This window comes from Triticum aestivum, chromosome 5D (genome assembly GCF_018294505.1).
Source record: "Triticum aestivum cultivar Chinese Spring chromosome 5D, IWGSC CS RefSeq v2.1, whole genome shotgun sequence".
NCBI lineage: Eukaryota > Viridiplantae > Streptophyta > Magnoliopsida > Poales > Poaceae > Triticum > Triticum aestivum.
In genome coordinates, this window is record NC_057808.1 from 327,147,452 (window position 1) to 327,219,540 (window position 72,089).

Genomic DNA, 72,089 nt, shown 5'->3' on the forward strand with positions numbered 1-72,089 from the left:
CTGAATATTCCTTTGAAATGATTTAAATTCATGAGCTATTGAGATATTAAGTTATGAAATATAAGCCCTTTATGTGATGTCGCTCAGACGTCTGACTGTGGCACTCTTGTCATTTACTTTCGATATAAGCCCTTTATGTGATGTCGCTCAGACGTCCGACTGTGGCACTCTTGTCATTTACTTTCGATATAAGCCCTTTATGTGATGTCGCTCAGACGTCCGACTGTGGCACGCACTATCATTTATTTTCCATTATAAGCCCTTTATGTGGTGTCGCCTTGACGCCCGACTGCGGCATTGTTATTTCACTTGTATCCTTTCGAGGAGTCATTCAGACACTCGATTGGCCTTCAGTACTGCATTGGGATTTCGGGAGGACTACCGCCCGACTTCCCTTTTATTTCCCATGCATTGCCATCTCGTTGTTTGAGTGCGTTCTATTAATCTGTTCATATGCATCATGTTTACATTTGTTATATCTTATGTCTGAACTGTCTTGCGAGTACTTTCATAGTACTCACCTGGCTTGTTGATTTGGCCAGATGTTGACGAAGGCGATCTCATGGATGAAGAGTTTGATAGTGAGTCCGACGCCTAGAGGAATCCCAGTCAGCCCCGTGCGATCCTGGATATTGGTCACTTGTATTATATACGCTTCCGCCACCCACAATAAGTATCCTCGAGCCTCACTCCGACGCTCGAAGAGCTGTTAGATTCAGGAGTCATGTCACCCATTTCACTGTGACATATCCACCACCGCTTTTATTGTGAGTCAGTAGTTATGCCACCCTATCCGCCTTTATGTATTATTGGCGTGCTTGTAATAAATTATTGAGCAGTCTCCGCTCAACCTTGTATTATATTTAGTACTCCTGGTTTTTCTTCTGTGATCAAGAAATTGTCTACCCGTGAGAAAGAATTCTTCTCTACGGGTCCGTAAAAGGGATCGGTTTCTCAATAAATATTTTTATTGGAAAACCGGTCGTGACAAGCTTGGTATCAGAGCCAGGCTGACTGTAGGAAGCCACTAGGTGCGATCACTAATCGGTTATTAGCGTCTTTAGTGCTTTTTCAGCATTTTGCAAATGTAGCTATTTTCTGTTGGTCATCATAAATTTATGACATGACTACTCAGAATTTTTGCCTACTTTTGTAGATGGCTGGCAGCAACTGCGAGACTCGGGTGTTCACTAATGTGTCTGAGGGGTTTGTCAAACTCCTCGTCTCCATCACCAAGCTCGCGATCGGGCCAGCGACTCGTCTGGAGTTCACGCTTTACCAGCACAAGCTCAGCGATGACGTGTCTATGCACCAGGCCGTGGTGCAATTCAAGGGAGGACGTTCTGCGTCTCGCCACTTCCGTTTTGTGGGAAGGGCCATGCCTACGGAGAGGCATGCCATGCAGATGGCTGCCCGTGAGGCGATAGCTCGCCTTCAGGACATTCTTCCTTCGATGAAGACTCGTCGCTACCGCTACCTCCCATGCCATGTGCCATATACTTGTCACTATGCATTCGCCTGCCATAGGGGAGAGCGGGATGAAGCTATCGAGATGCTTGTTGAGTATCTCAAAGCTCTGGAGGAAGATTTCGACAACCTCGTGGACGATCTTGTGGCTGCCCGCATGGACTTAGTTCGGGGCGGTTCTGCCAGCAGGAAGGAGCTTCTCCACATGGCACCGCCACTGACGTTCGTCTCGTCCTCAGCGTCCTATTCACCGGCCATTTTGGCCACAGCTCGCCGTCTGCCTACCACTGAGGAGTTCGACCGGGTCATTGCTCCTACTCCAGTCAGAGCTGCACCGCCTGCCGCACCCGCACTACCGCCTGTCGCACCCGCGCCATCACCTCAGCGCAGTGCTACACGCCTGGAGCATATTAGGGAGGAGGTGGAGGTTGAGTCTCCTGCACCGCTGGGTCTTACCCTCGGCAAGGGGAAGGACATCTTCACCATCTCCGACTGAGTGCGCCTAGTCGCCGCGCGTTGTGCCTGCATGTATGATATGTTTTATATGTACGTTAGTTTGTAGTATTTGTGTGCGCGCCATGTAGGGTCCCGGAGGAGTATGCTAGCCTAAATAACATGTCAGGAGTGTGTACGCACATCCTGAGTGATGTATCGTATGTTTGCGTACCGCGTGTAAGATATGTGCTAAGTGGTCCTTCTCCGTGCGAAATCGTTTATGTTCCTGAAAAATCTTGAGGTCTTTTAAATTTTTGGTCTTGCAAGATTTTCCTTGTGCCACACAGTTTTTCTCATAAATTTTGGCAAAATAATACCCCAGAGTGGAAAATGTCTCGTCCGTGGACTCGTTCCATGCCAAATCCCCTAGAAGAAGTTTATGGAACACAGACAAGCAACAACTTCACTCAGGGACAGTCTAGTCAACAGGACAGCGAGGCAGCCTTATCTCAAGTATGCCGCCTTTTCGAACAAAGCCAACAGCAACACCAAGAAATGATGAATCACGTCATCAATATGGGGAATCACCGTGAGCCATACCAACCACACTCCAAGTTGTCTGAACTGTAGAAGACACGCCCTCCAACGTTTGCTCACACTGATAGGCCGCTTGAAACTGATGATTGGCTTCGTGACATCGAAAGAAAGTTGATTATTGCTCAATGTTCTGACCATGAGAAGGTGCTTTATGCACCTCACTACCTCACTGGAGCAGCTGCAGCATGGTGGGAGAACTTCCTACACATGCATCCCAGCGAACATAACATCACCTAGGAGGAGTTTAAGGAAGGTTTTCGTGGGGCACACATCCCCAGGAGCATCATAAAAATCAAGAAAAGAGAATTTGATGACCTCAAGCAGAGAGGCATGACAGTGACGGAATACAACAGTCAGTTTACCCAGCTATCTCGTTATGCCTACGACGAACTTATGACTGAGAACAAGAGGATGGAAAATTCTTGGACGGCCTGGCACCGGCACTAAGATGCCAACTGGTTGTACACACTTTCCCAGATTTCAAAACTCTGGTTGACAAGGCCATTACTTTGGAGAATGAGCGCCGCAGTCTGGAAGATATTCGTAAGCGAAAGAGGGACAAGACGACTCTTGCTCGCAACAACCGAAGCAAGACTGATGTTCAGAGGAATGAAGCGGGAAAATCCACGACTACTGCTCTAAGGCCAACCAGACAGTTTCATTCAAGGGAGAAGGACTTTACATACCGTCCAGGGGTCACTTGCTATGCTTGTGGTGAAGAAGGGCACTATGCCAAACAGTGCCCAAAGCCAAGGAACTCGGCCCCCAAGCCGAACAATGGTGGGAATAATCCAGCCCCCAAGCGCAACAATTTCAATCCCAACAACAATCACAGGAAGGGTCACCTGAACCATGTGACCAGGGAGAAGCGCAGAATGCCCCAGACATCGTGCTCGGTACGTTCCCTGTCAACACAGTACCTGCCACGGTTTTGTTTGATTCTGGAGCTTCTCACTCGTTCATTTCGAAGAGTTTTGTTTTGCAACATGGTTTTCCGATACTTCCTTTGGAAAAATCTATGATCATCAAGTCCCCCGGAAATAAGCAGATCACTCAGAGTTACTGCCAAGGAGTGATTATTGAATTCGAAGGACTAAAGTTTCAGGCTAATCTCATCGTGTTGGAAAATAAAGGACTGGATGTCATCCTAGGGATGGACTGGTTGACCACCAACAAGGGATTTATTGACTGTTTCAATCGGACCGTGATTCTCACTCACCATCACGGCAAGACAATAAAAGTTACCGCTCAAGAGAGACCACGGTCACGGCAACCAAAATTGAACAAAGTGGACATTTCAGAACTGAGAAAAGTTCCAGTGGTGTGCGAGTTTCCTGACGTATTTCCTGAAGAACTACCAGGCATGCCACCAGACCGAGAGATAGAGTTCAGCATTGAACTAGCACCTGGCACCACTCCCATCTATAAGAAACCTTATAGAATGGCACCCTCAGAATTGGTAGAATTGAAGAAGCAGATAAAGGAATTACTGGACAAAGGATTTATTCGAGCCAGCTCCTCACCTTGGGGTTCGCCAGTATTATTCGCCAAGAAAAAGGATGGGACACTGAGATTGTGTATAGACTATCGAGCTCTCAATATGGTCACCATCAAAAACAAATATCCGATGCCACGGATAAATGATTTGTTTGACCAGCTCGCACAAGCCAAGGTGTTCTCAAAAATTTATTTAAGATCGGGATATCATCAATTAAAAGTACGGACAGAAGATATCCCTAAGACAGCATTCACCTCCAGATACGGATTATATGAGTTCACAGTAATGCCGTTTGGACTGACGAACGCCCCCGCATATTTCGTCCACCTCATGAACAAAGTGTTTATGAAATTTATGGACAAATTTGTTGTGGTGTTCATTGAAGATATTCTGGTATACTCAAGGACACCAGAAGAACATGCTGAACATCTCAGAATTGTATTGGGAGAATTAAGGAAACATCATCTGTACGCCAAATTTAGCAAGTGTGAATTTTGGCTAAGACAAGTTGGTTTTCTAGGCCATATATTGACCCAAGAAGGCGTAGCCGTAGACCCAGAAAAAGTCAAAGCCATACTTGACTGGAAACCACCAGCCAACGTGACAGATGTGCGGAGTTTCCTGGGAATGGCCGGATATTACAGAAGATTTATTGAAGGATTCTCCACTGTGGCAAAACCAATGACACAGTTGCTCAAGAAAGACAAGAAGTTTGTATGGACGGAAGCGTGCGAGAAAAGCTTCCAAGAACTCAAGAAGAAACTAACAATAGCACTAGTTTTGATCGTGCCAGACATACACAAGTGTTTTGAAGTGTATTGTGACACATCCCGGAAGGGCCTCGGGTGTGTGCTGATGCAGGATGGCAAAGTTGTCGCGTATGCTTCCAGGCAACTACGGAAGCATGAGGAAAATTATCCAACTCATGACTTGGAGCTAGCAGCGGTCATCCATGCACTCAAGGAGTGGAGGCACTTTCTGTTGGGAAATCGTTGTGAAATATATACGGACCATAAGAGTCTTAAATATATTTTCACACAACCAGAGCTAAATTTACGCCAACGACGCTGGTTGGAATTGGTCAAGGACTATGATGCCGGCATTCACTACCATCCAGGGAAGCAAATGTAGTGGCAGATGCTCTTAGTCGGAACCCCAGCCCGGGCAACGACGGTCCACAAAACTTGAGGCCTGAGTTTCAGCAGGAGTTCGCTAGACTCAACATGGTGTTAGTCTCTGAGGGCAACGTATCAAATCTGGAGATACATCCCACCCTAATGGAACAAATTAAGAAGGCTCAGCATGGACACCCCAGCATCGGAGGTATAAAGAGGAAGATGAGCCTTGGCAAGGCTTCAGAGTTCGTCACAGACAATGAAGGAATATTATGGTACGGGGACAGACTTTGCGTACCTAACATTGAGGAACTCAAGCAACAAATCCTAACCGAAAGCCACACCGCTCCATACTCGATCCACCCTGGAGGAACCAAAATGTACAAAGACATTCAGGAAAGATTTTGGTGGCACGGTATGAAAAGGGATATAGCCGCATTTATTGCTTGTTGCGATTCATGTCAGCGCATTTAAGCCGAGCATCAAAAGCCAGCAGGGCTACTCCAGCCAAACAGGATACCTGAGTGGAAATGGGATGAAATTGGAATGGACTTCATCGTCGGACTACCTCGATCGCAACGCGGAAATGATGCCATATGGGTCATCACAGATAGGCTAACCAAGGTAGCACATTTCATTCCCGTGAAGACGACCTACTCCACCCAAAGGCTAGCCAAGCTTTATCTCTCCCGTATAGTTTGTCTGCATGGAGTCCCAAAGACTATAATATCCGACCGAGGCACTCAATTTGTCTCTAAATTTTGGGATCACCTGCAACAAGCTCTGCGCACACAACTAGCTTTCAGTACAGCGTACCACCCTCAGACTGATGGACAGACGGAACGCGTGAACAAAATTCTAGAGGACATGCTGAGAGCCTGTGTGCTCACCTATGGATCCAGTTGGGAAGAAAGTTTGCCGTATGCCGAGTTTTCTTACAACAACAGTTACCAAGCCAGCCTGCAAATGGCACCTTTTGAAGCACTGTACGGACGAAGGTGTTGTACCCCACTAAATTGGTCAGAAATAGGTGACAGTCGTATCTTCGGTCCAGACATGCTCAAGGAAGCCGAGGAGAAGGTTAAACAGATCAGGGACAGACTCAAGACAGCTCAAAGCCGACAAAAGAGCTATTACGATCGAAAACATCGTGAAGTCAGCTTTGAACCCGGTGATTACGTATACCTCCGAGTGTCTCCTATGAGGGGCCTGCAACGGTTCAAAATTAAGGGGAAGCTAGCCCCGAGATTTATTGGACCCTTCTGTATAGTTGCACGAAGAGTCACAGTAGCCTACCAGCTAGACCTACCCAAGGGACTGTCAGACATCCACAACGTGTTCCACCTCTCACATTTGAGGAAATGTGTGAACAGCCCAGAGAAGCAGGTATCTCATGAAAGCATTGATGTGCAACCAGACCTCACCTACAGAGAGCGACTAGTAAAGATATTGGAAGAGTCTGAAAGGAGGACCCGTCAGAAAACGATAAAAAATTTCAAGGTTCAGTGGAGCAATCACACCGAGGATGAAGCTACATGGGAAAGAGAAGATTTCCTTCAGGCAGAGTACCCACATCTATTTGAGGATCAGCTGAAATCTCGGGGACGAGATTTTTCCTAAGGGGGTAGGTGTTGTGACACCCAAAATTTTATTTTTGGTTTTATCAAAATCTTTTATTGGATTTGAGGAGGGTATTTAAATTTTCTTCTAAAGAACTCTCCCTCTCAAAAATTTCCTTTTTATGACAAGTGTTTTGTTTGGTTTCACCCTAGACTTGATTATTGATCTTGGAGGTTTTTCATCTCATGTTGGCTCAAGGGTTTTTCATTTGGAGAAATATATTTGAAAATCTTTTAAATAGCCCTATGGCATTTGGCATGATCCTTTCCCCTCTCAAAAACCCCTCTTGCCATGACCTAAGTGGAAATCCCCTCCCATAAGCCTTTCCCCATCGTTGGATCATGATATACTTCAAATCCAGCAGTTTGAACCTCCCCATAAATTTCTCTTCCATTTATTTCTTATCAAAAATAATTTCTGCCCTCTACTCTAGCTCTTGGAGTTTTACAAAGGAGCTACCCTTTCTACTTTGAGTTTTGCCTCCAAACCAATTTCCCTAGCTAGTCCTTAGAGCCCTCAACCAAGATCCATGAAGATCCAATGATCTCCAGTTCAAATATTTCAAATTGCGCTTGCTGCAAGTTTGGACCATATTTGCCAAATTTGATGAAATTCAATTGTTTTCTCCTCCTAAAAATCTGAGAAAATTCAGGCAGCCTCTGGATGCATTGAGAGGTCACCTCACCAAGTCCCAGCTCCAGAATTTTTTTCTTCATGCCAAGTCATTTCGTCGAACACCTGCAGAGCATTGTCACTGTCATGTTCAGAGTTCAGATAAACAGTTTCAGTAAACTCCTGTCGTTTTCTTCAGAGCCCGATGTCGATCTCGCCAGTACCGCGGTGGCGCCTTGCTCCCTGTCCCCTCCTTCTTATCCCTGCGCCGCACGATCGCCTGGAGGTTTGTGGGTGTCGGCGACGAGCAGGAGGAGGTGCGCCACCCCGTGAACGACGGCAGCAGCGGCTTTGCGGCTGCCAGAGAGAGGCACAGTGTGGACGGCGCCGTCCAGCGCCGCCCAAGCCACCGGAGGCCGCCGCGTGGCCATCCACTCACCCGTGCGCGCTGCCATCCTTCGTCGTGAACTGCTAGGCGCGGAGCACGCTCTCTGCCGCCGTCGTGCCCGTACGGCCGCCCCGTCAAGGATCGGCGCATTACGCCAAGCCCGACCAAGGTTTAGCAGGGGAACGGCACCAGTGATCCTCCCTGATGGTGCCTAGCCGCCTAAACCCCCTGCCCAACCTCTGCCTCGCCGTAATCGCTCGCCGGAGCTATCCCATTCACGGCCACCCCCTCGGATCGCCTATAAATAGAGGCCCCGAGCTCGAACTCGAACCCACACCACCTCTGCACTCCACCAATACCACGCCAAGCCACTGGAAGAGCCCCGAGGGAGCCTTCTTCCCCAACTCCGGCCGCCTCGACCCGCCACGGGGTCCAGCTCGATTCACCCCCGTGCGTGCACCTCTACCTCTCAGCTCTTGCCAGTAGCTTCCTAATGCATCCACTCTCCTGACCCGCGCTTCAATTTGGAGTTTGCAGCGCCCACCGGAGTACTCCACCATCGCCCGAACCACCGTCCGCCGGAGAAAGTGTCGCCGTCGATGTGGTGCTCTCCGACGACCAAGTCCACCACCCACCGACGCGGAAGAACACCCTGAAACTCTTGGTACCCTCCGATCTCTCTGCCTCGCCGTGGTTCGACGCCGGCGACCACCGCAGCCTTCGGGCGCCGGCGAGCTCCATTGGAGTTTTAAACCTGACGGGTGGACCCCCCGTCAGCCTCTCTTCTTTCCCCCCCTCAAACCGTTTTCTGTTGGCGCCTTCGGGCAAATACGTTTTCTCTTTGGGCTGGCGCCTTTTACTCCGAACCGTTTTCTGTTTTCTCAAACAAGTCCCTGGTTCTTTTCTGTTTCATCACAGATCAGTCCCTGGACTAAAACCCTTATAAATTTTTAATAAAAGATGATTTTTGATTGATTCTTTTTCTGTCAGTCTTGTATTTTTGTCTAGTTTTTTATAGTATTTATTTGGAAAAAATTTGGAACAATTTTTATGCACGCGTCGATGTTCACGTTAGTATACGGTTTCGTTATATCGTAGGTTCCGGAAGAGGTGACGGAGCCGCGAACTTCGCCGAGCTAGACTCCGACTTCTCCGAACCAGGCAAGCATGTTTGAACCTTTGATATGACGGGTGTTTTGCATGTTTGCTTGAATGGTTTGTGCATGGCATAGGAGCATCGGTGAGTATTTCGTTGCATGTAAGGCAACTGACCGTGAGTTTCAAAGTTATCATGATCTTTGTTGAGAGATGACCTGATGATGTGGTGACATGAAAGGTAGAAAGATGGTATTGTTGTAGCATGCCAGTCTTACATTATCTGATAAACTCCGACGTTAACGTGGACTGAGCCACGTTATCGTCCTTCCCCTTTCGTGCTACCACATGTTTTCTGCAAAGGATACAGTTTAGTAAGCTGTTAACCTCTTTCCGTGTACACACCAAATAGAGGGGCCGGGATGAGGGTTCCATGGCCCTGGATTAAAGCCAGTCATCCGGTCAGGGGGCATGGGTGTTTCCGGTTTGGACCGAGAGGGGGGCACCCCTTAGAGCGCGCGTATATAAATTTGATCCCATGCTACGCGAGGTTGTAGCCTCCCCGTCTCAAAGTTTTTCTTGAATGTTGCCGAGGGTTATTCCTGGCATCGGAATGTTAAATGGGTGTGTACTGGTTAGATGTGTTTCTCCTAAAACACCGTAAACGGAACTAGTCCCTTGTGACTACTGAAATCTGTTGGCTGTGGTTAAAGTACAAACCCTGCAGAGTCAACTCCTTCCGAGTCATCATGACCATGGTCAAGGACCATGGCCAGCATATCCATATCTATGTCAGTCCTCGTGGTAAAATCCCCGGTGATCAAGCTTGAGTGATATACTCGTTTGAATTGTTGTTCCTGTGGATGGACTAACCTCTAATTTATCTCGTACCTGAATATTCCTTTGAAATGATTTAAATTCATGAGCTATTGAGATATTAAGTTATGAAATATAAGCCCTTTATGTGATGTCGCTCAGACGTCTGACTGTGGCACTCTTGTCATTTACTTTCGATATAAGCCCTTTATGTGATGTCGCTCAGACGTCCGACTGTGGCACTCTTGTCATTTACGTTCGATATAAGCCCTTTATGTGATGTCGCTCAGACGTCCGACTATGGCACGCACTATCATTTATTTTCCATTATAAGCCCTTTATGTGGTGTCGCCTTGACGCCCGACTGCGGCATTGTTATTTCACTTGTATCCTTTCGAGGAGTCATTCAGACACTCGATTGGCCTTCAGTACTGCATTGGGATTTCGGGAGGACTACCGCCCGACTTCCCTTTTATTTCCCATGCATTGCCATCTCGTTGTTTGAGTGCGTTCTATTAATCTGTTCATATGCATCATGTTTACATTTGTTATATCTTATGTCCGAACTGTCTTGCGAGTACTTTCATAGTACTCACCTGGCTTGTTGATTTGGCCAGATCTTGACGAAGGCAATCTCATGGATGAAGAGTTTGATAGTGAGTCCGACGCCTAGAGGAATCCCAGTCAGCCCCGTGCGATCCTGGATATTGGTCACTTGTATTATATACGCTTCCGCCACCCACAATAAGTATCCTCGAGCCTCACTCCGATGCTCGAAGAGCTGTTAGATTCAGGAGTCATGTCACCCATTTCACTGTGACATATCCACCACCGCTTTTATTGTGAGTCAGTAGTTATGCCACCCTATCCGCCTTTATGTATTATTGGCGTGCTTGTAATAAATTGTTGAGCAGTCTCCGCTCAACCTTGTATTATATTTAGTACTCCTGGTTTTTCTTCTGTGATCAAGAAATTGTCTACCCGTGAGAAGGAATTCTTCTCTACGGGTCCGTAAAAGGGATCGGTTTCTCAATAAATATTTTTATTGGAAAACCGGCCGTGACAGTAATTTTACGGTTTGGCCGGTTTACTGCGAAGACAGGATATATATACAGTAAAATAATTGCAACATCGTGAATAAGAAAAAACCTAGACTATACAATAAAGAAATTACGGCACATTACATCCACTGGGCATCGAAGTTCGCCACTATGATAATAAAGCACAAGCAGACAGCAGATTACATACACTGGGCATCAAAGATCGCCACCAGTGCAAATAAACACGCCGACAAAATAATAGACAAAACCATCAGCACTTCAATAGAGTTCAAAGAAGGTTATCCCTGCTTGGGAGCTGCAGCGCAAGCAGCTGAGCAAGCTGATGAGACTGCGCTTGTTTGACACTTATATCCTCCTCACTCTGAAAGATAAACAAGCAGACAGATGACATGTTTTGCACATATAAGTTTGAGTGATGACAATTCATCACATTTCTTACTGACGAATAAAGTGACATAGTTTAAAATAGCATTAACACAATATGGTACTGTTCAGGTCAAGACATGGCAGGAAATGACATTGTGAAGGAGTTGCCAGCTTCACGACACCACTGGATTACAGATCAAGAACTCATAAGTATCAATGGTTAGTGTGTTGTCAATTTATCCCATTTCAGATTGGCAAATAAAGAGACGGTTTAAATAATAGTAGAATGATATGACATTGTTCATAGTTAAGACATTGCAGAATATGACATTGTGTTGTAGTGTGTAGGTTCACGACCCCACTGGATTACGGATCAAGAACAGAAGCATACATGCAGCGCAAAAGAAGATCACTTGGTCTGTATAGTTTAATTTACATGGTATTAAGAAGGAACTTAGTTGTACAACTGAAAACTTAAATTGAGAAGGACAAACTTTTGTTTATGAACTACATAATAAACTTTAAACATGCAATTGATGCAAACACCAAAAATAAACAGCTGTTGCAGTCATGCCTAACCAAATATACACAACAAAGTTTGAAGGCTTGAGAAGGGCAAACTTACATTATTGGTGAAGACAGGCTCTATAATGCCCTTGTCCATGCTGATGGGGGGGGGGGCAATTCAAGAAGTTTACCACAGAATCTTCTTCATAAGCATTGCCTTTATTCTACATTTTGTTAAGAGTAAATATAGACGTGATAATTTAAGAAAAAATGGAGCATATTTAAGATAAGATGAAGAGTGATGCTACATAACCAAGTAGCTATAAATGTAAATACAGCGATACAGGCAAAAGGTACAGCCAAGAGCAATGCAGAGCTAAACTTCTTCAGTGCCATCAGTGTTATCCAACCTTATGGTAAGAGTAAATATAGATTTGATGTGTAGAAAATGGAGGGCAAAGGAAAATAAGCTGCAGAGTGATGGTACATGTACAACGAGCTGTCAATATAAGTACACTGATAAAGGACAGCAGGTACTTACAAGAACAATGCAGAGCTAATAAAATTCATTGGCATTGGATATATTCTACACTAATGTAACCACTCATACAGATCAGATAATTTGGAGTGAACAATTGATAAGCAAACTGTCACATAATGAACCAGGTATGTATGCAAGTACAGTGATACAGGACAACAGGTACTAACAAGAGCAAAGCAACGGGCAGCATATTTGCGATATCCTGTCGTCCTTTTCAAACCGGAATTCTTCTTCGAGCAGATTTCCTGCAAAAAAGATCCGTAAGGCACATGCGGAAAAGTAGAAGTTCAAATTGTCATGTGATATCATAGACAGTACCTCATCCTGGGAACGAGACCAGTGCATAACAAGGTTTTTCCATTCAATGTCTTCTAAATTTAGCACATGAGACTTCATCGGAAATTCGTTTATAGACTTGCCATCAAAGTTTGATTTCCTCAAGTAACATCGATACTGCTGCAATGCTTCCTTGAAAAGAGCAAGCAAGCTTTGCTCGTCATGACTATCCAGATTGACCCTCACCTACTTACAACAATGTAATGTAAATCATTGATGTGTTCAATCAGCAGAAAACAGGAAAATAATCACCATGAATAATAGCACTTACACGTAAGTGGGACAGGAAGATGTGAAAATGGTGTTTGTCTTCACTATAATCTTCCCGTGATGGGAATATATGCACGTAGTCCCTAACAACATTGAAAGCATTGTCTTTTAAACTGGGAATAACTGGAATGGGGTTCCAATCTGCAGGAATTGGCCGTCTCTGCAGTTGGGATAGGTCTTCGGCCGGTGGACTTGCTGTACTTTTTGCTGGAGTGGGATTTTTCTGTGGTACGGCTGGTGCTATGGCAACTGAAATCGGCATACCTTTTGCTGGAGTGCAGGTCCTGTGTGGTGGGGCTAGTGGTGTGGCCAGTGAAGTATGGGTACAGTCTGCTGGAGTCGGTCCTACGTTTTGTGTCACTGGTTGTAGAGCCAATATAAGTGGGGTGCTGTCTGATTTCTCCGGCACCACCACGTTTTTCAAGGACTTTGCTGGTGCTCCTTCAGGTTCGGCAATCACCCTCTTCCTTTCTGATGTCTGATGCACAAGAACAACATTTGAGTGGAAAAACATGGTATGATGACAGATGGAATATGTATTGATAATGGATGGGCATGGCATCTTGACATATATGATGAGTAAACTAAGCAAATGGCGGTGCTACAAAGTAGAAGAAATGCAAGACAACTTATGCAAGATACGCGCAATCAATAAAACCTTGCCAAATTAGAACAGGCACCTTGATGGGTGAACAGGACAGGCCATCTACCTTTGACTCCTCGAGGTCAGAATAGTCATTAGGATCATATTCTGAACAAAAATCTATAGGTGGGGAGCGTATGAGTTTCATTGCATCCAGAATGGCACTCAATGCCTTGGTGCCAATTTTGTAAGTCGTTGCAGTGTTCCACAATATTCTTCTGATGCGCGGATTCTGATATTCACTGTGATTACGTATAATATCTGAGAAGCATGAAAACATAAATAGTAGTGAGATTATCTTTGTAATGCAGATGATATTCTAATATAGGGGCGCCCTGTAAACCCTTGTGTGCTATCACTGGATTCTGAAGAGAGAGCCCATGTGTGCTGTAATATGGTGCGTGCATTAATATAATCTGGCACAAGTACACAAAAAATAGGCTCCAGAAGTAAGGATAGTTGGCAGATGATAGGTTCATAATATACTGTATAGAGAGTTTATTGCCAAACCATGATAACAAGAGCACACAACAACTAGGCAGATCGTAGTTTACATAAAAGGGGTACACCATAACCAGGATATATAAATCGGGAAAGTGGAACTGGCTGGAAATTACGGTGTTGTATTGCTGCTACTAATTGAAAGCCTATCGATCATGTACAGGCCAACTCTATCAGTTGTTGACTGCAGATGTCCCTGCTCCCCTTCCTGACAAGGAACATACCGTACGTACTAAATATAGAATAACAAAAGAGTAACATGTTAAAGAACAGAATAGGAAGCATATTCTTGAGGTTCCGCTTCATTACATACAGTGTTGGTTGCCCACTCATGATGAATCACAGCGCCCAAAGAAATGCAATTCCATGCTGTCTCTCTATATGTGGCCACATGCATTTGGAAAATCAAGTGGGAGCATTACCTGACCAATTAAATGTGTGTCTGTTAACTAATATCAATATCATATCACAATTCATATTTGAAGAAGTAAGCTTTGGACTTATGATTGGTGTGTTGTTTAGCTTCAAGAGTGGACTGCTGCTAGTGTGACACAAAGCAGCTATGCAGATCGTAGTGTAGATATAACGGGAAAACCATAAGCATCAGAAGTAAAATCAGCAAAGTGGGACTTTCTGGAATATATGTGCTAGTATTGCCGGTACGGCTAGAAAGTCTTTGGATACCAGCTCTCTTCAACTGAAGTTGCGGTACTGTTAATATCCGTGTAACTCTCAAAGGCGACACAGCTCCCCGCATTTCCTTGCTAATCTTATAGGATTCAAGTGGGCAGGCCACTACAATTCCTATTCCTATGTTTACAAAATCCTACGAATCAAAGAGGCCCGAAGAGTTCAAAGTGTCCATCACAACCGACTGTATAGACCTCTACACTGCAAATGTCCCTGCTCATCTTCACTACATGGAACATACTGTACTACTATCATACTCCCTCTGTTCCAAAATATAAATCTTTGTAGAGATTTCCACTATGGATCACATACAGATGTATACAGATACATTTTAGAGTGTAGATTCACTCATTTTGCTCCATATGTAGTCCATGGTGGAATCTATACAAAGAATTGTATTTAGGAACAGAGAGAGTACTTATTAAAGAAGAACGAAAGAGGAACATGCTAAAGAAGAGCAAGCAGATTTTGGATAATAAAATGTTCGTTGCACAGTGCCCACACATGATGAACCAGAGCGCATTAAGAATGCAACTCCCTGCTGTCTCTCTATATGTGGTGCACGTGCTTTTCGAAAGTAAAGTAGGACCATTAGTTGACCAATTAAACGTTATCTGTTTTAGTAATATGAGCATCATATCAGATTCGTATTTGAGCAACAAGTTTGGAATTATGAGTGGCACGTTGTTTAGCTTGATGGATTCAGGAGCAGTGCTAAGCAGGTACGATGATGGTACTGAATATAAAGGCATGTCTGCATGCAAGTCGCGTGACTTGTCATTTGGGTCAGTCGACCATTTCAGGCGGTTGGATGAAGATCCTACGTCTCCTAACCCTTCTTCTTCCTTGTCTCTGATTCTTCCCATACAGAACACCGCACGGGCCGCCGGCCAAACCACCGGCCCCCATCGCCTATGTTCCTCTGCCACCACCACCCCCAGCCCCGCCCCCACCCGCGTCGAGTTTTCTTCGTTCGGTGAGGCCCCACCACCGCCCCCCACAACCACCGTCCCCATCGAGCCCCTTCACATCGGCAAACTCCGGCGAGCTCTCAAAAATCGACTGACTCAATTTTGAAATTTAGTCTACTGTCATTTGACTAATGTGGAATATAAAAGGGGAAAACCATAAGCATTGCGAGTATAGTGTTAAGCATGCCATGGCGGATCTGAAGGTGAAAACCGGACAAAGGAAACTTCGCAACCAATGTTTGCTTTCAACTAACAAGTAAGTGATGGACAAGAAATCAGAGTAAAGAAGTGGCAATCTATTTTCTTGCTGTGATAAATAAGTTGAGCAGATACGAAAGAGTACCGCCTCTGGTGCGGCGCCGTGTATGCATCTGCTGAGAATTTGATGGTGTTGCGGTAGCGATGGTTGTCAGCGGCATGGAAACAGATCTAGGAGGGTAGACGGTGGCGGCAGGGCGCGGTGGACGAGGCGGTCGTGGGAGTGGCGCCGGCAAGGTGGATGACGACGGGGATGAGTGAGAGGACGGGATGCAAGGATCCCGGTCCGAAGCCCTGGATGAGAGAGGTCGATCTCTTATAATGGCCGACGGCGTCGGGGTATCAGCTCCGGCATGGTGGAGGAGGACGGCGGTGGATGGGGTGGCGGACGGAGGAGGCTGGGGTGGAGAGGGTGTTTTGGCGCCCACGGAGTACGAATGGGGAAATGGAGGGAGAGAGGAAGGGGGGAACCATGTCTTCAGGGCGCGCTTGTCTCAAATGCGAGGAAATTGACAAACTTAGCCCCCGTTTAAAATTTCCTAGATCACAGCAATATTAGTCGGTTGGGGATAGGACGGTAATCTCGCATACACTGAATATTTGCCGACGAGAGTTTGTTTTTGGCGCCCACCGTGTATGAATCAGGGAGGGAGTCGATTTCGGCCGAGGAGACACTGTGTTTTGGCGCCCACCGTGTATGAATCCGGGTGAGAGGCGGTTATGTCACGTTTGAGTGAAATTACAAACCTACCCCTATCGAAACCTATAGAAATCGAGCCGATAGGCTTTGCGTGGCAGGGATAGGCAGTAATTTCCATCTCGCAGATTTTGGTTTCGGGCGGTTACTGCGACTTTCCCCGCTTCGTTCAAATTTTTGCAGAGCAAGAGTGCACGTTTACCGTGCCAACTCAATTCGAATCCAGTTTGTATTCTATTTTTGTTCGGGCAGGATCCATTTTCGATTGGAATAAAATTCTATATACATCATTTTATATATATACTTTCAAAAGCACAACAAAGAATTCTGCTCCTTTATATGTATAATATGATTTACAAATACAATGATCTCAAAATCATAAGGTTGAATTCAAAAAATTTAAACCAAATTATGTTCTACTAAAATGTATGGATCAGTAATATCTACATATTAAATAACATAGATGCGCATGAATTCATATGAGTATGCATGTTTGATAGATCAAATTTGGTTCGAGTATGAATTACATGTATCATCATCTCGAATTCAAATATTTGAATCCCTTTTATGTTGACTCCTTTCACGCCCATCTCTCTCGCATGCATGCTCCTTCATGTAGCTATCACTCTCTTTTCTCCAGCTCACCCGCACGCTCACTTCATGTTTCTCCTATCTTCGCAAACATGGTCTCTCGACGTCTCCCTTGAGAAGTGTCACACTCTCCCTATCGTTATACATTACACGGTTTTCATTATCTCTCACTTCTCTACCGTTCTCTGGTATCACTAGGTACCTAAGCTTTCTTTTTCACCGCCACACACACAGTCTCACTCGTCTTTCACTTTGTCTTTCTCTCTATGGGGTTCTCTCACACACCCTATATGTCTCTAGATATGACTCATACCACTAAAATTACTCTCTCCTGCAGACACAACATTTGTTGCGGTCTCCTTTCCGTCTCCATCCCAGTTATAAAACTGACATTATTCATTTGTTTACCGATCAGACAAACTCCCCACCTCTCTCTCTCTCTCACACACACTACTCCTGCTTCCACTCCCCTTCCCGACTACCGTCTCTCTCTCACACACACAAAACTCTCGCTTTCGCACCCCTGACTCGTATTTCTCTCACAAACATTTATCGACTAGCCTCTAGATAGGTTTATACACCCGCACACTCGTGCTTCCACTATCGCATACATGTCTCTCTCGCGCTCCTTGTATCTATGTAGATTTTTTCCCTTCTTGAGACACGCCCTCTCGATCGTGCACACACACACTATCGCCTCATTTTAAGCTGATACCTCTCGCACACACACTATTTGTGTCTTTGTCACACATGCACTCCGTCCTCCTCCTCTCTCCCTTCTCTCACACACACATGGGCTTTTTGCAACAACTAGCAAGATGCCCATGCGTTGCACGCAACATCAAGATGCATTTGTATGAGTAGTTTATCTTGTGGGAGAAAAGGATGAATGAGGGAAGGCCTTATTTGCAAATGTGGAGAGGGGTGTGGGTATCTTTTTGCAAAATTGCCATAGTTTCCTTCCTATTCGCTACATATAAATCGGACGGCCTATATTGCAGGATGGCAGGCACACCATCATCACCAACTCTGTTTTTTATCTCTACTCTTATAAAAAGCATAGTCGGTGATGATGGTGTGCCTGCCATCCTGCAATATAGGCCGTTCGATCTATATCTAACGGATAGGAAGGAAACTATGGCAATTTACCCGCACTCCTCTCCACATTTGCAGATAAGGCCTTCCCTCGTTCATCCTTTTCTCCCACAAGATCTTGATGTTCCGTGCAACGCACGGGCGTCTTGCTAGTAAGAGTAGAAATTAGACATATACCACTTCATGAATCTTGAAACCAACAACATTCCTCCCTTATCTCATCAAAACCACCAAAGGAATATATTTTGAGTGAAACATAACATATTTTTAGTGATATACGTATTTCAAAACTAGACTCTTTTTTCTATCAAATTGGTGAGTATGTATTAATCAACTTCGATCGTGTGGCAACGCATCGTTCCACAATGTAGTGCCTATAGATTTTTTTTAAGAAGTCAAACTTTGCAAACTTTGACCAAGTTTGTAGAGAAAAATATTTATATCTACAATAGCAAAAATATATAATGCGAAACTAAATCATATGATGAATCTAGTGATATATGTTTCGCACTCTAGATGTAAATATTTTTCTCCACAAACTTGGTCAAAGTCTGTGAGGTTTGACTTTTCAAAAAATCTATAGGCACTACATTATGGAACGAAGGGAGTAGTTATTACCACTGTATAATTTTTGGACACCAGACAAACGGTGGAGTACATATACGAAGAGAAGAGGCGCACACACGCAGTCGGTCTCTCGCTGTCTCGCACACATGAGAGTTACGTAAAGGCACTGTTAACAAATAAACCCTAAAACCCTAGGTGCACGATTGCTGCATACGCGGGTACCGGCTACGTGCTGGAGAGCACCTTTGTAGGAATAGTCAGCTCGCGTGATAATTTGATCCGTAGGAGTTGATGCTCGGGTCCACAGGTGAACGACCTGGAGGCGGTGGCTCGCCAGTTGCCACAGATCGAGTAGCCACGTTTAAAATATCATTTTTTTAGCGGGGTAAGAGTTCCGATATTCAATGGTGCGTTAGGGCATTTGTAGTGTGTAGAGGCTACACTACCTCTAAGGTGGGCCCTCCACCCCTGCCTCTAACTATAGTTAAAATAAACGCAATGTATAGATATGGCATGCAGCCTCTAAGATGGAGCCCATATATAACATAAAATATTTAATCTCTCCATCCTTCTCATGCCAAATCTGAAAAAATATATGGGCTACAGGGATTGTAAGTAAGGTCAGGGGATTATTTTATGCAAAGAAATGGCTTAGAAGCAGCCTCTTGTGTTAGAGGCGACGCTAGAGAATTTTCCTTAGAGGCTTGGTCCAGCAGTGTATAGCGACAGCCTCTAAGGGCTTAGAGGTAGGTATTGAAGGAAATATGCCCTAGAGGAAATAATAAAGTTATTATTTATTTCCTTATTACATGATAAATGTTTATTATTCATGCTAGAATTGTATTAACCGGAAACATGATACATGTGTGAATACATAGACAAACAGAGTGTCACTAGTATGCCACTACTTGACTACCTCGTTGATCAAAGATGTTTATGTTTCCTAGCCATAAACATGAGTTGTCATTTGATTAACGGGATCACATCATTAGGAGAATGATGTGATTGACTTGACCCATTCCGTTAGCTTAGCACTCGACCGTTCAGTATTCTGCTATTGCTTTCTTCATGACTTATACATGTTCCTATGACTATGAGACTATGCAACTCCCGTTTACCGGAGGAACACTTTGTGTGCTACCAAACGTCACAACATAACTGGGTGATTATAAAGGTGCTCTACAGGTGTCTCTGAAGCTACTTGTTGGGTTGGCGTATTTCGAGATTAGGATTTGTCACTCCGATTGTCGGAGAGGTATCTCTGGGCCCACTCGGTAATGCACATCACTATAAGCCTTGCAAGCATTGCAAATAATGAGTTAGTTGCGGGATGATGTATTACGGAACGAGTAAAGAGACTTGCCGGTAACGAGATTGAACTAGGTATTAAGATACCGACAATCGAATCTCGGACAAGTAACATACCGATGACAAAGGGAACAACGTATGTTGTTATGCGGTTTGACCGATAAAGATCTTCGTAGAATATGTAGGAGCCAATATGAGCATCCAGGTTCCGCTATTGGTTATTGACCGGAGACGTGTCTCGGTCATGTCTACATAGTTCTCGAACCCGTAGGGTCCGCACGCTTAAAGTTCGATGACGGTTATATTATGAGTTTATGTGTTTTGATGTACCGAAGATAGTTCGGAGTCCCGGATGTGATCACGGACATGACGAGGAGTCTCTAAATGGTCGAGACATAAAGATTGATATATTGGAAGCCTATATTTGGATATCAGAAGTGCTCCGGGTAAAATCGGGATTTTACCGGAGAACCGGGGGTTTAATGGGCCAAGATGGGCCTTAGTGGAGAAGAGGAGGGGCGGCCAGGGCAGGCCGCGCGCCCCCTCCCCCTCTAGTCCGAATTGGACAAGGAGGGGGGCGGCGCCCCCCTTTCCTTCCTCTCTCCCTCCTCCTTCCCCCTTCTCCTAATCCAACTAGGAAAGGAGGGAGTCCTACTCCCGGTGGGAGTAGGACTCCTCCCTGGCACGCCTCCTCCTGGCCGGCCGCCTCTCCCACCTTGCTCCTTTATATACGGGGGTAAGGGGCACCTCTAGACACAACAATTGATCTCTTGATCTCTTAGCCGTGTGCGGTGCCCCCCTCCACCATAATCCACCTCGATAATATCGTACCGGTGCTTAGGCGAAGCCCTGCGTCGGTAGAACATCATCATCGTCACCACGCCATCGTGCTGACGGAACTCTCCCTCAAAGCTCGGCTGGATCGGAGTTCGAGGGATGTCATGCGTTCGGTACTTGATCGGTCGGATCGTGAAGACGTACGACTACATCAACCGCGTTGTGCTAACGCTTCCGCTTTTGGTCTACGAGGGTACGTGGATAACACTCTCCCCTCTCGTTGCTATGCATCACCATGATCTTGTGTGTGCGTAGGAATTTTTTTGAAATTACTACGTTCCCCAATAGTGGCATCCGAGCCTGGTTTTATGTGTAGATGTTATATGCACGAGTAGAACACAAGTGATTTGTGGGCGATATAAGTCATACTGCTTACCAGCATGTCATACTTTGGTTCAGCGGTATTGTTGGATGAAACGGCTCGGACCGACATTACGCGTACGCTTACGCGGGACTGGTTCTACCGACGTGCTTTGCACACAGGTGGCTGGCGGGTGTCAGTTTCTCCAACTTTAGTTGAACCGAGTGTGGCTACGCCTGGTCCTTGAGAAGGTTAAAACAACACTAACTTGACGAACTATCGTTGTGGTTTTGATGCGTAGGTAAGTACGGTTCTTGCTCAACCCGTAGCAGCCACGTAAAACTTGCAACAACAAAGTAGAGGACATCTAACTTGTTTTTGCATGGCATGTTGTGATGTGATATGGTCAAGGCATGATGCTATATTTTATTGTATGAGATGATCATGTTTTTTAACTGAGTTATCGGCAACTGGCAGGAGCCATATGGTTGTCACTTTATTGTATGCAATGCAAACGCCCTGTAATGCTTTACTTTATCACTAAGCGGTAGCGATAGTCGTAGAAGCATAAGTTGGCGAGACGACAACGATGCTATGATGGAGATCAAGGTGTCACGCCGGTGACGATGGTGATCATGACAGTGCTTCGGAGATGGAGATCACAAGCACAGGATGATGATGGCCATATCATATCACTTATATTGATTGCATGTGATGTTTATCTTTTATGCATCTTATCTTGCTTTGGTTGACGGTAGCATTATAAGATGATCTCTCACTAAACTATCAAGGTATAAGTGTTCTCCCTGAGTATGCACCGTTGCGAAAGTTCTTCGTGCTGAGACACCACGTGATGATCGGGTGTGATAGCTCTACGTTCAAATACAACGGGTGCAAAACAGTTGCACACGCGGAATACTCAGGTTTACTTGACGAGCCTAGCATATGCAGATATGGCCTCGGAACACTGAGACCGAAAGGTCGAGCGTGAATCATATAGAAGATATGATCAACATAGTGATGTTCACCATTGAAACTACTCCATCTCACGTGATGATCGGACATGGTTTAGTTGATATGGATCACGTGATCACTTAGAGGATTAGAGGGATGTCTATATAAGTGGGAGTTCTTTAATAATTTGATTAACTGAACTTTAATTTATCATGAACTTAGTACCTGATAGTATTTTGCATGTCTATGTTGTAGATCAATAGCTCGGTTTAGCTCCCCTGTTTTATTTTGATATGTTCCTAGAGAAAACTAAGTTGAAAGATGTTAGTAACAATGATGCGGATTGGATCCGTGATCTGAGGATTATCCTCATTGCTGCACAAAAGAATTATGTCCTTGATGCACCGCTAGGTGACAGACCGATTGCAGGAGCAAATGCAGACGTTATGAACATTTGGCAAGCTCGATATGATGAATACTTGATAGTTTAGTGCACCATGCTTAACGGCTTAGAATCGGGGCTTCAAAGACATTTTTGAAATGCCACGGAGCATATTAGATGTTCCAAGAGTTGAAATTAGTACTTCAGACTCATGCCCATGTCGAAAGGTATGAGACCTTTGACAAGTACTTTGCCTACAAGATGGAGGAGAATAGCTCAGCTAGTGAGCATGTGCTCGGAATGTCTGAGTACTACAATCACTTGAATCAAGTGGGAGTTAATCTTCCAGATAAGATAGTGATTGACAGAGTTCTCTAGTCACTATCACCAAGTTACTAGAACTTCGTGATGAACTATAATATGCAAGGGATAACGGAAACGATTCCCAAGCTCTTCGTGATGTTGAAATCGATGAAGGTAGAAATCAAGAAAAGCATCAAGTGTTGATGGTTGACAAGACCACTAGTTTCAAGAAAAGGGGCAAAGGGAAGAAGGGGAACTTCAAGCAGAACGGCAAGCAAGTTGATGCTCAAGTGAAGAAGCCCAAGTCTGGACGTAAGCCTGAGACTAAGTGCTTCTACTGCAAAGGGACTAGTCACTGGAAGCGGAACTACCCCAAGTATTTAGAGGATAAGAAGGATGGCAAAGTGAACAAAGGTATATTTGATATACATGATATTGATGTGTACTTTACTAGTGTTTATAGCAACCACTCGGCATTTGATACTGGTTCAGTTGCTAAGAGTAGTAACTCGAAACGGGAGTTGCAGAATGAACAGAAACTAGTTAAGGGCGAGGTGACGATGTGTGTTGGAATGAATTCCAAGATTGATATGATCATCATCGCACACTCCCTATACTTTCGGGATTAGTGTTGAACCTAAATAAGTGTTATTTGGTGTTTGCGTTGAGCATGAATATGATTTGATCATGTTTATTGCAATACGGTTATTCATTTAAGTTAGAGAATAATTGTTGTTCTGTTTACATGAATAAAACCTTTTATGGTCATACACCCAATGAAAATGGTTTGTTGGATCTTGATCGTAGTGATACACATATTCATAATATTGAAGCCAAAAGATGCAAAGTTAATAATGATAGTGCAACTTATTTGTGGCACTGCCGTTTAGGTCATATTGGTGTAAAGCGCATGAAGAAACTCCATGCTGATGGGATTTTGGAATAACTTGATTATGAATTACTTGATGCTTGCGGACCATGCCTCATGGGCAAGATGACTAAGACTCCGTTCTCTGGAACAATGGAGCGAGCGACTGACTTATTGGAAATAATACATACTGATGTATGTGGTCCGATGAGTGTTGAGGCTCGCGGCGGGTATCGTTATTTTCTGACCTTCACAGATGATTTGAGCAAGATATGGGTATATCTACTTGATGAAACATAAGTCTGAAACATTTGAAAAGTTCAAAGAATTTCAGAGTGAAGTGGAAAATCATCGTGACAAGAAAATAAAGTTTCTACGATCTGATCGCGGAGACAAATATTTGAGTTACGAGTTTGGTCTTCAATTAAAACAATGTGGAATAGTTTCACAAATTCGTGCCACCTGGAACACCACAACATAATGGTGTGTCCGAACGTCATAACCGTACTTAATTGGATATAGTGCAATCTATGATGTTTCTTACCGATTTACCACTATAGTTTTGGGGTTATGCATTAGAGACAGCTGCATTCACGTTAAAAAGGGCAGCATCTAAATCCGTTGAGACGACGCCGTATGAACTGTGGTTTGGCAAGAAACCAAAGTTGTCGTTTCTTAAAGTTTGGGTTTGTGATGCTTATAAGAAAAAGTTTCATCCTAATAAGCTCAAACCCAAATCGGAGAAATGTGTCTTCATAGGATACCCAAAGGACATAGTTGGGTACACCTTCTATGACAGATCTGAAGGCAAGATATTCGTTGCTAAGAATGGATCCTTTCTAGAGAAGGAGTTTTTCTCGAAAGAAGTGAGTGGGAGGAAAGTAGAACTTGATGAGGTAACTGTACCTGCTCCCTTATTGGAAAGTAGTTCATCACAGAAACCGGTTCCTGTGACACCTACACCAATTAGTGAGGAAGCTAATGATGATGATCATGAAGTTTCAGATCAAGTTACTACCGAACCTCGTAGGTCAACCAGAGTGAGATCCGCAACAGAGTGGTACGGTAATCTTGTTCTGGAGGTCATGTTACTAGACCATGACAAACCTGCGAACTATGAAGAAGTGATGGTGAGCCCAGATTCCGCAAAATGGCTTGAGGCCATGAAATCTGAGATGTGATCCATGTATGAGAACAAAGTGTGGACTTTGGTTGAATTGCCCGATGATCGGCAAGCAATTGAGAATAAATGGATCTTCAAGAAGAAGACAGACGCTGACGGTAATGTTACTGTCTATAAAGCTCGACTTGTTGTGAAAGGTTTTCGACAAGTTCAAGGGATTGACTACGATGAGACCTTCTCACCCGTAGCGATGCATAAGTCCGTCCGAATCATGTTAGCAATTGCCACATTTTATGATTATGAAATTTGGCAAGTGGATGTAAAGACTGCATTCCTGAATGGATTTCTGGAAGAAGAGTTGTATATGATGCAACCTGAAGGTTTTATTGATCCAAAGGGAGCTAACAAAGTGTGCAAGCTCCAGCGATCCATTTATGGACTGGTGCAAGCTCGAGCGATCCATTTATGGACTGGTGCAAGCCTCTCGGAGTTGGAATAAATGCTTTGATAGTGTGATCAAAGCATATGGTTTTATACAGACTTTTGTAGAAGCTTGTATTTACAAGAAAGTGAGTGGGAGCACTACAACATTTCTGATAAATATATGTGAATGACATATTGTTGATCGGAAATAATGTAGAATTTTCTGGAAAGCATAACGGAGTATTTGAAAGGAGTTTTTCAAAGAAAGACATCGGTGAAGATGCTTACATATTGAACATCAAGATCTATAGAGACAGATCAAGACACTTGATAAGTTTTTTCAATGAGTACATACCTTGACAAGATTTTGAAGTGGTTCAAAATGCAACAGTCAAAGAAAGAGTTCTTGCTTGTGTTACAAGGTGTGAAATTTGAGTAAGACTCAAAGACCAACCACGGCAGAAAATAGAGAGAGAATGAAAGTCATTCCCTATGCCTCAGCCATAGGTTCTATAAAGTATGCCATGCTGTGTACCGGACCTATTGTATACCCTACACTAAGTTTGGCAAAGGGAGTACAATAGTGATCTAGGACTAGATCACTGGATAGCGGTCAAAATTATCCTTAATGGAATAAGGATATGTTTCTCGATTATGGAGGTGACAAAAGGTTCATCGTAAAGGGTTACGTCGATGCAAATGTTGACACTGATCCGGATGACTCTACGTCTCAATCTGGATGCATATTGAAATTGGGAGCAATTAGCTAGAGTAGCTCTGTGCAGAGCATTGTTGACATAGAAATTTGCAAAATACATACGGATCTGAATGTGGCAGACCCGTTGACTAAACTTCTCTCATAAGCAAAACATGATCACACCTTAGTACTCTTTGGGTGTTAATCACATAGCAATGTGAACTAGATTATTGACTCTAGTAAACCCTTTGGGTGTTGGTCATATGACAATGTGAACTATGGGTGTTAATCACATGGTTATGTGAACTATTGGTGCTAAATCACATGGCGATGTGAACTAGATTATTGACTCTAGTGCAAGTGGGAGACTGAAGGAAATATGCCCTAGAGGCAATAATAAAGTTATTATTTATTTCCTTATTACATGATAAATGTTTAGTATTCATGCTAGAATTGTATTAACAGGAAACATGATACATGTGTGAATACATAGACAAACAGAGTGTCACTAGTATGCCTCTACTTGACTAGCTAGTTGATCAAAGATGGTTATGTTTCCTAGCCATAGACATGAGTTGTCATTTGATTAACGGGATCACATCATTAGGAGAATGATGTGATTGACTTTACCCATTCCGTTAGCTTAGCACTCAATCGTTTAGTATTCTGCTATTGCTTTCTTCATGACTTATACGTGTTCCTATGACTATGAGATTATGCAACTCCCATTTACCGGAGGGACACTTTGTGTGCTACCAAATGTCACAACGTAACTGGGTGATTATAAAGGTGCTCTACAGGTGTCTCCGAAGGTACTTGTTGGGTTGGTGTATTTCGAGATTAGGATTTGTCACTCCGATAGTCGGAGAGGTATCTCTGGGCCCACTCGGTAATGCACATCACTATAAGCCTTGCAAGCATTGCAACTAATGAGTTAGTTGCGGGATGATGTATTACGGAACGAGTAAAGAGACTTGCCGGTAACGAGATTGAACTAGGTATTAAGATACCGACAATCGAATCTCGGACAAGTAACATACCGATGACAAAGGGAACAACGTATGTTGTTATGCGGTTTGACCGATAAAGATCTTCGTAGAATATGTAGGAGCCAATATGAGCATCCAAGTTCCGCTATTGGTTATTGACCGGAGACGTGACTCGGTCATGTCTACATAGTTCTCGAACCCGTAGGGTCCGCACGCTTAAAGTTCGATGACGGTTATATTATGAGTTTATGTGTTTTGATGTACCGAAGATAGTTCGGAGTCCCGGATGTGATCACAGACATGACTAGGAGTCTCTAAATGGTCGAGACATTAATATTGATACATTGGAAGCCTATATTTGGATATCGAAAGTGTTCCGGGTAAAATCAGGATTTACCGGAGTACCGGGGGTTACCGGAACCCCCCCCCCCCCGGGGTTTAATGGGCCAAGATGGGCCTTAGTGGAGAAGAGGAGGGGCGGCCAGGGCAGGCCGCGCGCCCCCTCCCCCTCTAGTCCGAATTGGACAAGGAGGGGGGCGGTGCCCCTTTTCCTTCCTCTCTCCCTCCTCCTTCCCCCTTCTCCTAATCCAACTAGGAAAGGAGGGAGTCCTACTACCGGTGGGAGTAGGACTCCTCCCTGGCGCGCCTCCTCCTGGCCGGCCGCCTCTCCCCCTTGCTCCTTTATATACGGGGGTATGGGGGCACCTCTAGACACAACAATTGATCTCTTGATCTCTTAGCCGTGTGCGGTGCCCCCCTCCACCATAATCCACCTCGATAATATCGTAGCGGTGCTTAGGCGAAGCCCTACGTCGGTAGAACATCATCATCGTCAGCACGCCGTCGTGCTGACGGAACTCTCCCTCAAAGCTCGGCTAGATCGGAGTTCGAGGGACGTCATCGAGCTGCTGAACTCGGAGGTGCCGTGTGTTTGGTACTTGATCGGTCGGATCGTGAAGCCGTACGACTACATCAACCGCGTTGTGCTAATGCTTCCGCTTTTGGTCTACGAGGGTACGTGGACAACACTCTCCCCTCTCGTTGCTATGCATCACCATGATCCTGTGTGTGCGTAGGTTTTTTTTTGAAATTACTACGTTCCCCAACAGGTATAGAGGCAACGGAATGATACATTGTGGATGGTCTTATAAGTACTATGTAGGTTTTAGAATGATTGGTATGGAGCTAAAATGGAATTCATAACTACTACCTCCTTGGCATATGGTTGTATGGGTTTATGTTGCGAGATGTTGAACCTGGTAGTTCTAGGGAAAATACTATGGTTTAGATGTTGGTTTTCAGTAATGAAAATCAGAAGGGGGAAACCCTTCTTTGATAAAAAAAACTACTACCTCCGTTCTAGTTTACTAGTCCCCATCATAGTTTGGGTCAAAGTTTGTCCACGAATTTTACTTGTAAAATGTGAATGGAAAACAAAATTTTGTTATACCCAAACAAAAAAGGACTGGAGGGAGTGATTGCTCTGACACGGACTCGACCTCTCATAGCGCAGGCATTGAACCGGCGCGCCGGCCAAGAGGGCCCCACTCGCTGCAGGCCCGGCTAAACACACCTCCTCGCCGCATGCAACCGGCTTTAGACTGCCCCGCCTGCCTCCATTGAATCCGCGCGTGTGTCAGCAACACGTCCTTCCGTGAGCCGGCCAGCATTTTAGAACACAAAAATGACCAAAATATAATTAGTTACGCATGGTCTTGAGTTGTTGTGCTCGTAGTGGTAGCAGGAACTAGAGGTTTTTCTTTATTTGTTACTCTCCTCACAATTTTTTGGCTTTGAAGTGAATCATGGTTGTGGACATTATGTATGAATGTGCAGATATCTGTGAACATGAGTTTGATGTGGAAGTTGAACTTGGAATGTCGGGCTTGCGCGTGAACTATACCATGTCCAATGCTTTATCTGTTATTTGACCCGAATTTTTTTTATTTTGTGCCACATCATTAGATGCACGGACATCACAACAGGCATGCTGACTGGATAAACATTTGAACCTAGCTATTATGAAGGAAATTTTGTATTGACAACAGTTTTAGATCGCAGGAGACGCCTAGCCTCCTCTGCCTCTGCTAGCTTATTTCTGGCTTCTTCCATCTCTTCTTTGGCTTGGGTGAAGAGAGCATCTGATTGCTCTTTTCGCTTCTTCAGGAACTCAGCTACATTCTCAAGGGCTGATGCACGCTTTCTTTCAGCCTTTACTAGTGCCACGAGGACACGAACAGCTGACGACTCCACCTAGCTTGTGTGTAATCCAGCATCATCTGGGAATTTGCACCTTGTGTCTAATCTAGCATCATTAGGGAGCTGGCACCTTGTATGTAATCCAGCCTCATTTTGGAAACATGATCTCGAGGTTGACCATAATTCCCTCCTTGCAGGAACTGCATCCAGACATGAAGTTACTTCTTTTTTAGATCAATACTCAGAGCAACCCAGATCCATTTAGTAGAAGCCAGATAAACAGGACTCGCAGAAGTGAATTCAAAAGGAAAAATATAAAAACAGACTACAAGGTGAGAACACCCACTTCCTACATCAAGCTAAAAACGAAAGCATTAGGACGATTAAGACTCTTCTTATTACACATTGAAGAACACGAGGATAAGAGAAACAGAAACTACAACATATACACATCGAAGAACACGAGGCTAAATGAAAGTAATTGAAAGGGTGTTACTTACCAAAGCTCGTTTTACAGGTTCGGTGCAGCTCCTCTTTAACTTGCCATGCTCCTTGAAGATGTCCCCAATATCCCATGTTTGATCGTCATTGCTCCTCTGCATGTTCGCACTCATGGTTTTAAAATCTCAACATGGCAAGAAAAATATACTACTAGTAATACTCACGCATCTTGTGGGCAACATTAAAGCACTCGTCTGCCATGTTAGAGCATCTCCAACAGAAGCGCAACGCGCAGCGCTTTAAAAAAGCGTTTACAGTGCTGAGATTGAGAAGTAGAGATAGAGAGTAGAGACAAGAGAGTAGAGGATAGTTCTCAGCATAGATAGATAAAAAATAGACAGTTCAACTACTCCTCGTCGTACGACTCCTCCTCGGTGATGTCCTCCTCCGACGTCTCAATCTAGGCATGAAGATACCGATCGTCGCCGGATTCCCAGGGCGACGCTGCTCCTAGCCTCATGTTGAATTGAGCGTCCGCTTTTCGTATATGCTTGTCCTCGCAATAGGCGGCTCCCTCCGCCCTCCTCTTCTCCCTCTCCGCCCTCCTTTGCGCGTAGAACTGGCGCTCGTTGATGATGTCCTACGGGAAGTGTCGTGGTTTTGTCACGGCAGATGTCCTAGGGTGAGGACTTTGTCGTGAGGCCAGCGCATCTTTGTGGCAGCTTGAAAGGGGTTGATTGGGATGAGAGACGCAGGGCGGATCAACGCACAAGACAAGGGTTTAGACAGCTTCAGGCCCCGGTAAACATCATCCGGTAATAGCCCTACATGTTATTTGTGGCTAGGTCTCATTATCATCACGAGGGAGTCGCCGGTAAACCGGCTCTTTGTGTCTAGCCCTAGAGATTGTTTCTTCTTGCCTGTCGCTCTTTGGAAAGCCCTGCCCCTCCTTATATAAGTTGAAGGGGCGGGTTACATCACTACTTCCAGTAGGATTAGGATTACTCTATTACAAGTGGAGTCCTAGTCTTGCTCCTTGTAAGGTAAATATTCCTTATGCCTTTCCTTGTAAACCGGCCCATCATCGTATGAACCGGCCTTCTGGGCCTTGGGCCTTGTCGTCCATCTGGCCAGCCCGCCGGGTTATCAGTGAGTCGCCAAGTCCGGCCGGGTTATACTTCATGTCGGGTTACGCCGTGGGGTATATCCCCGACATTAGCCCCCAGTTTAATTTGGATTTATCCATGTTAAACTGATCTGCAACATAAACACAAGAACAAATTTGGCGGGTTGAGCTCCGCTTTAAATATTCTTAAACCGGCACTTGATCATCCTTAATTCCTTGTCATTTCTTCCTTCTGAAAAATCCGAGTCAATATACCAGCTTCATAATCAATTTGCTTGCAGAAGATATTTTGTAAATAAAGAATCCATTTGAATCGGCCTTCAATGCTCTGATTTGACAAAAATATTGGTCTTCAAATATTCAACTGATATCAGCCGGTTTGAAAATGTAGAACTTGCCGGTTTATTATTGCCAAAATTGTCGGGTTATGAAAACTGATGATCCCGGGTCATGACCGTTTATAGACGTCGGGTTATAATTGTTGCCAACGCCGGGTCACACAATTAATCTTCCTGACTTTCCCTTTATAAAAACTGATGATCCCGGGTTATAAAGATGTTCCTCCTTTATTTGCATATTACCTGTAGCCCCCAGGTCTTAAGAGGAGAACATAGTGATAGCTTAAGACTTGTTTTAATATAAATGTTGCAACCTTGAAGAAATCCAGATTGTTCATCGCAGTCACTAGTCACAACTGAATATTCCATATTATGTAGCCCCCAAGTGTCGGGTTGTCATGCTTGCAGCAACCTGGGACTTTGTAATTGCCTGATGCTCAAAAAACTTCAACCAGTGTAGCCCCCAAGGGCTGGGTCATTATGCAATAATGAGCAGGGACTTTATAAATATGATCATGTAGATTTGAACAGCAACATGTAGCCCCCAAGGGCCGGCTCAGTAAGATTATATTGAGCTGGGACTTTATATATACTTCATTGAAAATAACATCATATGATGTAACCCCCATCCTGGGGCTTGAACCCACGTCCATAAGGTTAAGAGCTTTGTGCTTTACCAACTGAGCAATAAACCTTCAGTATAATGGATTAAGACTTGTGTACCTTGAATTGTTGACAGGAGCAATTGGTAGCCCCCAAGGGCCGGCTCATTACACTGTGATGAGTCGGGTCTTCAATAAGGTGAGCAAAAAATGACTTTGCATTAGCCCCCAAGTGTCATGGTGCATGCTTGCAGCGACATGAGACTTGCATATTTGATGTAATCTCAACTTGAATAATGTAGCCCCCAATTGCCGGGTCATAAGCCTGCAGCGACTTGGGACTATTCCTTCAATTGTAGAATAAATCATATCCATTGATAATACGATAGCCATTGCGCTAAAGCGACTTTGAAAACCTTAATCATAATACTGGTTATTGATAACCATAATAAAAATCCAGCCATGTTGGCTATTAAAGGTTTGAACAATATACCCAATGATTTATAAGCGCATGATTCCAATGGCGCAATCCAAATATATACTGGTGACTTATAGTCCAAAGCTAGGCCGGGTTAACAAACACCGGATAATTTCTCATCATACACTGGCGACTTATCGTCTTAAAGCCAGGCCGGGTTAATAAACACCGGATAATTTCTCATCATACATTGGCGACTTATCGTATTAAAGCCAGGCCGGGTTAATAAACACCGGTGATTTATAATTATGCTTTATGCAACATGTTTCTGTACACAACAAGTTTAAAGTGTCCTGGCGGTTTACCGCCGGACGGGTCATAATGCCCAACATATAACCTGGGTTGATAACCAAGGCTGCACTTAAGAATAATCAAATATGAAATATATCATACCTGTGACATTGAATCACATCGTTGGTTGGCCAACTTTATTGTAGTAAAGGTGATAACCCCAATCTTGAGTACTGATAACTCCTTCCATATTGTGCGGTTTTATGATAAAACCATACCGGGTTATGGCGACTTATAGTCGAAACCAGACCGGGTTAATAAGCGCCAGATTATAACTGATCATATACTGACAACTTCTAGTTGACAGCCGAGCCGGGTCAAAAAACGGCGGTTTATCAAAAACATTATAAATCTCATTAAAGGAGAAAAAACTTGACAAACAAAAGCATATGAAAACTTGTAGTCGAGGCTTTTCATGGGCTGCCTGGCCCCAAATCGAGGCTTTTCATGGGCTGCCAGGCCACTGAGTTAAACCATTTTACAAAACCTTTTAAGATGGACCTCAATCTTTAACCAATCGTCGTTTTAACTTCGACAAGTTCAGGGTCTATGAGATTGACTTGTCAAAAGTTCGGCGGGTCATACCAGGTTTACCTGGACGGAGTGGCTTACTTAAAAATGCAGGATAACCCGGGGTTTTAGGTGAATACACCTGGCTTCCAAGCCGTGGCTTGATAGCCTATTACAAGTGTAGATTCTTTGTTCATTGCGAAGCAAAGAATCCCCAAGCAATATTTTGAGCTGTGCTCAGTGGGTGCCTATGTTTGAGCTGTGATGTTGCAACACTCTCTTTGGCCCCTAAGTAATTTTCTTTTGGCCTTGAGCCGATCAAGAGGTGTAGCTATGGTTCGAATACGACCAAGCCCCCAAGTGATTTTCCTTGTGGCCTTGCGCCGATCAAGAGGTGTAGCTATGGTTCGAATACGACCAAGCCCCCAAGTGATTTTTCTGAGAACTCGAACCTTGCAAGAGATATTTCTTCTTGAAGCGGATGGTAAACCGGATTTTGAGAGCTTCAAAGCTTTATGGGAGACATCTTTCCCTTGAACCGGATTTTAAACCGGAATCTTCATTTTCAGCCGGAAATTTTCTGACAGCCTTTAAACTCGAACTTGCGAGAAGTTAATTCCTTTTTGAACCGGACATTCTTAAACCGGATTTGAGAGCTTCAGAGCTTTGTGGGAGACAGATTGCCCTTGAACCGGATTGTAAACCGGATATTTGAGAGCTTCAGTGAAACTGACTTCCCTTGAGCCGGATTTTAAACCGGAATCCTTTCTGATGACCCAGAACTTCTTCATTGAGCTGGGATTTTGTAACTGTCATATACTTTCTAAACCGGAAATTTTTCTGATGGCCTTTAAATTTTCATCAATATAACAGTAGCCTCCAGGACCTCCATCGTCCTGGGGTTCTTAAATTTGCTGAAACTGGCAAGATTTGCTGAGTCATGTCATCGTAGCCCCTGAGTCTGAAAGGTGACTCGAGGAGTTGGCTTGAGACTCTCCATATTTGACCGTGATATAAACCGGCATAAATTGTATATCATTGGTGTTGATAGCACGATGTGAATCCATAGAAGGTTGAGGTGACTGCGGTGGGTTATCAACAATCCCGTATGAGCCGTGTCAGCAACTCGGCCAATGGTTCCTTCCAACTGGCGATTTGAAGTTAACCAAACTATAGTGGCGGTGACTTGTGCGCCTGCCCATTGAGCCATCCAGTGCGGACGGCGATTGATTGTATATAATAAGTTCCCTCCAATTTGTTGAAAGAAAACCAGGCTACCCGAGCAGTGACTGGCCTTATACTCAATAAACAGCTCATGCAGATAGGTGCGGCCCGGTGTGTTGACGTAGACCAGGCCGCGAGAGACGGACGACAAAGACGACCGCAACATCAGAGGCGGCTCGGGCAGGTGAGTCGGCCGCGACATTGTAAGCCGGTCCGGAAAGGCGAGTCGATCGCAGGCGCGGTAACCCGCGCGGACGGGCAATTTGGCCTCGTCATGTTGATATCAACTGGGTCGCAGAGGCGGCAACTTGCTCATATATTCGTTGTGCATTATGGCGGGTCATGATATCCATGGCATGACCATCGCTCTTACAGTGAATACCTGTCCTGCATCAAAAAATACCGCAATCCGGAGTAATTGCTCTTCTAAAGAGATTGTTATGTAATATGAAAATACGCTGGATGGATTTCACCTGATATGTTTAAACCAGAAATTATCCACCACAGAGTTGATGATCACCAGGGTGAAGCTGAAATCAATCACAAACGAGTCGCTCGTGGGAGCAGACAGATGAGTCAGCCACGGGGTTGTAATCCGGTGCGGACGAGCAAGTTGCCCTCTGTGTTATAAGCTGGTGCGGACGCATGAACCAGTCGCGAGGGCGGACGGGCGAGTCGTCCGTGGCGTTTGTAAGGCGGTGCGGACGGGCGAATCGGCCGGCGCGTTAATGCAAACTGGACCGCGACACGCATGTCCATGAAAACCGCGCGGCACAGCTGAACGTGCATCCGCGGCATAACACCACCCCTGTTCCTTTTAATAGTCGCCCTGCATAAAAAAATATTACAGGCCAGAGTAATTGTTGCCTGATGAAAACAACGTGTTAATTAAAATGGACTTAGATGGATATCACCTAATTTGTCTGTATGACAGATGATCCGTATGTGCCATCCGTAGATAACCTTTCAGTACTGTTGCTTTGGTCCTTATATTTATCCATAGGATATTTCGTTGATCTCCTCGAGGACCTCGCGAGATGCTGTCGTAGCTCTTCTCCTTTATATCTTGCTGATCCTTAACAAATACTTTATGCAGATGACCTCATGCATCAATACTGGTCTTCATCTCTGGATGTCAGTTCTCCACAAGTAATAATATCTGACGCCGTGGTGACTGGGCATGACCCCAATGCATGCGTTCTTGTGATCCATTGTGTGTTCAACGCTTTTCCTGCTTGTTTCTCCTTCCCTTGGCGAACTGTTGCATCAGGGGCGTCGCGGCTTCAGATGCGTCGGTGGGTTGCTGCAGCTAATAGCATGGACGAAGCGAACACCGTGATGGTGACCGTGGGCGGCGACTCGAAGTGAGACGGCAGGCGGCTCGCAACAGAAGCGAGTCCAGCTTGAGGCTGCAGCGGTAAGTTTGCGTGGACGACAGAGTCTGGGTCGTAGCAGAAGCCGTGCAGAGTCCGGGTCGTAGAAACGGCGGATCGGACGACAGAAACGAGCCGGCGCCGGAGTACAGCAGCAAAGGCGTACTGACGGGTCGACGGCCGAGGCAAACCGGGCGGCCCAGCAGTAGATGGGAAGCCGGGTCAGGTGAGGCTTGATCAGCCATAAACAAGATCGCCACTGCGGCAGGCGGGCGGCTACGGCCAAAGCAGTGGAGGCGAATCCAGCAGCGGTGCCGGGCCATAGCAGCGGGTCGGAGGGTACGGCTAGGTGACTTGCGACCGGCTCGAAAACAAAGACCGAGGCGGAGACCAATCCTTCCAGTTGCTATTCGTAGTAACTTTCAACCGCTGGTAATATGCTTTGGCTGGATGTAGAAAAACAAATCCAATCTAATGCTTATCTAGTACGGGTCTTCTGTCCTTTACGTAAGCAATAGCCATCAAGTCCAATCAATAACCCTGTCCTTGTCTTCACATGAGAAGTACTCCTGCTTGAATCAATTGAAGTGAAGTGGCGGCAATACTCATTGCAGCGAATCCTTGTTGCTTCAGGACCCACACACCTCGGTACCTGATCCAGCAGATCACTCATGGAATATGCAGCAGCGGTCAGGCGAGCGAGACATTGCGTATATACGCGTAAACAGCGACTAGCAGACCGAGCGGATTTAATTAAAAATTGATTCCACTTAGTCTCGGACCAAGTCGCAGAGAATCTTCAGCCTAGCGGCTTTGTAGGTGGCGCAGCAGCGAAAATCAATTGCTGTCGGGTTAAACGGATCACAGATGCAACCCTAACTCTTGATCTCAATTTCGCACACGCCAATACGACTGTTCGTCGATACCGCAGATCCTTCCGCGAGTTCTCTTCTTTTTCCGATATATTACGAGCTTCTCGATCCTTGAGATAGATCCCTCCAAGAACTCAACACCACCGTGCACCAGCCCCACGGTGGGCGCCAACTGTCGTGGTTTTGTCACGGCAGATGTCCTAGGGTCAGGACTTTGTCGTGAGGCCAGTGCATCTTTGTGGCAGCTTGAAAGGGGTTGATTGGGATGAGAGACGCAGGGCGGATCAACGCACAAGACAAGGGTTTAGACAACTTCGGGCCCCGGGAAACATCATCCGGTAATAGCCCTACATGTTGGTTGTAGCTAGGTCTCATTATCATCACGAGGGAGTCGCCGGTAAACCGGCTCTTTGTGTCTAGCCCTAGAGATTGTTTTTTCTTGCCTGTCGCTCTTTGGGAAGCCCTGCCCTCCTTATATAAGTTGAAGGGGCGGGTTACATCACTACTCCTAGTAGGATTAGGATTACTCTATTACAAGTGGAGTCCTAGTCTTGCTCCTTGTAAGGTAAATATTCCTTATGCCTTTCCTTGTAAACCGGCCCATCATAGTATGAACCGGCCTTCTGGGCCTTGGGCCTTGTCATCCGTCTGGCCAGCCCGCCGGGTTATCAGTGAGTCGCCATGTCCGACCGGGTTATACTTCGTGTCGGGTTACGCCGCGGGGTATATCCCCGACATTAGCCCCCAGTTTAGTTTGGATTTATCCATGTTAAACTGATCTGCAACATAAACACAAGAACAAATTTGGCGGGTTGAGCTCCGCTTTAAATATTCTTAAACCGGCACTTGATCATCCTTAATTCCTTGTCATTTCTTCCTTCTGAAAAATCCGAGTCAATATACCAGCTACATAATCAATTTGCTTGCAGAAGATATTTTTTAAATAAAGAATCCATTTGAATCGGCCTTCAATGCTCTAATTTGACAAAAATATTGGTCTGCAAATATTCAACTGATATCAGCCGGTTTGAAAATGTAGAACTTGCCGGTTTATTATTGCCAAAATTGTCGGGTTATGAAAATTGATGATCCCGGGTCATGACCGTTTATAGACGCCGGGTTATAATTGTTGCCAACGCCGGGTCACACAATTAATCTTCCTGACTTGCCCTTTATAAAAACTGATGATCCCGGGTTATAAAGATGTTCCTCCTTTATATGCCTATTACCTGTAGCCCCCAAGTCTTAAGAGGAGAACATAGTGATAGCTTAAGACTTGTTTCAATATAAATGTTGCAACCTTGAAGAAATCCAGATTGTTCATTGCAGTCACTAGTCACAACTGAATATTCCATATTATGTAGCCCCCAAGTGCTGGGTTGTCATGCTTGCAGCAACCTGGGACTTTGTAATTGCCTGATGCTCAAAAAACTTCAACCAGTGTAGCCCCCAAGGGCCGGGTCATTATGCAATAATTCGCAGGGACTTTATAAATATGCTCATGTAGATTTGAACAGCAACATGTAGCCCCCAAGGGCCGGCTCAGTAAGATAATATTGAGCTGGGACTTTATATATACTTCATTGAAAATAACATCATATGATGTAACCCCCATCCTGGGGCTTGAACCCACGTCCACAAGGTTAAGAGCTTTGTGCTTTACCAACTGAGCAATAAACCTTCAATATAATGGATTAAGACTTGTGTACCTTGAATTATTGACAGGAGCAATTGGTAGCCCCCAAGGGCCGGCTCATTACACTGTGATGAGTCGGGTCTTCAATAAGGTGAGCAAAAAATGACTTTGCATTAGCCCCCAAGTGTCATGGTGCATGCTTGCAGCGACATGAGACTTGCATATTTGATGTAATCTCAACTTGAATAATGCAGCCCCCAAGTGCCGGGTCATAAGCCTGCAACGACTCGGGACTATTCCTTCAATTGTAGAATAAATCATATCCATTGATAATACGATAGCCATTGCGCTAAAGCGACTTTGAAAACCTTAATCATAATACTGGTTATTGATAACCATAATAAAAATCCAGCCATGTTCGCTACTAAAGGTTTGAACAATATACCCAATGATTTATAAGCGCATGATTCCAATCGCGCATTCCAAATATATACTGGCGACTTATAGTCCAAAGCCAGGCCGGGTTAACAAACACCGGATAATTTCTCATCATACACTGGCGACTTATCGTCTTAAAGCCAGGCCGGGTTAATAAACACCGGATAATTTCTCATCATACACTGGTGACTTATCGTCTTAAAGCCAGGCCGGGTTAATAAACACCGGTGATTTATAATTATGCTTTATTCAACCTGTTTCTGCATACAGCAAGTTTAAAGTGTCCTGGCGGTTTACCGCCGGACGGGTCATAATGCCCAACATATAACCTGGGTTGATAACCAAGGCTACACTTAAGAATAATCAAATATGAAATATATCATACCTGTGACATTGAATCACATCGTTGGTTGGCCAACTTTATTGTAGTAAAGGTGATAACCCCAATCTTGAGTACTGATAACTCCTTCCATATTGTGCTGGTTTATGATAAAACCATACCGGGTTATGATAAACACCGGATTATCCATATATAACACTGGCGACTTATAGTCGACCAGACCGGGTTAATAAGTGCCGGATTATAATTGATCATATACTGACAACTTGTAGTTGACAGCCAAGACGGGTCAATAAACGGCGGTTTATCAAAAACATTATAAATCTCATCAAAGGAGAAAAAACTTGACAAATAAAAGCATATGAAAACCGCGGTGAGGCGAGAAAGAGCGGGGAGAGAGCTGTGGCAAGGCGCAGACCTAGGAGAGAGCGGTGGCAAGGCACAGAGCGGTGGGAGGGCGTTGGATTTTATAAAGTGCGCCGGACGCCGCGTGCCAAAACTAGCACGCGCCCGGCCGATTTTTCCCGCGCGCACGATCCTTTCCCGACGTCCCTACTATCTCTACTCTCTTCTCTACTGTTATATTTATTTTATATTTAATATTTATCTCTACTTCTCTACTCTCTACTATTTTTTTCTATATCTATCTATACTATTATAAAAAACAGAGTTGGTGATGATCGTGTGCCCACCATCCTGCAATATAGGCCGTCAGATTTATATCCGACGGATAGGAAGGAAACTATGGCAATTTTGCAAAAAGATGCCCACACCGCTCTCCACATTTGCAAATAAGGCCTTCACTTGTTCATCCTTTTCTCCCACAACATAAACTACTCATACAAATGCATCTTGATTTTCCGTGCAACGCATGGGCATCTTGCTAGTCTCTACGCTCATAAAAAACAGAGTTGGTGATGATGGTGTGCCTGCCATCCTGCAATATAGGCCGTCCGATTTATATCCGACGGATAGGAAGGAAACTATGGCAATTTTGCAAAAAGATACCCACACCCCTCTCTAGATTTGCAAATAAGGCCTTCCCTCGTTCATCATTTCTCCCACAAGATAAACTACTCATACAAATGCATCTTGATGCGTGCAACGCATGGGCATCTTGCTAGTTCTAAAAAACTTTTCATCATTTGCCACACTACTGGTTGCAGATGAAGAACCTACCCAAGCACCGTGCGATACAGGAGCGACGTACAATTACAAGCTGATATTCTGTTTGACAATGGAGGCTATAACCAATTACTTTTACGGGAACAATAGCAACTAGGAAATTTGAAGGGTAGGTATGAACAAAATTGGAACTGCACATGTACTGCTAAGTGATTCAATACACACATTACCAATCGAGGAGGAGAACGATGGTCGCGGCGGCCTCTGTGCATCATGGATGGCAACGGGAGTCAGTTCATTTTCCATGACGGTGGTGCTTCTGCGCTTGGCGTCGGCTTACGGGAAGCAGATCCGAGACCGTGGAAGACGGTGCCAGGGAAGAGGCTACGTGTACGACGAAGATGGTGGACCGGCTCCAGTGCGGCGTACAAAGTCATCGATGAGGCAGATGCGCTATGGTGGACGAGTGCGCCGATGTAGAAGGGGAGGAGCACGAAGGTTGCGGTGCCGTGGAGCAGTCTATTTTGCGGTGGGTATAGAAAATGGGGAGTATCCAGGTGTACTACTCTGGGTGCCGGGTGGGGTTGGCTGGGTAGGGTGAACCTGAAGTTATGAAAACAGCCCCCTACCAAGCGTCATCCGTAGGCTTGTTCAGAAGGCTATGATGGTAACTTCGCACTGCTCGAATCAGGGTCGTGGGAGATTTTCCCACCGACCTCAAAATTTTGTGACACTGAACTCCCCGTGTGGCGTGCTAGGTGATTGGGCTAAGCAACTAGCGAGAAGTACTAGTAACTACTAGTACTCCCTCCGTTTTTATTAACTTTGCATATTAGGTTTGACCGAAGTCAAACTTCCTAAAGTTTGCCAAGTTTATAGAAAAATATAAACATTTACCATAACAAATATGTATGATGTGAAAGTACATTCAATAATGAATCTAATGGTATTTATTTGTTACTGTATTGTATATGTTAATATTTTTTGCTATAAACTTTCTGAGAGTTTACAAAACTTGACTTTGACCAATGCTAATACGCGGACTTAAATAAAAACGGAGGGAGTACACATTTGTTTTCTTAGTTTGTACTGAATTAATCATTTGTTGTAATTGTGAAATATATTAGGCTACTGACTTCGAATGTAATGGTCTATACAATTCAATAGTTGCAATCATTGTTGAATTCCGAGATGTATACGGGGTCTATAGTACTTCACAATATGCTCAAACTCACATAATCCCAGTCAAATGAGAATCTAAATGCATTTCATAGTTATTACTTTGTAGGATGCAACAAAACCAACCATAACTCTACATCATCCATTATAAAAGCAACATTTTGAACACATCCCAATGTGGGAATGAAACGTGTAGAGAGAGCTTGCGAAGTGGAACAGATAGGGCGGGAAAGATTGTATGTATGTGGACGAGAGAGTAGGAGACAAACCTAACGAGACAGAGAGAGATAGAGAGAGAAAGAGAGAGGAAGAAGTTAGGTCTGTGAGAAAGATGGAGACATGTAATATACGTGAGATGCGTGTGCATCGGGATTCTGTACACGTGGAAGGAGAAGAGACAACAGGTTTGATGAGAGAGCTGGAAAAACATGGACGAGAGGGGATCGTGGGTTGAGGGATTGATCATTTTGTGCGGGGGAGAGAGGGATTCACCACAAAAAAAAGACACATCTGTGACATTTTGGGCCGAACGAAATTTTTTTCTGTCATACTTATGACACTTCTATGACGATAATTGTGACAAAACCCGGTATCATCATAGATGTGGTGGGCTCCTACTTCTATGACAGAAAATGGGCTTTTCGTCCTGGGCGGGCCGGAGACGCAGCTGCATGACATTCTTTGGGCCATCCATGACGGAAAAAACTGTGGTAGAAGCGAGGGCGAGGAAAATATCGGGGTGTTCCCGGTTACGATGGGTGGTCGGGGCCGAGCGATGCGTGTTTCTCTCGTACACGTGCACGTGTGTGTGAGGCGTTGGGCTCTAACTGGACCCGAGCGAGGCGTTGGGCTCTAATTGAACCCGAGCAATTGCACTAGCTACGTTACTGAACCCGATCGAGCGATTCCTTCGCTACTGCTGCTAACTGAAGCCGATCGATGCTGCCTCTGGATGAACAGTGAGTGTTGCTGGGGGGGGGGGGTTGGATGAACAGTTCCTGGTGGGGGTGGATGAACATGACCCCGTGGTGTTGCCTCTGGATGAACAAGACCCCGATCGATCGAGCCGGTTGGGGCTGGATGAACAGGCCCCGTGGAGGGCTGGATGAACAGGACCACCCCATGGAGGGCTAGATGAACAGTAGACGGTGGAGGGCTGGATGAACAGTAGCCCATGGAGGGGTGGTTGAACATGAGCCCGTGGAGAGGGCTGGTTGAGCAGTAGCCGGTGGAGTAGCGCGCGGTGGAGGCTGGATGAACAGGAGCCTGTGGATGAACAGTCGCAGGTGGAGGCTGGAGGAGTACGACGGTGGATGAACAGTAGCCCATGGAGGCTGGAGGAGTCGACGGTGGAGATGAATAGTATCCCGTGGAGTCCCGTTTTGCGGTTCGCCACACCCCTCCCAATGAACAAGACCCCTGTTTCGACCGTAGCGCTGCAACACAAGTCTGTTTCCTCCGTTTTGCGGTACGCCACACCCCTCCCGATCAACAGGACCCCGTTTCGACTGTAGGAGGTCCAACACAAGTCTGTTTCCTCCATTTTGCGGTACGCCAGACGATGAACAGGATCCCGTTTCCAACGTGGCCGGTCGAACACAAGGCCGTTTCCTCCGTTGTGCGGTACGCCAGGCCTCATTTCCATCGGTTGTTCCGTCCAAGCCGGTTGGCTCCCACGCGTTCCGTTGCATCCCGATGAACATGACGCATTCCGTTGCCTCCCCATGAACACGACGACGACACAGTTTCTCCGTTCCGACCCAGCCATGTACATGAGCCCTGGCCATACATATGCGCGAGTAGGCGTTCGAGACCCCGCCCGTATGTACGTACGTGGCCGTATTTTCTTTCTTGCACACTGGCCGCTGTACGTACGTGTACATGCTACGTGTGCGCCTCTACTATGACACGTGTGCGCCTCTACATTGACTAGTATGTACGTACACGTTCGCGACCAGAATGACAATGCTACGTACACTTCGACCAGGTGGGTCCCAACTGTCAAGCACTTCCTTCCGTGCGAAGATGTAGCTAGTGGGTCCCAGCAGTCAGGGGGGCGAATCGTTTTTTTTTTGCCCGGACGCACTTCCTTGCGTGTGAAGATGTAGCTGGTGGGTCCCAGCAGTCATGGGGAAACGTTTTTTTCACGAAATACGGTGGCCCGTCCGGTGGGTCCCTGCTGTCAGGTGGGGGAACAATTATTTTGCACGTAATAAGGAGGCACTTCCTTGCGGCAGTCGTGGACCCAGCTGTCAGCCTCTCCACGTACAGTACTCTTCCGATGGAAGTCGTTCCTTGACCACGTTGACCATGCCGCGCCGAGAGCACCAGGGCGGTGGACGACGGCGAGGCCTAGGAAGGGGACAGCGCGGAGCCGGGGAAGACGCGGCAGTGGAAGCCCGCGCGGAGAGGAGTATGAGGGTTCACTGGTTCGGCTGCGGTGTGAGGCTGCCGTCGCCGCAAGGCCTGGCCAGCGGTGGGAATAGTAGGGGGCGGTGAGGCCTCCGCGGCAGCACAGCCGGCCACGGGAGGCAGGAGCAGGCGGCACGACCGGCGCTGCTTTGGGCGACTGGAGCAAGAAGACCAGAGGTTGAAGAAGCACGACGGCCGTTGGATGGGCATCGTCCGTCACTGCAGCTAGAATCGTTTATATTGGCTAAGTTCACAAAGCCCTTGGTAGGCGTCAACTTAGTAGGCCCACAGGTCAGCTTCCAAAATGGTGCGCCCCAGATGTCAGGGGGAGGAATCATTTTTTGGGCGGGTGAAGCTAGAATATCCGAGATTGAAGAAGAAGCACGGCATCCGTTGGATGGACATCCAACGGCCACTGCTGCTAGAACCGTGTGTTGACTATAAGTTGACAAAGCCTTGCATACGCGTCAACTCTCTTTTGTTTTAGGGGACGCGTCAACTTAGTAAGGCCACAAGTGTGTGGCAGAGAACTTTAGCCCATTTGAGATTTGTAAGAATGTGCAGCCAATTTTTGAATTCTAATGGAATTTAATACAGCCCATTTACAGTTTGTTAAAAGTACAGCACATTTCAACCAACCGTTCAAAACAGAATTCAGTAAAATTTCCCACATTTTGATGGGATCCGAAATACTTTTATCCCAAAATTTCTAGTCAGATTAAATACAATTTCAATATAAATTTATATTACGTAAAATCCAACGAAACATTACGCTCGCAGCAATTAATGAAATTAAAATTTTCAATATCCAAAAATAATATTTTTTAAAGTAATTACGTGTTTGGTGCATTTTTTTATAGTTACTGCCCAGTTTTTATAATTACATCCCATTTATTATTTCTTAAAGCCCATTTTCTTGTTAAGCCTAATGCATCCCTCCTAGGAAAGATTTGCAGCCCAGCGGGGCGGAGAATAACAACTTGACCTTACCTGGGTATTCCTAAAAAAAGTATAGCTGGGCTAGCCATTTTCAGCTTGAAAAAAATTAATATTTGGGCTGGATATCTGGCCAGGGCTAGACGGGCCACAGCCCGCCCAGTTAATACCTGCAGCAATGTTTTCGTTGTTGTTCAGAGGAGAAAAATTAATATTTGGGCTAAACATCGCTCAAGAAAAACTCCGCAGTGCTCACACCTCAAAAACACAAATACTGCTCGAGCTGCTTGGTCCCAGCTGTCGACCGCTTCTTGTGCAATTCTCTTGTTTATTGACTACACAGTCATCCTCTCCAAGTAATGTCAGGAAACCAGGAGGAAGCAAAAAAATTTATAGTTTTATATACTAATAAGGAGGCACTTGCGTACGTGCGGCTATGGCCCTGGTGGGTCCCCACTTTCATCCTCTCCAAGTAAAGTCATCTCCTCATCCTCATGTCCGTTGACCATGTTGACAACGCGAGACGGCGGCGCCACGACGAGCGCAACAACTCGAAGGACGACGGAGAGGGCCTCGCGGACCCTATGGATGGTCTGATACAGCGCCCGCTGCTCATTCGGGAAGCCAGGATCATAGGGCCACATGTACGTGACGGCATTGTCGTTCTCTTGTTCACCAGTGCTCGTTGAGGAGACGGAGGTTGCAGCACAGGTCCTCCTGCGGTGGTAGCTCTTCCGCCATTAGGGCGTCGAAGTGCGGCCGCACCTACTCTATGGTGAACACGGCATGAACCGGCTTGGACAGTGGCGCCGACTCCTGGTCGTCCATCCTCTGATTGTCGTCGCTCGGCTCGGCGAGCTAGCTGGCGAGCCAGCATGTCCGGCTGCTGGACCGACCCGCTGCCAAGCACGAGTCTGACTACCCTGGCCCACCCAGACCGCCTCCCTCGCCCGCGCGCGCTTTTCACCCGAAACGGTCAGCGCCGCTCGCCCCGCTTCCCGGTGCAGGCGATTGCTCCGCCTTCAAATGACACAAGTGCCGTCCGCCCGTCCTTCTGCCACCCACATTAATGATACGCGGTTGCCGAGGCGGCTACTCCGGCGCCACACATCCGTCCCTTCGCCGCCCACCATTGCTATATAAACTGTTGTGCCAGCCATAGCCGCAGTCATCCGCATCCGTTCCCTTTATCCTGTTCACACCACTACTGCCCACCATGGCTTCCTCGCGTTCCAGCGCTCTTTGGGATGGGCGGACGACGGACCACAAGGAGATGGCAGCCATTGCTGCCGACTGGCTAGGCAGCCGGAGGACGACGACGTCCCAATGGAGAACATGGTAGTCGACGATCCAGTGCCAACCCCCTCCTCCGTGCCATCCTCACTGGTGCATTGCACCATGACCATCGGCGAGGCCCGTGCCCAATATATGGACACGGTGAGGTAGAAGCATGAGGAGCAGTTCCGGGAGGCGCAGGCCGACGCCGCCTACAACCACCATCTCCTCCAGGAGCATCTGCAGGCGGAGGAGCAGATCGCCGCGGAGCGGGCGGAGCAGGAGGCGCTGCTCGAGTTGTACCGCTCCGCCCGTGAGGGCTGCCTCGAGCGCTGGCGGTACCGCATACGGGTGGCGGAGGCTGCGGCCGCCTACAAAGTGGGCGATGAAGCGGGCGAGGCGCTGTTTGGCGAGACCGAGGACGAGGCAGAAGACAACGCCGGCTCCGACGAGTCCCCGCCCCGCTGGCGTCGATGAGGCCCTGCTCCGCCGAGGCCCCGCGGCGCCAACAATGAGGCAGAGGACACTGACGCCCACCTTGCCGGCAACAAGGGGGAGGATTTCCCCCGCTCCGCCGAGGCGCCGCCCGCCGGCAACGAGACAGAGGACATCACCGGCTCCGCCGAGGCCCTGCCCCGCTGCCAACGAGGCCGCACCACACATAAAACAAGGAAGAGTAGAACACGGTAGGTCGCAAATGCTCGGGTCCAAGTAAGGCCACCGCTGCTACCCTCCGGTTGAAGCCAAGCTAGGTGGGTTGACCACTGATGGCCGGTTAGCTTCTTGGCGGCGACGTGGAGTCGGAGAGCTATGTTGGAGAAGGACGTTGCTTCTACTTAACTGCTGGTGCAGTTGGCTGACTGACACGTGGGCCCAACAGGCATCTGGGCCACATGTCAGTTACGCAACTGCACATGCAGTTAAGTCACTGAAGCTTCTGTTCGGCTCAGCCGGACACAGGTGGGTAGCTTCGGTTAATTAATTATACCTCCAGCGCACCCCTTTTTAGTTGAAGAATGTATGAAATGTAATGAAATTCGGCATGTTTATACGAAATCTGACCGTGTATGAATGAATTTATTTCGATTAGTTCGAATTCTTGTATCACTGGCATTGGATGAACATGCAAAACAATACGTACTAGCATTATTCCCAGGGTGATCACCTCGTTTGCAGCACTATCACATGTACTCCCTCCGGTCCTTTCTAGTCTGCATACAAGTTTTGTCTGCAGTCAAAGTATCTCTACTTTGACCAATCTTATAGAAAAAGTATGCACTTTCGCAATGTGCAAAGTAAAAAGGAACAGAAGGAGTACAAAGAGTTTGAGCAGGTTTTTAGCGTTCCTGTACATTGCAATCAAACACACAGGCCTGCCAATTCATAGAGAACATTCAAAACAATCGATGATTATGCATCTCAGCGATTCACATGTCAGAGCCAATATTTACTTCACAACTAAAGAATAAAGAAAAAATGGATCGACGCTGTTGACAGCAAAGGGCGCCCCATTCGAAAATATCAAACGCATGTCTTCTTGCTAAAATCAATGAGCAAAATTTGACAAGGTTGTCCCATTCCAAAATATCAAATGCCTACGATTGTGAAATGGGCAGGGTTTGCCATCAGTTCGGACATTGACATGGCACCTCGTGCTAAATAAACTAGTTGTTCTTTTTGTGCAGTTCCACCAAAATCAACCAAATTCGCGCGTAGCTTGTATGATTTCGCCCTTATATGTTGCAACGCCTTGAACTTATCGGCACCTCCTTTCTTGTGGTGAAAATGAATGATTCGATGTATTCATGAACATTTTTTGCAGTTCCCATTGAAATCAAGCTGAGCAGCCCTGTTTGCACAAATACAAAAAAAGTGATTAGTGTAAAGCAAACTGTACTATGAATTGACAGTTTAAACGGGCACCTACATGGTCCATGTAGAGCACAATTTTGGAAAAATGGAACTCACCGGAAAGAATCCTAGAAAAACATTGTACTCGTGTATCACAGCAAGAAAATGGGGATTTGTTAGTCCTTCTGAGCTGAAGTTAGTTTGGTCTTGTGGGGGGTAATGTTACCATCCTTCAACTGCTCCTTCTGATGAGAAGATAGACAGGGCTTCTTCATCCTGGCATAATCGGAACTAGTCACTTCACGTACTCCATATTCTTCTTCAGAGGAGGATGATCCTGTTGTGCAAAGACAAGAGGACAACTAAATGCTAGCATCCCTGTTTGCTCGAAAAAAAGGAAAGGAAATATTTAAAACAACACAGATGAAGCACTTCTCAAGGACAATACCACTTTTTCATGACAGTATCTAAACATTAGCACAACACCAATAGAGATGACAAAGCTCAATCATATGGATGAAATCAGTGGGTGAGTACCAACCTTTGTCAGGAGGCTTATTGTGTAGAGCATACAGATGAAGCACTTCTCCGGAACCATCTGTTGATATCTACTATGGTGGCCATGCTTACTATATACTCCTCGATTAGTTCAATCTTTCCAACATCTTCTTGTGCAGTTCCACTAAAATATATGATATCTTCAAAGAAGATCCCTGTTTGCACAAGTAGAGATAATTACGTATTACATTAAGAGTGGCATCAAATCAGTGGCAAAATAATTGCTCGTTCCAGCCATAGCAATAAATTAAGATGCAAAACTATATCATTACTTGTGTCATCACAATTCCAGTGCTTCATTATAGCACCGGGAGTTGATTTTTGTTTTTCTTCTACTTGTTCTTCCCCTTCATCACTTGGTTCAATAACAGACAAGCTTCGCCTTCAATGAAAGATTTGGCATGTCAATTAGGTTGCACAAGTATAGCACTATACAATGACATTAATTTTCTGATGAAAGTGGCAAAATACAGGCCAACAGTTGTGAAATATCATTATCTTACCTCAATGGGATATTACTGTGCACATACAGATTGGAAGTCTTGTCTCCATTTGTGCAGTTCACTAAAATCAAGCAACATTACCATACAAGTAGCACAACATATGAAAGCACACTACAGAATCATGTGAAAGAAGGCTAGTACTGACCTCTCATGACGCGGAATTCAAACAACTCACAAGAAGAAGATCAGAACCAAATTTGCCAACACGGATAGGAAGTAATATCTCCTCTTGTGCAGTTCCACTAAGATCAAGCAATCAAGCAACGTTGTCGGTGTGACATTTTGGTTGAACTGCACAAAACACTCTTAAAACAAAAGTGTTTTGTGCAGTGCAACAAAAGGTCACAATGGCAACGAGGTGAAGTAGATAACCCTGTTTACACAGAGGTGCAAAGGAAACAACTAGTGGTCAATAACGGTGGATGACACAGAAGCCAACAAAAAGAAGCATCTACCTTATCTAAATGGGAAAGAAAGCAAGAGAGTAGCATTTCTCAAACGGTGGCATTGATTAATATTAACAGAGAGATTATATTAACAATAAAATTTGTTAAATACGTAATTTGCTTTTAACTGTGGCATTGCATCAATTTTCCAGCGGCATTATTAGAGGGTGTTTGTTTACAGGGACCTTTTGGTGGAGGGACTAAAAAACTCCGTGTCAGTCCCATCTAAACCAAACAGGAGGGACTTTTAGGGACTAAAAGTGGGCATTTGGGACTAAAGAAAGATGACCCCGAGGGAGAGTCTTTTTGGGACTTTTTCCAACAGTTGCCCATGCCACGCATCGCACCTTGTCTCTATTAGTTCATTACTAGGGGTAACATGGTCTTTTAGCATGTCATTTAATAACCTCTAGTCCATGTTTAGTCCCTGGAACCAAGCAGGTAGGGACTAGGGAGTTTTTAGCCAAACAGGGCCTTAGATTAACAACAGCTAAAGAGTTGCACGAGACAGTGGACGCACGAGCACCATGTGCATCTACCGATGTACTGGGGTGATGCGCAGTCTGTTGCAACAAAGAACAAACAACCAAGGAGCATATTTGTGTTGGTCCCAGTTTTGTTATCTTTAGACACCTTTCCCTATGTGAGCGCAGCAAATCTAGTCCTACTCAAACTCTGCAGCCTTGTCCCCCAAAACAAAAGATCAGTTCGTTATAGATGTGCGTACTGCGTTTGTCATTGTTTTCCCTTTTCGACCAACGTAGCTGCTGGATAGCCTATCTGTACTAGTACTTTCCCCCTTCCTTTCCTCTTTGAACCACGTCCTAGATTTATTCTATACAATTTTCCCCACTACTTTCCCCCATTCCTTTCCTCTCTGAACCACGTCTTAGATTCATGGGATACAACTTTCCCCACAACTTTCCCCCTTCCTTTCCTTTTTGAACCACGTCCTAGATTCATGCTATACAACTTTTCCCACTACTTCCCCCCATTCCTTTCCTCTTTGAACCACGTCCTAGATTCATGGTATACAACTTTCCCCACTACTTTCCTGTTTGATCCAACACCTAGATTCGAGTGCAGAAGCGGAAAAAGCCCACATGCAGCTAGAGCAATGCATGTGGAATAAGTAAATTATACCTTAAGGTTCTTGGGGTGTGGTTCGGTGGGCGACCGGAAGCCGTTCGGCCCACACTATGTACGGTGGCGAAGAAGAAGGGGTCGGAGGCCCTCCCGCGCCACCGCTTGGTGAAAGTGAACAGCTGCGCCGGTAGTGGATTCCCTCCCTCGTCGACGGCGACAGTGTTAAGCCTCCTTCCCTTCCCGGCGTACGGATCATGTCGGCTCTTTGACCAGCAGTGAGGCGAGAGAGAGAGAGGCCAACGAAGTCTTGTTTAGATCTGGAGAGGGTGAGAGAGTGTGAAGAGAGCAACTACAAGCAGACCAGCAGTGAGGGGAGAGAGAGAGGCCAACGAAGTCTTGTTTAGATCTGGAGAGGGTGAGAGAGTGTGAAGAGAGCAACTACAAGCACTGAGGCTCTAGCGTGTATATATATATATATATATATATATATATATATATATATACTTGAGAGAGTGTGAAGAGTGCAAACCCTAGAAAACAAGCGCCGAGGCTGCAACTTATACGTGATGAGGTGATTATACAGTCACTACGAGATCGTATAGCTCCGTATCCATCCATTTTGACTAGTCAAAGAATCCTCCTGGCACGAATTATGCTCAAGTGTAGTTATCGAACCCGAGTCCTCAAGTTTGATGAGCGAACAGGCTAACCAGCTACACAACCCTCCCGTTATGTTCAACGAGAGGAAAATAACCTTTTATACATTCCTGCATTCGTGTGACAAGCATGCCATGTTTTTTTATGTGGGAGCCATTAGGATTTAAATCATAATCGTGTTATGTGGCTTTGGTGGTAAGACTACCCACAGTGGGAGTAACATAGGTACTCCCTCTCTCTCAGTTTACAGGGCACGCGCGTACCCCTAGATCATCAATTTGACCAACCTAATACAAGTCATATATTACAAAAAATATACCAATATAAACTTCAGATGTTCTATTTTCAAACGGTATAATTTTTGTATTATATAGTTTATATTAGGGTAATAAAATTGGCAACCTAGGTACACACGCGGAACTTGTAAACTGAGACGGAGGGAGTACTAACATCACACATATCTAGATAAAATAGATGATGTGGCAAGCAATAAATGAAGAAATGGAGGAAAGTGGTAACATAGCTAGTTACTAGTAGTATGAGTAACATCACACATATCAAGGCAAAATGAGTCTATAGCCTAATAAATAAAGTGTTGCATGTTACCACACATATGTTACTCCCCACTATAGAGGTAGTAACATAGACTAGTAACATGTGCCTGTTAGTAGTCTATGTTACTACCCATTGTGGCCAGTCTAAGACTATCCACGGTGGTGCAGAAATAATGCAGCCTTAGTCACCTTACCTCTCTCCACGTAGTACCTTGGGTCCCACCAGTCAGATGGTGAAACAAACAAATTAATAAGAAAAATTAAAAGCGCCAGTGGTGTATCTTACCTCACACATCTCGCTACTGCTCGGGAACACTGTCCAATTAATCCCTCTGTTCGCTCATGTACTATTTTAAGTGAATCCTTATTATAACATGCACACAATTTTGGGCACTTGTATTCGACCTAAGTCAATGTGCCACCGTATCTCATACGATTCCCTCCGTCTAGGTGTAATAAGTCATGTTAGAAGGTGCAACGGGACCAAGGTGCAAGCGGATTGGAGGAGAAGGAGAAACTTGACCGGTCATTCCTCCAATCAAAGCCCTGATTTCTGTCTCTAAACGCAACAATTAATCCAAACAACTAAGAGATGCCATTTTAGCTACCATGCAGGGCCACGTATTAACTCGCATGCAAGTCGACTTTGATTTCTTGACTGATCAAGGCGTAGTTGCGCTCCATGCATTGGGTTTCCGGGGGAGATAACAAGGCAGAGTAAGGAGCGTTTGGTTACATTGCTTAGGCTGGTCATAGTGGTGGGTAACTTGGACTAGTAACATGCATATGTTACTAGTCTATGTTACTACTACGTGAAGTTTGCCGTCGGACGAGCCCATCTGGCTCTCCTGAGCTAGCAAGGTGTTTCTAGCCCACCCAAGCTAGCTGGCCCACAAAAGCTAACATATTTTAACGGTTCCAAACGCCTAACCTTGCCCGGCTATGCTATAAGCTGTTCTTGCTAAGGATCCAAACGCTCCCTAAGTAACAACGCTCACTAGCAACGAGGCCGGGAGGGGATTGAGATGCGAAGTTAATGGACGACGCCTAAACATTTTGGGAATATCTGATTTTCGTAAGATGACTTAACACCTAGACGAAGGGAGTACTACTCCTCAGTCCAGGTTGATGGAATATTCGTCACCTCTTCTCTTCTTGTACGTACTCCATTTGTATCTCACTTCCTGTGGCTTCGCACTCGCACGATTTTCCTATTCTATGAACCTGTGTGTGCATGTGCGTGCGTGTGTGTGTGTGTTTTTAACAGCATGTGTGTGTTAGAGAGAGCGATAGATCGACCTACTCCTACAGAGAGATGGTGTGTAGTGTACGATTCTAGCCGCGAGAGTCGGTGCATCCTCTCGTTTCCGGGCGTCTGGTAGGGACAGGCGGACAGCTGCCACGCCCGCTCTTGACCAGCCTGTCCCACCCAAAGCCCCTCCATCGCTCGCGCGCGCTTCTTGCCCGAAACGGTCAGCACCGCTCGCATTCATGCCCCGGGCAGAGCGGACGCGACCTCTCACTCGCGCCTGCGTTGAAGGGAGAAGCGGATTCAAGAGTGATGGTTGCTTCGTCCATCCAACTTACTACTGGGTCTATGTGATTTGACGGCTCATTGGTCATTATTACTGAGGTGGTAGGACTGCTGGATGTCCCATGCTTTCGGCGAAAGGAGGTACTACTAGATTACAATTTTCTCCATTCTTACGGCGCAGGAGTGCAAGAGCAGTGAAAACACGCAGGCTCAGTGATTACATGGCCCACCTCACAATATCACCATATTTTCTGGACACCATGCGACACCTAACTCTTTACATAGTACTCCCTCCGTTCCTAAATATAAGTCTTTGTAGAGATTCCACTAGGTGGACTACATACGGAACAAAATGAATGAATCTACACTTAAAATGCATCTATATACATCCGTATGTGGTTCATGGTGAAATCTCTACAAAGACTTATATTTAGGAACGGAGGAAGTACTAGTATAGTACGTACTGTAATTTATCAGCGAGATAGTACAATGCTATGAAGCTTCCAGCTTCTGTTACATGTATCTTGCGTCCAAGGTTGCCCGTTGCAACATTTCATCAAATACAAAGGAGACTAACATGCATGCTATTGCATCTCAATGATTGACAGATCATAGCAAATATGTCCTCCCTTCGTTCCAGAATAAGTGTCTCAACTTTATGCACGGGGTGTTTGTTTCCAGGGTCTTTTTAGTGTAGGAACTAGAAAAAGTCCCTCTTAGAGACTTTTTAACCAAACAGGAGGGACTACTAGGGACTAAAACTTGCTTTTGGGGACTTAATGAAGAAGACTCTCAAGGAGAGTCTTTTTTGGGACTTTTTCCAACAATGCCCCTCCCTGCACCCATTGCCCCGCCGCCCCATGGTGTTGTTTGGTTGTTATTTTTCTGTATACTGGGGGTAACATGGTCATTCAATAACCTCTAGGGAGGGACTAGGGACTTTTTAGTCGCTGAAAACAAACAGGGAGGGACTTTTTAGGGAGTAGGGACTTTTTAGTTGGGACTAGAAAAGGTCCTAGCTCTTATGAACCAAAAGGGCCTCAATATGGACTACATACGGAGCAAAATGAGTGAATCTACACTCTAAAATACATCTATATACATCAGTGTTTGGAGTATGTACTAGTAGTTCATATTGAAATCTACTAAAGGACATATTTTTCAAACAATATGATAATCTCTCTAACCAAGGTAGTAGGGACGAGGAGTAAACGGAGGGAGTAGTAAAATTTTCTCCTCGTCCTGCGAGCCACCGCGCGCGTGGGCAAGGGAGCGGGTGTAAGGCGTACAATACTACTACTAGTAAGCGACCTTCACCTCATCCTGCGAGCCACCATGCCCGTGGGCGGGGGAGATGGCATACTAAGCAAGCTTCTCCTCGTTCTGCGAGTTGACGGGACACATCAACAGTACTCCAGTGTATAGAGCCTTGCCTCTAAGGTAGGCCCTACATGGTTTGCCTCTTTTTTAACATAACGCGTCAAGTCGCAATTTGTTTGTTCACCCGTGATAGACGATCCTCCCTCCATCAAGTGGACAACCAGTACATGTGTCAAATTACCACGTGGGCTGCCTTTTCGTACAGAAATGAGCTCCACCGTGTAACCGCGCGGGTGTGGTTGGGAAAGAAACGGGAGTACGTGCGCCGTGTGTGCACCTCTTCTCTTCGTGCACGTCCCCCACCTATGTCGGTGTGTGAGAGAGATACAAACCTAGACAAATGGCTTGTGCATTCGTGAGTGCTTTTTGTTTTGGGGGGAGGTTGATTTCGTGAATGTATTTGTGGGAATATGTGCCGATGACATCTCAAACAAAATTTTGCATGCAATGTGCGTGAAATGGAGGCCTATCCATATCATATATAGAGGGCCAGGCGATCCACGAGAAGAGAGGGAGGGGTCATAGATATCGATAGAGTCGAAGAGAGGATCAAGTGGGTGGGTGCGAGATCGATGAAGACGGCCATCGAAACTGTGTGTGTGTGCAAGTCAAAGATATAGGGCGACTGACCTACCGGAACGTTAGAGGGCACAGGTCAAGTTTGTGTGTGGTAGGGAGACATGACTAGAGCGCTCGATGTATCGGTGTGTGTGTGTGGGAGGGGGGTGGGGGGAGGGGTAGGCAGAGGCCTGACTATAGAGGTAGAATGACTCGTATATGTGTTGAGAAGGAGGGACCCAGCTATGTCTTGAGGGAGATCGGTCGACATCCATACATAACTGAAGGACGGGAAATAGGATGGGACAGAGAGAGAGGAGAGAGAGGGAGGGAGGGAGAGGGGTAGAGTGCTGGATGGGTGGTGGAGTTGCTTCTCGAAGATGGTGGGAGAGGCCTACTAGACAAACTCAGGGTGGAACTGCAATATTATCAATAAGAGTGGGGATGTGTTTCTGTGTGTGCCTGTGCGTGATAGATCTGTCGGGACGCATCCATGGATGTTGAAGGGGAACCATGTGTTTGGTAAGCAAACCTAACTAGATTGGTAGATCAATTATTGTTTGTCAGAGGAAGGGAGAGACATAACTAATGAGGTAGATCGGTCGACGCGTGGGGAAAAACGAGTTATAAGGACCTAGCTAGCTATATGTATAGCGGGAGATCGGTCGGTGTACGTCCATTTGTTAGAGGCAAATAAGGCCCGGCGAGACGGATAGACAGAGAGAATGGAGCTAGGAGGTGGTGCGAGAGGCCCAGCTACTAGCTAGATAGAGGGAGGAGTGTGCGGTTGTGAGATCGATGAAAAGAGGGGCGAAAGTTTACACGTGTGTGGGACCGTATGAGAGACATGAGGCAATGATACATAAAGGAGGAGATTGAAGGTGCGTGTGTATGTTGTAGGTAGACATCGCTGGAGAGGTTTATCGATCGGTGTGTGTCGGAAAGGAGTTGCGGAGACTGTGGGAGAACGACCTAAAGAAAAAAATGAATGTGCGCGATGGATAGAATGCTGAGGGATGGCGAGGGCGAGGAGGGCGTGTGCATGCACGAGAGAAAGTTAGTGGTAGCTACAAAGGTTAGAGGATTGTGTGCGTGTAAGAGACTAACAAAGATCATAATTTGATATGAAAGTGGATTCATATATTTGAATAGGAGATCATGGTGTTTTAAACATATGCATGCATGAATATAGCGGTGATACGCGTGTTGTGGTTTTGCACATGTTATACCATAATGTGATAATGCATGGCGTTTGCAACTCACAGCTAAATGTCGAACAATCTAAACCATACTCTACATCGAACAATCTCACATTTTATTTGAATTTGTGATAATGTGTGGCGTTTGCAGCTTACAACTAAATGTCGAACAATCTAAACAATACTATATATCGAACATTCTCACATTTTATTTGAATTTGTGGTAATGTGTGGTGTTTGCAACTCACATCTAAATACTTGTAGGCATAGGGGGCGGGGCACCATACATAATGTGATAAACACATTATACATATGAGACATGGTTTAGATTATGAAGATCTAGCTAGAGCTTGAAATGTACTGTGATTTGAAATCAACATAAAGTGGATTCAAAAAATTGAGTTCGAGTTCATATAGTACACATAGTTCATATGTAACTCAAGACTAATCATGTGGTGTGATGTGAAGAGAATACACAAACGATGGTTTAACTTGACAATAATGATGATTGTAGATCTTATTAAAACATAGACATGAATTCAAATGCTTTGACTTCACAACAATCATTATTGTAGATCTTATTCAAATAGATAAACGAGTTCAAATTTAGTTCATATTGAAGCGATAGTATATACGTTTGGAATGCACTAAAACGTTCATTTGAGTAGTAGGTTGCATGCATTATACACGTAGCGAAATATTTTAATTGAACATAACATGAATTCAAAGTTTTGAATGACATTTGTAGTGCGAATTGATTTGGTACAGTACACGTTAGGCTTGTCCGGAAATTTCAACCCGCGCCTTGTGAGCCCGAAATATTTAAGATATATCTTTGTCTCGTTGTGCTCCGACAACACCCTCCATCTCAACCCGCGCCTTGCTATTCCAAAATTACAACGCGCGCGAAAACTCCCACCTCCTGTGAAATCCCGACACGCGAAATGCCCGTGATACCCCTGAACCGAAAGAACCGCCTCAAATCGGTGGGGGTACTTTTGTAACTTACCCCACATTTCGGACAAGCGCGTCCCTAAGCCATGGTTCCCCACACCCATCCCATCCGACCACCCATTCATACACCGAGGCCGGGAAACCCGCGAAGCCCCACACCCTCCTCCATCCGCCACCCAGCCGGAGCCTCTTCCCTGACGACATCGTCCACAGCAACATCTCGACGTCCCTCATCCACCGTACCAGATGAGGATCCGTCGTCGATCTGGTCGTCCCGCCGGTTCAGCCACCCCGTCCTCCACCTCCAAGGAGCTGCCCCAACGTTCCCCTCGTCTTTCGCGCCACCTCCGTTCCCACACCGCCGTCTTCACCTGCACCACCGGAAGAGCATCATCATCACCGTTTCCTCGGATGAAGCTGCGGCCTAATCGGCGCCACCAAAGAGGTTGTACAATAATCGCTGCATTTTCTTCTTGATTCGATATCATGGTGCTGCCGGTGCTCGGTCCCGAGCCGACACGGCGCGGCTCCATCCACGGCGGCGTCGCCAGCCACTTCCTCCACGGCGTCGCTCCCTTGGCGGCGACATCCACATTAGTAGGAGTTGCTGCTGCTTTAGCTCTCGTGCTGCTGCTCTGCTCTTGCTCTCAGTCCCCTGCCTTGTCTGCTCTTGCCCTTGCTCTTGCTCGTGCTGCTGCTCTCGCTCTTGCTCTTGGTTGCGATGCTGCTCTGATTTAGCTACACTTCAGTCGACTGAATCGACTTTTGGGTCAGTTGATTTTCAGGGGGTGGGGGGCTCGCCAGAGTTAAGGAAGAACCAGCCGCAGCAGGGAGGGGGGCTCGCCGGAGAGGTACACCACTGTCTATCTTAGGGTTCAGGGTGGGGGTGGTGGTCGACGGCGGTGGTGGGGTGGTGGCGTGGGGATCGCCGGAGAAAAAGCTTGGCATGGGGGGGGCTAGAGGGATGGCCGGGGCGGCGGCGGACCAGCGGTGGGGAGTGTTTTCGGGGCGGGCGGGGCGGCGCGGGGCGGCTGTTTGGCCGGTGGTGGCTGCCGGCTCAGGGGGGTGGAGGTTGAAGATGAACTGCAGGCCCTTGATTTCGTATCCAACGGCTGCAAAATCGACTGACCAGAGATGAAAAAGTCAGTCGACTGACGTGTAGCCTCACCTCTAGTGCGTTCAGTTTCGACAGTAAAATTCAGTTTCGACAGCAAAATTCAGTTTCGACAGTTAAGTTCAGTTTCGACAGTTAAATTCAGTTTTGACAGTTAAGTTCAAAGATGAGCGGCTGATGTATTTTACATCTAGCACTTTGTGGTTATGTATTTTACGTCATCTATTGGAGATGCTATTAGAATTCGACTCAGGTTAACGTTGTCTCTCTTGTCCTGCTTCAGCCTCGGCGTCGTACAACTCACCGGAGCTGCTCCAACGACGAAACCCTCCATCATAGCGGAGCAGTACCTCGGGCTCCATCTCCAGATGCCTAAGATCTTCTTCCCCTCCTCCGATAGCCAAGTCAGACGGAGCATCCTCATCGGCCAACCCAATCACGCTGAGATCGACATGGCTTCCAAAGAGGTTGTACACTTGTTGCATCTCTTTTTTACTCTACATGTTATATATATTTTCCACTGAGCACACGGAGTAACAGGAAATACGATTATTTTATCCTACTATATGACAAGCAGTGAGGTACTAGGCAACTTAGCTATCCGTGATGGACTCTCTTGAATGTCATCATTATTTATCTTTGCGTGTTTGAGCTGTGCATTTGTCGATGGTCCTGGGAGCTGAGCTCGTAGGGCAGTGGCCTGGGTCCAAAGTAATAGAAGTAGCACAAGAACATTTTTTTAGTGTAGGATTTTCCTTGCTCAAGCCTGCCTACTAGAATCGCCAGTGCTTGAAAGGAAAAGTGAATGAAAAACATAGGAATTGGAAAGTTTCCTATGGTACTACTTTTCATGAATTTGGTGCAAAGGAATGGAGCAAAGGAAAACTGTAGGATTTGTTTCTTTAGTGTCTCCTTGAAAGAAAAACTGTAGGAATTTTAATTTCCACTTGTCCACCTTTTCAAATTCCTATTCATGAAGCACAAGACTAAGAGATAGTATCATAATAGCATTATAACCGTACATTTTCTTGTGGTTTGACTTAATCTCACCATTCTTCTTTGCATCCTGTGATCTTCCAATTCTTGTGAACCAAACACCCAGATTGGTAGAAATCCTGTGTTTTTAAATTCTCTGTTTTGCACGTGCATTCCTATCCTATTCCTATCTATTTCCTATCCCTGCATTGTTAGAATCCTCAAATTCAAACAAGCCCTTACACAATTACTTCTGTTACAGATATGTGTCAAAGAAAACCTTGTGTGGTTTGTCCTGCTCCTGCGGTGTTGTGTTCCACCCCAGCTCAGCTGCTCCAATGACGGAAGGGTTCACCACAGCAGGGATCCGCTCTCCAGACTGTCTTTCGCCACCTCAGATCTTCTTCCCCACCGCCGGCAGCCATGACAACTGCATTACCATCATCAACTGAGCAGATGACCTTGAGGACTAGACGGGTCCGCAAGAGAGGTCGCACTCTTCCGTGTCTACTTACATTATGCATCGCTTAATATGATGACATGCTACTTTATCGTCGTGTTCACCTATTAGACTCTGAGTCAGGTCCAAACTTATGTTGTAACTTGAGTTTTTAAATGGTTGTGGGGTACATATTGGGGCAGCAATCAGTACTATCTGTCTACTATCTGTTTAATCTCGGGTGTCTACTATGAGTTTCATGTTGTGTGCAAACAAACATTAAAGGAGCCATTATCTGTATTTTTTAACTAAAGCTATTATCTGCCTACTATCATTGGTTTTGGGTCTATCCACAGTTTGCTACCATCACTCTGGATTTGTGCATGCACTCCATACATAATCTCACTATGTTTTATTCCTATGCATGTCAGTTATTGTACACAATGGAACTGAACACGTAGAGCAAAAGAGACGAGCCTTGCGTGGCAATAAAATTTCATGCAGACGTCGCTCCATGGTGGGCGCAAAGGCAGCCCCCCTCCACCCATTTCGGATCGTAATCAAGAGGAAGATAACTATTCTGAGGGGGATTCAGAAGCAGAAGACCACTCCTATTTACCCCATGAGGTCTTCGCTCTTACTTGGCATGCTGATGTTGGTAATATCATGCATATGGTGCCTTGCATTGCTTACTGTATACATCAAAGAGATGTCATCTGCTTAGTTTAGACATGCTTTGACTCAATGCCATCTGTTTAGTTTCTTTATCGTATATGTGAATCATGCAATGCCATCTTGTTTAGCCAGGCATCATATATGTGAATTTTGCAATGCCACCCTGGTTAGCCAGTCATCTTATATGTGAATTATATCATGACATCATTTTTTATTACGTGTTAAATTTGTCAACAATTTTACTACATTCAGTTTCTCTTCCTATGCAGCAGCCATTTGGCACGGTCATGGAAAAATCTGGAGTGGAAACAAGGTCTTCAGAGCAGACAATGCTATCTAACGAAGCGCATGTCTTGCTGGTTACAGATAGCTCCTCAGAGGAGGATTCAGAGACAGATGACCAGTCCTATCCCCCCCCCCCGAGGTGCATGCTCTAACTTGGCAGGGTTATGTTGCTCATATCGTGTGTATGGTATCTTGCATTGCTATGTCATTTGCTTAGTTTAGACATGATTTGTGTGAATGCCACCTGTTTAGTGTCTAATTACCATATATGTGAATTATGCAATGCCATCTTGTTGCAAGACATTATATATGTGAATTATGTAATCCTATCTTGTTGCAAGGCATTATATATGTGAATTATGCAATGCCATGCTGTTTAGAAAAGTGTCATATATGTGAATTATATCATGCCGTCCTTTTTTTGTATTTCTCATTGCTTTTGTCGACAATGTTTGTATATTCAACTACTCTTCCTGTGCATTAGCCATTTGGATTGGTGATGGAGAAATCTGGAGTGAAAACAAGGTCTTCAGATCAGACAATGCTACCTGCTGAAGCAGATATCTTGCTGGTTACAGATAACTCTTCAGAGGAGGATTCAGAGGCAGATGACCAGTCCTATTATCCCCCTGAGGTGTATGCTCAAACTTGGCAGGGTTATATTACTCATATCATGCATATGTTGTATTGCAATGCTTAGTTTTTACATCATATACATGATATTGAATGCCATCTCCTTAGTTGACACATCATATATGCGATTACCCTCTGCTCACTTCCTTAGTATATAAATCATATATTTGAATTATATCATGCCATGATGTTTACATAGACAACATGTATCTGAATTATGGCATGCCAACCCATTTTCTAAAGACATAATATAGTTATATCATCTCATCATGTTTACATAGTCATCATATTTTGAATTATGTCATTCTATCCGTGAATTATATCATGCCATCATGTTTCCATCGATGACATGTTTGTGATTTATGGCATGCCAACCACTTTAATAGACACATCGTATAGTTATATCATGTCATCCCGTTTACATCGTCATCATATTTTGAAGTATGTCATTCTATCCTGTTTAGTTAGCCATCATACATGTGAAATTGTGTCATGCTATCCTGTTTAATTAGCCATCATATATGTGAAATTATGTCCTGCTATTCTGTTTGGTTAGACCACATAAATGTGAATTATTTCATGCCCTGTTTTCTTCCCTACTATCCATTGCACCTGTCTATCTTACAATGTCTGTACATTCAATTACTTTTCTTGTTTATCAGCCATTTCAATTGGAGGGGGTGATGGCAATATCTGTGGGAGTAAAAACACGGTCTTCAGAAAAGATCATGCTACCTGTCGATGGAGATAGAACCATGGTTGTACTTGCCCAAGAACCAGCCCCACCACACATAACCCAGACTCACGTAGATTGTACCCCTACCCAGTTGGAGAGAGAACCAGCTACACCCCTTCTAACCCCAACCCCAGCAGATAGTAACCCAGTTCCCATTGACACAGCACCGTCTCCACCACAGAGCACCCAAACACGAGCAGTTAGTAAGGCAACTGCCATCCCAAAGCACGAGGACCACCACTCCGAACCCCAAGTCAATGCTTAAAGCAGAAGAAGAATTGTTCTCAGGTCAGGTTCCGTAGCTATGGTTCATACTACTTTGCTCTTGCATCATTGTATTTACTCATACTAACTAATTTCAAATTTGAAGGATGCAATTGAAACTCCAATGGCGCAACAGGTATGTTTTAAACCTGTTTCTTTAACGTGTTTGCTGTTGTAACTTGCTCTATGTTGATTTCAGTTTCAATTGAATAAACAATTATGTTCTCATGCCATGCACATTACAAGTGTTGTTATTGCTGTGTAGTTTCCCACACTTATATTCTGTCTATGCTGCTTTGTCTTAAATATATATGATTCGAACTGTATCTATCTTGATTTGGCAACATAAACTAGAATGATATAGACCATACAGTGACCATACTACATAGATATATGTTTGTTTCATGCTGTTATCCTGTTCACCTTGCTACTGAACTGGTTTACCAAAATGAGTTTCATATACTACATTGTAAACCTGTGATGTATTTGTTTGTTTCTCTTTTAGAACGCGGATAAAATATTGGAGAAGAGTACCCCGTTATGCAATGGTAAAGTAAGTAATGCAGATAAGGTTCAAGATAGTGAGACATCCCTGTTGGTCTCCAAGAAAGCTGATAAAAACTATATTGAAGACACTGAGACAACCCCAAAGTCCTGTCTTGATGTAGTGTTCAAGTTACTGGCTACTGCTGCTAGCACCAGCTCTTCGAACTCGCTGCCTGAATCAGTTCGGCTTCTTGAGTCTCAACTTCAAGTTAAAAGACATCGATCAGATGTTATGCGACAGGAAGCCGAAGGACTGAGGAAGTCCCTGCAGAATTCAGATGCATACTTTCTGGTGCAATAGCAAGTGCTGGAGGATTTAAGCGCCAAACAAGATAAAGTTAATAAGCTTGCTAAGCATCTTGCCAACATTATGGGTACCCAGGATATTGTTTCTTGAGCTCTTCTGAAGTGGTTTCAATTCTGGACTTGTTTTGCTGCGGCGTTTATATGCTGCTTTGTTCCCTATATTTGCACTGGTGGCGAACTTTGATGCCTAGTGGATGTAATATGTGTAATAGCCGTGATAGCCTAGCGTAAGTTGCTTGCCAATTTATTTCCTTATTGTCTTGTTTATTTGTTTTCTTGTAGTCAGTGCAGTTCTTTTTTCGCGGTTTGCTAGTGGCTGCAATAACCTATTTTTTAAAACTAGGCCACCATAACCATGGGCTACATATTTACCGTAGTTAACATGGGCCTCCTACGGGCCGTAGAAACAATGGGCCTTCTACGGGGTGTAGAAACAATGGGCCTTATACGGGCTGTAGTCACAATGGGCCTTCTACGGGCCGTATCATCAATGGGCCTTTTACGGGTCGTATGATCAGTTGGCCAAACATGGGCCAATAACAGACCACATTATGGTCGTAAATGGGCTAGAGTCCGTTCATGGGCCGACCATAACGGGCCATCGTTAATCGGCCGTATTTGATGATGCTATGAAAACGGCCCAACGTATTAACGGGCCACAAACGGGCCGACTGTAACCATGGCTGAATTTGGCCCACAAGCAGAAAATGACAGTAACGGGCCGTAAGTAAACGAATGCTGGAAATGAGCCCAAGAATAAATGGGCCCTGAGAAGGCCGAAAGATAACATGGGCTGGAAACGGCCCAACGGAATAATGGGTCGTTAATGGGTATAAAGTGATACACTCTTCATTACGGGCCAGTTTCACCACGTGTCGTTAATGGGTATAAAGTGATACAGTGTTCATTACGGGCCAGTTTTACCACGGGCCGTTAATGGGCCGAGAGTTACAAAGGGCCTCATATGGGCTGAAAGACGTCATGGGCCATACATGGGCCGGAAGTTAAAACGAGCTGGAATTATATTGGACGGCCCAGATGACGCCACTGGGCCTAATTCGGATAGGCCGTAAACGGGCCCTGGGTTAGCAGGCTATAAATAGGCTATATGTGAACAGGTCGTTAACAGGCTTCCGTTGGCCGGCCCGCCACCTTTTGACCAAGTCAAACAGGCCGGCCTTTTCAAAGGAATAGGCCTCTGTTGGGCCGTGCCACGTGTCGACGTATCATAGGCGCTTTGGGTCCAATGAGTGGATGACATCTGTCCCAATGGTGAACCGACACGTGTTTCCTCCAGCCAATGATGATTTTACACGTGGAAAATCCCCATTGGTCGGGGTTGTTAACGGGTTATCGGATCCAAAACCGGACCCGATAGCTTAACGGCGTTCCGTTACGGTGGATGCCACGTGTCGGTCACCCTTGACGAAAGCACTTCTGTGACGCGTGATTTATCGTCATGGAAGTGGACACTTCTGTGATGATAAATTTAGTAATGTCATGGAACACTTCTACGACATCACAGGTATGACTATCTTGATTCTGTCATAAAATCGTCATGGATGTACATGCATGACAGAAAACGTGACCTACTGTGACAAACACGTATCATCACGGAAGTGTATTTTTTTGTAGTGATTGGTAATTTTGTGCGGGAGAGAGAGGGGGGAGGAGTCAGTCAGCCATCGTCACATCATCCTGCTTCCTAATGGCTCCGCATTCGCTAGTGCAGTGTGGTCGTCGTCTTCGATCTCGTTGATGCCCTCTTTGAAGATTGAGGTGTTGTGCATGGTGGGGGTGCAGAGAAGCACAAGCGAGAGTGGACGCCATATAACCTTGGATGGGGATGAATTGTGAGCTCGGGGGAGGGTGTGTGTGTGTGCGGTGTGTGTGTGTGTGCGCGCGCGTGTGTGTGTGTCAGATATTGAGAGAAATCAAACCTATGGAGAGAAATGTGTGTGTATGTGACGGAAAGCTACATGCTAAATAGGGTTTTCACGAAGAGATTGTGCGTGCGAGATAGAGAGCGATGTGCGGGCCTTGAGGTGGGAGGGGCCGGGTGAGGGTGTCAAAATGTGTGCGTTGATGCATGTGTTACATGCGATAGTGCGAGGGACGGACGAATCGAGAGAGATGGTTGTTGTGTTACGGATGCTCCCCCCCCTCTCTCTCTCTCACACACACACACACAAGTAAAATAGAAGACCGTTCTCTCATGTATACACAACGTATCGGCATGTCTATGTCTCACTCATGCATGATCATTTGCACATTCACACCTCTCCATGTCTCTATCACACGCACACCGTCTCCACATTGACCTTCCGCCACAACACACATATGGGCACATACACACGGTCTCTCTCAGTCACACACACAAAATCAGTATTAAAAAAACTAGGGTGCACCTAAAACGTCCAAATCCAAATAAACACGAATTGGAGCTAAATTCAAATATATGGAAATATTGTAGTGTCAAGAACTTTTCCAGGAAAAAAAAGTTGAGTAATATTCGGGGATTGTTTTCACACACACACAAAAAGGTTTGGTGGATGTCCTTCGAGCGCGACACGGTGACGCACCGTTCGATCGACCGCGCGGCCGCGGTTCACGCGCTTGCACAGGATTCCGTATCATGGCTGTGGTAACGAATATAAGCGCTGCCTGAGTCTAATGTTTAGTACGGTTTTCTTTTAAGTTTGACCAACCCTATATAAAACTAAACTAAGCTCCCATACGCGCACTCATCAATATGCCGCCGCCGCCGTTGCGCATGCCGGCGCCCGCCTGCTCCGGCAAACAATTTCTCGCCCACCACCGCCGTGTCACCGCCATCCCTGTGCCATGAAGCCGAAGGCTCACCTGCTCATGCCGTCTGCAGTCCCTCCTCGCGATGCCACCGCGCTGCCAAGCACGCGAGCAGCTGGTGGAGCCGCGTCTATGCATGTAGCATACAAGGAGGAGGACGAGCGCGTGCTCCAGCACGCCAGCGAGGAGGAACTAGCGTGTCATTTTCGTCTCCGCTCGCGCGGAGGAGGCGTGCATGGTGGCTGTCACGGCGGAAGGCGGTCGCGCCCGCGCCGAGCCCACAAACCGGGTGCGGACGTGGAATCTACCTTCGAGACCTTGAATGCCACGTGGCTCCTACAATCTGAAGGAGCAATTTGAGTTAGTCGACTCTTGTGAGCCGTTGGATGCAACATGGATGGCTAGAAGGGCTTCTTCAACCTACCAAACTGATGCACTGTTCATCTTCTCAGCCCGCCACACGCCTAGCCGCCAGCCGCCGCCGCCCCGCCCTCCCCTGAACTGCCTGCCACCGCCATGCTTCCCCCACCCCCGCCATCCGTTTAACCCCAGGCACGAGCCATTTTTTCCGGCGAATTGCATTCCACACCCAACACTAATAAGATAGATCATGGGCACCCTGCCACCCTAATATAGATACAGGGATAGCTTCTCTGTCGTCTTGTTCCTTCGCTCCGTCGAACTTCTTTCACAAATCGACTTACCCAAATTATACTACTAGTACGAACGTATTAAGTACAGTAGGAACACGAAGATACGAGCGGTAGTACCAACTGCAAGAAGAACAATAGTAAGACATAGTACTAGTACTACTGTACGTACTAAAGAGTTCAAATAACGAGAAAGAACACAAAGTTCAAATAACGAGAAAAAACATAAACATAGTCCTGCTGGGGGCTCAGCACAACACACCCCTGAAATAAAACTAAGCAACTAGTCCGCTTGACACTGCAGTAGAACCAGCATGAGCGACAGCACTGCCACCTTTCTCGGAGTCCGAGTCTGAGTCCACGTCCTCGACTTCGTCCTCGTCCCTCTTCCTCTTCCTCTTTGCCAACGCTTCTTTGCTTGAACCGGACACTGGGCTCTGCTTCTTCATCCAACCCTTGTAGATATTTAAACAAAGGTAGGTATCCATTGCTGCGTACAGGATGTGATCTTCATCTAATGTCTTCGACTCCCATGCATGATGAAACTCATGGTGAGGTTTCTTCAGTTTAGCGTACGAAGGATCAATCATGGCTGCTTCCAGGGTCAGCATTGAAGGCTGAGAGGAGGACACCAGGCTTGCCTTTTGGAAATCGAAGGGCTGGCCTACAACGAGGCCTATACGACCCAGGACATCCCTGTCGTTCCTAAAGTCTACAGTAACGAATTTCACTCTTTCGTCCTTGAGGAAGTTCTTAAAATCCTGGCACTCAACGTCGGCATGGCATATGTGGTAGACCAAGCACATGTTATGTATGCAAACCTGGATCACGGCGGGCTTCTTCTTCTCTGCCTCCTTTAGAATCTTCTCTCTTTCAAGGACTGTGGTGTACTCAACATCTAGCCCAGCGACCCACTCATCCTTTGAACTGTTGAACATGCGTAGGAAGCGAGCAAGGCATGCTTTCACCGTCGCGGATCCATGTGCGTAGATGACGATGAACTCATCGCCGGTGATGGCTCTAACCTAGTACTCAGCGGCGACCATGGAGATTTGGGAGGCCATGGATTTTGGAGGAGGGTTAGGAGAAGTTGAACTGGTGTAATGTGAAAGGACGGGACGACGGGGAGTGAACTGTTGTAAGGAGTAGTACTAGTAGAAGACGGGGACAAGTAGGGCGTGCGAACAACGTGGGGTTATTGGCTTGCCCGGTGGATAAACGGCTGCAACCTGCAAGCCCCAAAAGAGTTCTCGAGTATTATGCGGGACCCACTAGATGTCATGTCTACTAGACCCATATCGTAGGCCTGACGGTATAGCTTCTGCCTGTTTGCACGCCATGCTAGCACGTGGATGTAACTTCACTTAATTCCGTCAACCGTCGCGCCTCCCACGACCTTCGCCTCCCTCGCGCGGTCGCGCCCTTTGAGACTTCGACCAGCTATAAATGAGTAATTTTTTTGCCTAGTCCGCATGCATCATACTCCCTCTGGTCTTGTTTACTTCTGTCAACCGTTTGCAAAGTCTTTGACCAACTTTATACAAAAAATATCTATATTTACAATACTGATTATAATGATTATAAGAACTACGTTTCATAATGAGTATAAAAATATTGATTTGACATTGTGAATGTTGATACTTTTTTCTATAAGTTTGGTCAAAGTACTCAACTAATGTTGTCGTTCTTCACAAAAAAATGTGTTTACCAATGCATTATCGCATTGCATGCATGCATGAACACTAGTTATCGCATTGTATGCATGCATGAACACTAGTTACTACTACCTCCCTTCTACTTTAAAGGGCCCGATTCAAAATTTTCACCTACTCTTACCAAGACAAGATAGAGGCGGTGGAATAATTTTTGTAGTATGCAAAAGTACTCAACTAATGTTGTTGTTCTTCATAAAAAATGTGTTTACCAATGCATTATCGCATTGCATGCATGCATGAACACTAGTTACTCTAACCCCCCTCTCTTCTTTAATTCTTTGCCACATCAGCATGTTTGCTATTCCCGTGTGCATGATACCAGCTAAGATACCACCATTATGGCCAGCCTTAATCATCGCATGCAATAATTTAGTGCACCTTGAAATATGAACATGTGTGGGGCGTGTATGTTTTTAATGACTTGAGACTATACCTAGCCCGGCATGCAAGATGACTTATTATGCACCATTCCCCATACCTGCAGGAAGCCCGTTCGTCTCCAAATCTTTTCCTCTCCATGTGTGAAAACAATATGCCTGCTTGACTCTCCTTCTCCCTCCGACGGTCCCACCACTCCACCCCGTGTGGAAAAAATCTGCATGCATGACTCTCCTCCCCCCGCGCTCGTCCAATCCGTTGTGACTAGCAATATTTTCACCCCTTCCCTCCCCCATAATTTACTCCAACAAATATGCCCACGTAGTTGTTACGTTAATCACGCAACATATCTTACGGGACGCTGCTTCAGTTACTTAACTGCAGGTGCATTGGGTCACTGACATATGGGCCCAACAGGGGTCTGGCCCACATGTCAGTGACGCAACTGGACCTGCAGTTAAGTCAGTGCAGCTCAGTCCATATCTTACGTAGGTGTGCCATTGCTCGCTATAAATACTGCGCCTCCCACGACATTCGGGAGAACACTCACGTTCATCGCTATCTCCTCCCCCTCCCTCTCACGTCGACCACCATGGCATCGCCCCTCCCAAGCCCTAGGCGCCCCTCGCTGCACCGCGCGGACGGTCACATGTCGCCGTTCTGTTCCTCGCCGCCACTAGTCGAGGAGGACGCGTCGGCGTTCCGCTCCTCGCCGCGACGCGTCGAGGTGGATGCGTCGGCGTTCCCAATCTCGCCAGCATGCGCGTCGGAGGACGCGTCGGCTCCCCGCTACGAGGGAACGCCGCACCGCCCGCCGAGCCCCCACCCCCCCAGCCTTGAGGAGCTTTGGGAAGAAAGGGATGCCGCGTTGTGGGAGGCTTTGCCTCTGGTAGAGCGCGCCAAAATAGAGGCGGAGAAGAAGGCCGGGGAAGAGAAGCGCGCCGCGGGACAAGCTGCCTGGCAGGCATATGTCGCGTCCGAGAGAGTCAAGCAATTGGCTCTTTGGCAGAAGGCTCGTGCGAGGGTCGTGAGGGTGGCGGAGGACGCCCGTGCCAAAGCCTTGAGTGCAGCCGGGCCCAAGCGCCTCATCTACGCTTGGCGGTACGTGAACTAGGTGCACGCTTCCAGCGAGGAGTACCTGTTGGCGCCGGATCACCACACCGGTGAGATCGTACTCGCCCGCCGGCAAGCCGCCAATCAGGACCTCGCGAGTTGCGAGGCTGAGGAAGAGGCGTTGTGTCGGCGCGCTGGGAAACGGCCGCGCACCAGGGCACTCGTGGCGCGCCGCAAGCGTTCCTGCGAGCACCCTGGGTTTTAGTAGGAGTATAATTTAGTTTCGTAAGGCGATCTCATTAGTTTTGGGACGCAAATGATAAATCTCGAACGTTCAGCAATTATTAGCGTCCTTAATTAAGTATGTAAAAGGAAAAGTTTGGAAACCTTGTGTATCCGTACGCATTTTGTAAGTACGTGCATATAGCACAAACTTTACTATATACTATCGCACTACACGTCTCTCTCTATTTATGCTTGCAAACTGTGCTACTCCCTCCGTCCAGGTGAATAAGTCATCTTTGGTTGTGCACCGTGACCAAGAAGGAGGGAAAACTTATACACCTAGACGGAGGGAGTACTACTATTACTTATGTACGTGCAAATGCACGTTTTAACATTATGACGTGGTTTTTGTAAAAGTAGAAAAATAGCACTAGTCAAGCTTGTGAAACGATTCAATGCAAAACAATTGCAAAAATGCTCGTTTGATTGTTTACTTTTAGCTTCCTGCTTTGTGGTTATTTCTCTGTCGTACTTTGTACGGAGTATCTCACTGGTCGGAAAGGCATGCAAATTCCCAAACCGCTTCCTACACCTTGTATCGAATTTTTTGCCTAACAAGTTGTGTCGTGCAATTGGAATTCCAACTTGAGTACTACTACTAGTAGGAGTACCAGGGGCCAGTTATTTTAGGCTTCTAGATTAGTAATCCCATAACTACTACCTCTGTCCTGGTTTATTGGTCCCCATTGTAATTTGTGTCAAATTTTGATCATAAATTTAACTAATGAAATGTTAGTGCATGTCACATGCACTAACATTTTATCAGTTAAATCTTTGGTCAAAATTTAGCACAAATTGCAATGGTGACGAATAAACCAGGACGGAGGTATTACTAGTAGTTTAGAAGCCCAAATAAATGAGTGAGGCGCCTTAATGTTACTCTCCACTGTGACTAGTCTTATGGGAAAAGCTGGGGAAGTGACTAGTCTTGGAGCAAGTATAATAAGTCCTACTCAGCAGGCTACAAGACTTGCCACGTCATAAAAATCCAACATGGAAGAGAGAGAAGTGAGGATAGAGAGCAGAGCCGGCTCTTCACTAGTCGCTCGCCTATACGCACATTACGAGGCGCAATAGCTGGCTTGCAGCCCGGGCTGCTGCCTGTAAACCAGCGCTTTGCCATTCTTCCCAATCCCAGCATGCAAAGATTAATACTTAAATCCAACCCAACAGCCAACCTATAGCTGTCCAATTATATGGTGTTGGCTGTATGAAGACTATAGATGACACGGACTTGACTATAGAGCCGGCTGCTGCCTCTCCTATTAACCTTGGTACTAAAAGAACTGGCCCTAGCAGTAGCTAGGGATACTAGGAGTAGTACCTAGGGATCGAGTGCGCGAGATGAACCAGAGAAAGTAAATGCAGAGAGATGAAATGCAAAAAAGACGGAGGGATGTGATGGTTGCTTGTCCGTTTATTTTACCAGGCCACTTATTACCGGTAGTGGTTGGGTTTTGTGATATGACGGCTTTACTGCCATGCCACGAGCGGGGTGAGACTCCCGTGCAACGCCGCCCTCTACACTAATACTACATCGGTCGTGGTTTATCCCCCATTGAATTTGACTAAAGATTTAACTGACAAAATGTTAGTGCATGTCAACAAAAACAATATCGTTGGATTCATATTCGAACATAGTTTTCAATGATATAATTTTAGGTGACATGCATCAGCATTTATCGTACTATATATAATGTTAGTTCAATTTTTGGTCGTACTAATCTATAGTAAGGTGCCCGAGCGTTGCACGGAAGAGTGAAATGCATTGATCGGGGAGTTGTTTATTTTTACAAAGGATGTGGGGGCCATCTCATGTGTAACGGGTATCGATAGGTTTCTTCGGATATTATTTCATCTCTAGAGCTCACAAACATCCGGTGAAATAGATAAAAAGTATCTTTTGCAAACAAAAGCGTTCAACTGTTCAACCTGCATCCAAAACTTGTGAAGAAATAACACTTATTGTGCTTTGCAAGAAATGATCTTCAAGAATTAGTTTTTGAGTATCCATTGTTATACATGTTGGCTACAGATGACATGGCACTTTCTTATAGTCAACAGCTGGCTATACTATTTAAGTATTAACCATGCCCTTATACACCTAGACGGAGGGATTAAATCAGGATGACTTGGAAGGGGGCAGAGGAGATGTAAGAAATGGTTCATCATAAGTCTTTCACCAGTACTATAGTAAAAATTCATACATGGAAGATTCTAGACTAAACCA